The following is a 72,089-nucleotide window of genomic DNA, read 5'->3' on the forward strand; positions in this document are numbered from 1 at the left end:
ATGAAAACAATCAGTTGGAACCAAAGAGAAAAATGATAAATGAAAACAGACTAAGGGAACTCAGAGAAACCCTCAAGCATAAAAACATTCTCATTATAGGAATCCTAGTAGGAAAGCAGAGAGAAAAGGGGACAGAAAATTTATTTTAAGAAATAATAGCTGAAAACTTCCAAAATCCAGGGAAGGAAATAGACATCCAGATCCAGAAGGCACAGAGAGCCCCCAGCAAAATCAACCAAAGGAAGTCCACATGAAGACACATAGTAATTAAAATGGCAAAAAAATAGTGATAGAGAAGTTTAAAAGCAGCAAGAGAAAGGAAAACAGTTACATATAAGGGAAACCCCATAAGGCTACCAGCCAATTTTTGTCCATTAATTTTGTCAATTAATCTTTGACAAAGGAGGCAAGAGTATGCAATGGGGGAAAGACAGTCTCTTCAACAAATGGGTGTTGGGAAAACTAGACAGCTACATGCAAAAGAATGAAACTGGACCACTTACCTACACAATGGATTAAGGACCTAAATGTGAGACCTGAAACCCTAAATATCCTAGAAGATAGCACTGGCAATGCTTTCTCTGATATCAGCCGTGGCAACATTTTTCTAGCTATATCTCCTAAAGCAAGGGAAACAAAAGCAAAAATAAACTATTGAGACTACATCAAAATTAAAAGTTTCTGCACAACAAAGGAAACAAAACAAAAAGATGACCTACTGAAAGGAAGAAGATATTTGCAAATGATATATCTGATAAAGGATTAGTATCCAAAATATATGAAGAACACATACAACTCAACACCAAAAAACAAACAAACCAATTAAAAATAGGCAGAAGTCAGAAGACAACATACAGATGGCCAACAGACACATGAAAAGATACTCAACATCATTCATCATCAGAGAAATACAAACCAAAACTACAATGATATCCCCTCACACCTTTCAGAATGGCTAAAATCAAAAACACAAGATACGAGCATTGGCAAGGATGTGGAGAAAAAGGGTTCCCCCTGCACTGTTTGTGGGAATGCAAACTGATAGAGCCACTGTGGAAAAGAGTATGGAGATTCCTCAAATAAATTAAAAATAGAATTACCATATGATCTAGTCTTTCCACTACTAGGTACTTACCCAAAGAATACGAAAACACTAACTTGAAAAGATATGTGCCCCCAATGTTTACTGCAGCATTATTTACAATAGCCAAATTATGAAAGCAACTCAAGTGTCTATTAAGAGATGAATAAAGATGTGGTCCACACACATACACACACACACACACACAATGGAGTATCAGTCATAAAAAAAAAAAAAAAAAGGAAATCTTGCCATTTGCAATAACATGCATGGATATAGAGAGTATAATGGCTCAGTGAAATAAATCAGAGAAAGACAAATACCATATGATCTTACTCATGTGGAATTGAAGAATCAAATGAACAAAGAAAAAAGGAGATAAACCAAAAACCAGATACCCAACTCTAGAGAACAAACTAATGGTTATCAGGAGGAAGATGGCTGTGGAGATGGAGGGAGGGGACAATGAGCGAAATTGATAAATGGGATTGAAGAGCACACTTATCATGATGAGCAGAGTAATGTACAGAATTGTTGAATCCCTATCTTGTACACCTGAAAAAATATAACACTGTACATAAACTACACTGGAATTAAAATTAGGGAAAACTATTTGCTGAAATACAGCAACAATATCTCTTTTGTTCGCTCACCTACCACACTTCTTGGAAAATTCAATTTTATACAATAAAATGTCATCCACAGAGTGAGAGCTGATGATTTACCTGGAAAAATCACTCCTGTGAAGTAACCTCTAGGAGACATTCTTTCAAGCTCATAGAATGCATGAATTATAAAATTCACTGCCTTTATGTTTTGGATCCCAAGAAGTCAAGAACCATCCTAAGCCATAAATCAAGTAAGGGTTAAGGAGCGACATGTTAACCCTCTCTTCAAAAATGTTTGTAGTGTTTTCAGAGGAACGCTGTCTACTTCCTCTCTCATTTTCCCCATCTTACCCTTTTTTCTTTTACATCTGCCCATCATTTGTTTCAGGACCAGACATCAGCAGTCAGCTTGTATTTTCTGTTGCTAGTATTCTTTATAACACTAGATGGTTGTTGAGTTCACTGAACTGCAAATATCAGGGGTGCTTCTTTCATATGGCTCATCAGATGAAGACATCAGGCATTCAGGTGGAACCTCTTCAAAGCCCTTCCTGAGGATAACTCTGTCCCCCATATCCCTAATCAATGTCACCAATGATGGCATTTTGATCAGATTAGAGAGATCTTGGAGTAAGCATCCTATGTTTATTTTTCTGGCATCCAGTCTGTAAGTGGCTGCTTGCCTACCTAGGAGTAACTGAGGAGAATATCATTTGCCTGTCTTACTCCCCAAGTAATCTCTCAAAGCCCAAAGGCTTATTCCCTGGTACTCACAGCTTCCATGTGACAGTCAAATAATGATGCGAGACTTTGTTTCAGAGGAATCAAGGATTACTATCCCTGCCCTTCCCATCAGGGATGGGGCTGTCTGAGGGAGAAATGGATAAGGTAGTAGTATTTTACAAATACTTTCCTTGAGCTCTATCTGCCTGGGGACTCCTCCTTCTGTACATTCTTTTTTTATTCCCCATTTGGCAAAGCCTACTTAACAATCTGGGCTTCACTGAAACCAGTTGCCTATTGCAATCTCTCCAGAAAATACTAGATGGCAAAATATCAGAAGGCTAAAACATAACAAAATAACATTAAACGTTGAACATTTTTTTTTAAGTTTTATTTTCCTTAAAAATCGTCTCTTTGTGAAACAAGCAGGAAATGCTCTGTTCTGTGAAGGTGAACTGAAGGGACTAATATCAGTATGTCTTTTCTTTGAGATCTGCCCCTGGTGGAGATAAGCCCTAGGAGACACTGAAAGAATTGGTCTTTCCGGACAGTACCAACCATGGTACCTGGGCGAGTACCTCCCTAACTGCCACAGAACCACAATCTTCAGAAATGGCCTCAGATCACAACAACCTCATCTACAGTATATGTTTCTGTCTTCTATTAAGAAGCAAATCGCTTTTCACCTATAAAGATGTCATCACAGAGAGGCAGGCAAAATGCCATCCTGGGGACATAGAGAAGCTGCCAACATAGGAGACTATTTTTGCCATAAAAGTGAGAAAGAAGAATTTCTGAAACATAACTATAGTGATGACAATACGAAGATGAAGTTAGAATTACAAGAGAGTATTAAAAGGGCTTAGTGACCAATTCTGGTTGCAGGTTGAGAGGTAGTTATTAAAAATGATTCTGAGATTCTGTATTTGTTAATGTGTGGATATTAGAGACACAGACCAAGAAGAAAGCAGGAGGTGCAAGCCTGAGAGAGAGGGAAATGTTGAGTCTGTTTGTGGATATGCGGAGTGTGAAGACCCTGAAAGACATAAAAGAGGATGCATGTTGGGCAGTTTTAAATATGGTTCTGAAGTTCCTGATATGTAAACACAGAGCTCACAATGCACAGTAACCAGCTAGAACTGTCACTGTGAACAACATGCCCAAATGAAAAAGCACAGCATGGGAAGAGCTGTCCATAGGAAAACCAACATTTCAGGAAAGAGGAGAGAGGAAATATTAAATTGGTTTTGCTTAATATGAATCAATAATTAATATTTCCCATAAATATTTAATAGATTTCTAACCATATTGGCTGAATTATTTTAAAAAAAGAAGTAAAATAAATGTGAGAAGTTACACTCTTCAAAAATGGCAAAATAAGGCAGTAAAATGCCAGGCTACAATATGATGAAACAGATTGCAATCATTAAGTATACAGAGAAAGAAAAAATAAAAAGAATGAGGCCTAATCATTAATGGCTAACTTGCAAAAATAAGGCTGCATATCACCCCCACATAGAATTTATGAATAATATGCAAATTAAAGAAGAAGCCAATGAGAATGAGTGTTATGATATTTCTAGGACAATTCAGAGAAATGTTTCAAATTATTTTGTTAGTTGCTGTCTCACTGGTTTTTAATGCACACCATAAAGAAAAGAGTGGCAAGATTATATCCAGCATCTTTATGTCTCTTGATGATACTGGTAGAGAATCTTTGATTAAAAACAGCAATCAAGGCACCACTAATAGCAGATGTTGTAGATCACTGTGGGCTTAACTAACTAGTACCACATTTTTTTTTTACCAGTAAAGTTGTACATATGAACTTTCAAAGATGAATACAGAAATAATACATCTGGCATATTAACCTAACATGAAGAATCAAATAGTTAAATATTAACTATACTTACTTAAAACCAGAAACATGCATTTTAGAAAAAAATGTTTTATTTTTACCCATTATAATCTCAGAGTATGTGAGTCTCTTTAGAATGCAATAGCACGTCAGGAAATAGGTTTATATAGTTAAAGATCTCAACTTCTTTTTATTAAGCTTTTTATGTTAATTCCAATATAGTTAACATACAGTATTATATTAGTTTCAGGTGTACAATACAGTGGATTCGACAATTCTATTCATTACTCAGTTCTCATCGTAAAGTGTATTCTTAATCCCCTTCACTTATTTCACCCATTTCACCACCCCCCCAACCACCCCCCCTTAGCTTCCTCAAGTTCCCATTTCCTTCCATGCTGAGGAAAGAACTAAATTAGTAGCAATACATCTAGTGCCTGATAATTTGCTTCAAACACATTTTATGAACTATTATCATGTAACACCAGCCCAGAAGCATTTAAGTTTCCAGGCCTGGGGAAGCTTTGCATTATTTTAGTTTACTTACTTTCAACTGCTTTCTATCAGGAACTTGGAAAAGGTTAAATCAAATGTCATTACCCTTTTACTGCCAAAACCATGAATTCTTCATGATGCACTTAATTTTTTTTTTTTTAGAAAGTTGATACTCTAAGAACTTCCCTTAAAAATAATAAATAACATGATTTTAGAACCTGATGCTTTTACAAAAGACAAAATGTTTTTATGTTCCTAAATTCAAGACACACTGGAAAATGTCACTTATTGTTGTGCCAAAAAGAAAGTCTGTGTATAACTAGATATCACCATTTTTACATGTTCCAAATTCTCTCTATAAAGGAGACCCTATGAAAGGACTAAGGAAAAAAAACAGACTTTATCCCCATTAATGATATTGATGTTTCTTGAAGAAACAAGGGTGAACACAGTAAATTTGTGTTTATTAATTATTTTAGACCTGAAACCACAGAAGAAGAATGTGCATTCCATATTCCTCTCATGTGGAAGAAACACTTCTGGCTTCTGCCTCCTTCCTTCAGAGGATATAAGACATGCCCTTTTTGGTTAATGAGTTTGATGAGTTCAAGTAACAATGTGCTTACTTCAGTCCTTGTTGCTTTTTTTTTTTTTTTCTCTTTTTGAGGAGCTGGGCTGCCCATTTGATGCTCTTACCCCATTCACAGGGATAAGATATGTGGTGTTTAGCAATGTCAGTAAATGTGTGGCTACATTTGCTATTGCACATCAAAAACAAGTTCTCCAAAAATTTGATCAATAAAGAAGTTGACATTTTGACAACTGAGCATGTGAATATTTATGAACAAAACAGTTCATCATATATTCAATAAATATTTTTATCTAACTCTCATAGGTGCTTTTAGAATGCTCACGTTAATGACAAACTTTTTCACTGTACTACATAAAAGCAAACTATTAAAAATAATTATTATTAACGTGGCCATTTCCCCCCTAATGTCTAGGAAAACCTTGACTATATTACTTGTAGAGAAGCATGGATTAATGTAATTAAACTAATAATTAAAATGTGGTCTTACTTCAAAACAATATAAGCATACTAAAACAAAATTAAATAATAGATTTTTTTATTTTCTTTCTCTATTTGGAGTTTAGAAATGGAGCATGCATCTTTAGAATCTTTTTTTTTTTGAATAGCAAGCTATCAGGCAAATTCTAAAGATTAACACCAGTTAAATGATTATCATTTTAAATGAAAAACTAGCAATAAGAACATTCTGCATTTTATAAATTACCTTTTCCATCTTTGTTTTAAACTGATATCAAAAGTAGATATTACAAGATGAGAATTAAAATGAATATTTTATAAGCTAGTAAGTATGAGTAATAGGTTAATTAGATTTTTAAGTATATTACCTGAAGGTGGCAAAAGTCTAAATTTGAGCCACTCACTATACCTAGATAGCTAGATTTCGATACAGCATAATTTTTAAATACTATACACAGCCAGTATTTATTACTATATTCATGCATTTCAGATAAAAGAATAGAAAGCACTTTACACAAAGAGAATTAATGATCAGCACAGAGGTATGTTGGCTATTTCACAGCAAATTAGGGCATATAAATGAGAGAATGGTTTGGCTTATTTGCATTTCCATAAGAAATTTCTAAAAAAAAATCAATTGATCTGTCCAGCTTTAATGATGAATTCTACTATGCGACAAGTTTGCCTTGTAAATGCAGCAGTTAGAGCTACAGAATTGTTTGGCACAATTAACAAGAATGAATTAAGCATTACCATGTGTCATCAATCGCACTACGCTCTACACTTTGAAAGTTTCACCACCTTCACAGGTGGAAGCAACTCAGCATCCTGTTCCTACACCTCTTTTCTAAATCTCTTCCAGCATCACTGCATTTTAATTCATCTGAGCTGGACTAAATGCAGAAGATTGGGCAAATTCCTTTATGAAGCGGTCACCTGGGCCAGGGAACATTCTCTTCTGTCCAGGATACAGGACTGTGCTAGCAGGGCATGCGTAGCAATCCTACCATATTTTGACCATGTTTAATCTACTACCTGAACAGTTCTACTCAGCAGTCATTCCTTATGCTATGGACCCTTTCTTTTTTGAAGGACTCAGAGATTTTGCTCATCACTAAAGTTTATATATGGCAGCTGTAAAAGTAGGTTGCGGTTTACTCTATGGCTTTCTGTCCTCCAAACATTTAGATAGCTAAATGAAGTATCCTAGCTTGAGGACTCCTTGTATTAAGACATGTACATGTTTGGAATCAGAGGCTTATCATTTGGAATAGCTCATTTATGTTCATCATGCAGCCTATCTAAGCTTCATTTTCGTGTGACTGTTCTACTCTCCGAAGGTGAGAGTCACACAAGAGCCATTCTCTGTGTATCCACACTCCACTCACTGCCCCCTCACACCTTCATCCATTCTAAAGGGGCACAGATGAAAACCACAACCACCTGAGGATTAACAGGTACACCCCTTCCCAACAGTCCTTCCATTCACCTGTGGCTACCATGCTTGCTCATTCAACAGAAGACTGAAAGAGCAGTCAATATGGACAGTTTCTGACATGTTATCCACAAAATGCCACATAATTTTATATTCCCCACGTTCCATAGTCACTTGGCTGCTGCTTCTAGTTGATTCCTTTATGGCAGCATCACAAGCAAGCCCTAGGCTTTTTTGAAAGTTGTACAACTTACTTATATTTGTGAAAGACAACCACTAACAGCAATAGGTTATTGTTTGATTGAATCTTTCTCTTCTCAACTAGAAAATAATTAATTTTCAATAGTCTACCTTACATCCATAACTTGAACATAGCACGGCTGGACTTCTCAATGATCTTTCAACATAATTCTTATAGAAACACACTGGCTAAGGTATAGGGGATAGGAACTTTCTCTAATATCACTAGGCAAAATTATTAGTGGTTATATTTTTATAACTTTTCACTTTCACAAAAAGTTACTTGAAGTTCTCCAGGTTGGAAACATTTTTTTAAATTTCCTAAGTACAAATTATTTTAATATACTACTTCAAAATTTCCCTCAAAAATGGATGAGATGGATAAATTATATTTACACAAATATCTTCTAAAATAATAAATCGCATTTAAGACTTTTCTAATTTTCCATAAAAAAAAATCTTTCTTCCTCAAATACCTTCATAAACCTATTTTTTCTGATGATTGAGAGCAAATGAAATATATGATGGCAGTGTAATAAAGCTGAATTATAACTTTAGACAATAACATTGCTAGCATGCAATACAGGTTTAGCGGCTTAGTAGGACTGAAATGTTTCTACATTAAAAAAAAAAAAAACCTATATTTTTTTTAGTTGTACTAAAAATGAGAAAATAGTTCCAAGTTAGAAAGCCATTGGATTTTATGTTCTTTACACAAAGTAACAATTTAATGTGTCAAAACTTAGAATTTTACAGTTTTGTCATATTCTAAAATCAAGAAAACACTACAACATAATTGAGAGCATACCAAAATAATTCAAAGCAAATATCAGTAGTATGTTGAAATCTTAAAATGCTTTGTTATTCATTATGTCATTAAGATGAACAAAGGGACTGATAAGGGCAAACCAGTGATCAAGGATTTAAAAAAAAAATCAAGGGACAGTTTTAGTTTTAACACTGAGGTAGAACTAAGGAGGGGGTAAAAAGACAGCATCTAGGATCAGATACAGTTTCACGGCTTTGAACTCTTTCCCTCCCTACAATATAAAGGAAGTTTTTGTTTTTATCCGAGGCGCGATTATTGCTAATTGAAACAAAGGGTAAATACAGACTGGTGTTCTAGACTCTGAGCAAATGAGATTATCAATTCAGTCCCTAATGACATTTAGACCACAGGGACATAGTGCAGGAGCAGTAAGAGATAAGTGGCTTCATAATTCTATAGGGAAGGGCGCCTGGGTGGCTCAGTTGGTTAAGCGACTGCCTTCAGCTCAGGTCATGATCCCAGAGTCCTGGGATCGAGCCCCGCATTGGGCTCCCGGCTCAGCGGGGAGCCTGCTTCTCCCTCTCCCACTCCCCCTGCTTGTGTTCCCTCTCTCGCTGTGTCTCTCTCTGTCAAATAAATAAATAAAATCTTTAAAAAAAAAAAAGAATTCTATAGGGAAATTACCTTGTTTTTCAGATTTAAATCAGTAGTCTAACAATGGAATATATATATATTAAAAAATAAGGGAAGGAAAGGGGTGAAAAAAAAGAAAAAAGAATGTACTTTATAGAGCAAATTTATTTATGAGGCAAGTAATGTGCTGGATGCCTTTTGCAAACCACATTAAAAGAAACTTCAATGCCTCTTGGAAGGCTATTCACTACTCCCAAACTAGACTCATTACTTCAGCATCCTCTTGGCACTTTACTTATCCTTGAAGACAAACCCTTTCTATTGCTTATTCCTTAGTACTGTTAAGCACTCATTGTTATGGGATGAAATGTGTCCCCCAAGAAAACATATGTTGGTGTCCCATAGTACCTCAGAATGTATCCTTATTTGGAAATCAAGTCTTTACAGAGGTAAGAAAGTTAAAATGAGGTTGTTATGATGAACCCTAACCCAAAATGACTGGTGTCCTTATAAATGGGAAAAATTTAGACACAGAACACATGCAGAGAAGAAACATCATGTGAACATGAGGGCAGAGATTGAGGTGATACTTCTATAAGCCAATAAATGCCAAAAATCACCAGCAAACCACAAGCCAGTAGAAAGGTATGGAAGGAATGCTCCCTCACAGTTCCTGGAAGGAACCAACCCTGCCTCTGTGAAACTAAAAATTTCTGTTGTTTAAGCCACTTAATTTGTGGAACCTTGTTACAACAGCCCTAGGAAATTAATACACTCCCTGAATATTTATAAAATTTGAGAAAAATTGGTCTTCACAATTCCATTGGATTTACATCATTGCCCCCATTCTAGAAAGAATAAAGCTGATCTTCAGTGATTTTAAAAAATATAGTCATGGTCAAATAATTCATAAGTCTTAAAGCAGGGGTGTCAATTAAGAAGATCTCTAAATGCAGGAGATCATGTCTTTACTAACACAGCTCTTCTTCAAATACCAGTATCAAACCATCAGGATAAAATGGTAATGGAAATGAGGACTTGCCTAAGAAAAATACACGGGAAAAGATGGGGTTTGGGGCCCGTGATGCAACACGGAAAGAGACTTGCAGGACTGTTTCCTAAAAATAACTCCATTGGATTACACACAGAGGAGAGAACAAAGATTACAGGAGATGGTGTGGCAAGGAATAGGAATGAATATGAATTCGTATCTTTGTGGGGTATACTATAATTCTCATTAAAAAAATGCTCCATTTAGGGGCGCCTGGGTGGCTCAGTTGGTTAAGCGACTGCCTTCGGCTCAGGTCCTGATCCTGGAGTCCCTGGATCGAGTCCCGCATCGGGCTCCCTGCTCGGCAGGGAGTCTGCTTCTCCCTCTGACCCTATCCCCTCTCATGTGTTCTCTCTCTCTCATTCTCTCCTCTCAAATAAATAAATAAAAATCTTTAAAAAAAAAAATGCTCCATTTAGAAAATGTATTCTGAAAGCCAATTGAGAAAGAGCTAAAATTATTTAAATATATAAGTTGCAATTAGAATATCAAAATTTTAATTAGCTTACAAAAATTCAGTACTGACTTAGATGTAAGACCCTGGACATTTGAGGGAAAAGAGTAAGCCAACAAATATGTAAGTGTATTAGAATATTTATGCCAATGCCTTTGCCTTAATATACTAGATTAAACAAGTGACCATTTGTCTACAAAGTTAAAACACTTTATATTATCCTGATCTGATGTGAAAATATATAGGGTTTTGAATCTTATTTGTCAACAGAGACAGCTCTGACTTCTGAAATACTCGAAATGAAAATGCTTTTTAAACTACCCAGTCCTTTGCAGATATTGTGCATTATTTGTTTCTCTAGAATCTACCTCTTGCTCTCCTCCCCTAATACTGCTCATTCTCCTAATAATGCATGCACAAAATCCAGAATGGGTTTTGTTGCCTCCAAACATTCAGTTACTTAGCAATGTCCACTTACTCTTCATCATCTTCCTATATTATATACCCCAACCTCTTTTTTTTACCCCTAAAAAAGGAACTTTGCCTTTTATGAGACTTTTAAATTATTTTTTAAATGTATTACTGCTCCCAGCTTCCTTATCACACTCACCATTCTCATTACTGCTTGACTAAACTTCCTAAAATAAAGCCTTGCCTACCTTCTCCTACTGAATTTTCAGCGATTCCCATTATCTTTCAGGATAAAACTAAAAATCCCATCTTTACATTTAAGATTCCTCACATGAGCAATTTCAAACAATTCATCTACTCAGTGTTCCAAAAATAAATGGTATATTTCTAAACTCTGTGATTTTGTGCCCATCATCACCTAGAACACACATGGAAATTTCTATCAATTCATTTCCTATAATGAAAAGTATGGGAGAATACTTAACAACAACAACAACAACAAAATTAGAATGTAAACCTACCAAAGGACTCAGCTCAGAGTTGTAGCTTTGTAAATATTTGTTTAAATAAAAATATTGTTATTTGACTCTGAAAATCACATTATGATAGAATTAATGTATTGGTAAACACTTGTAATAATGGCATCCTATTATAGAATTAACAGAAATTATATATTATGTAGTTTTATTTTGAAGCTATACTAAAAATAAAATTTATTGGGGTGCCTCAATGGCTAAGGCAGTTAAGAATCTGACTTTTGGTTTCAGCTCAGGTCATGATCTCATGGGTCGTGAGACTGAGCCCTGCTTTGGGGTCCCCACTCTGCAAGGACTCTTCTTGAAGATTCTCTCCCCCTGTCCCTCACCCTACTCGTGTTCTCTCTCGAACAAATCTTTTAAAAAAATAAAATTTATTAAATTATTAGAAGTCATTTTGCCTAAAAGATAAAAAAATACAGGTAATGTTCTTTAAATTATTTGTAATAAAATCAACTATTGTCATAATCTAGGGAAAAACATTATTTTAAAAAGTCTTTTTTTAAAGCTAGCAGAATTCTATTCTATGCACTAATCTTCTAAATACTCCGTCCAGAAATCACCACTCTTTCTCCATATTCTTTTTACTAAAGGGTAGTTATGAAGACATTTAGATCAATTATTTCAAATACAATAACACATCTAAAAAAAAGCATTTTTAGAATGTAATCTATTGTAAAGAATGGCAAATACTTTTTTAATTCCCTATCAAACATAATTCTGTGTTTTTCCTTTATTCTTAATATTTGTTGATGTTAACAATTAGAGTTTATTTTAGGTTTCACTTTAAAATCTGCTTCAAATGTTTAAATAAAATAATGTATTAGATCTAAATGAAACAATTTTAGCACAGGCCTTAGTATTAAAAACAATATTAATTGCTTTCAAATGTAAATATTGATGTAATGCAGTGTATTGTATTTTTGAGAAGACTGGATTCCCCAGGTTGTTCTAGGATTCTATTAGAAAACATCCTGTGGTAAAATAAAATACATGCATCTGAACTTTCTATCATCTTCTTTAATTTTTAATTCAGAATTCCCTAAACTTCTTGGACAAGAGAATCTCTTTTTGTGAGTAGCACCTATTATTACCCTATAAAACAGGTGTTCTAACATAGTTCCAAATTAAAAAACTTTGATGAATCTATATTTTATCTAAACTAAAAGGAAATAATGAAATAATATGACTGCAGACATCAAAAACTGAAATAATCTTGTACACTGATATGCATATTGTCAATTTAATATCAAAATATTTAAATAGACTAAAATCTGTATGAAAGTATGCTGTGTACTATGCATGTAGAGAATATATTTTTTCCCTTAAAAATACTGTTCTCCAAAGTTGCAAAATGTTGGAAAAAAACCATGTTTATCAACATTGATTGGAATTTAACTTGGAAATATTGTCTTCATCTATTGAAAAAGAAAAAAACACTCAAAGATTGAAAGTGGGAATTCCCATATACATGTGACTCAAATTATACCTAAACCTTAAATACTGGTACTACTTCATCATTGATATGATCAGAATTCCCAATTATACTCATTATTTGCTTTCAATTATTGGAAGAAGTAATAAATCTGGGCTTTTGAGCTCTTCAGATAATTGTGGTGTTGAAATTAAGTTATAAGTAAATATACAAATTATTTATAACTTTATTACTCAGCAATAATTACGGAAGCATGGGGTTGATTTAAAATCTTAACATTTAATAGTAGTAATTTACTCTGTTTTGTGCCTTTAACTTAAAATTCAGTTTCCATGCTCTGCCATATTTAAAAAAGGAAAAAACGTAAACATGAGGGTTTTCTTTGGATTATCAGAAGAGAACAATTTGTGGAACATCTTAAAAAAAATAGAAAGTTCTGAAAATTGGCTCCATTCTTGATTAGCATTTTGACAATCATTTCAATATTCATAGTATTAGAACGTGACACTATTATATATTATTTTGACTTGTTCAGTTCTGAAAAATGTCATTTATGGCAAATTATACTCTAGAATATGACAGTCTATAGAATTGACACAAACACAAAACTAGTAATTCAAGTTGCTGAATTTCCAGAAGTGTGGTGGTTTTAAAAAGGAAATACATATATAAAATGTATATAAATATTATATACACATACTATCAAAGATATAGGATTGCGCTTGGAGCAATGGTTCATAAGAAAGTAAGTTCTCAGTAATTTTCTGGAGGAATAATAAAGGACCAAAGCAAATTTCTTCAGCTCTTAAATAATAGCACATACAATAAACCCAGCACAAGAAATGAAGTATGTCTTGTATTTTAACAAGAGAGACTTACGGACAGTATATACAGAAGGAATATGGCAATAAAAGGCAGTTTTCATTTAAAATTCAAATAGAAAGGATAATGAAGTTGAATTCACAAGTTAAAAAGATATAAGGCAATATAGAAATATGTGAAACAAAGTATAAATAAATCTATAATTATTAGATAATAGGGCCTCTCAGGGATTCTATTACTGAGAAGTAATAATACTAGATATCTTGCCCACCGTGTCCAGCCCATCTTCTGATACTAACATTTGTCTCTGAGCAATAGGCATAGGGCTCTGTGCTTCAACCTAAATGCTCATCCTTGCTCCCCACCCCTCTCAGAGTCACAGGAAAGACTTGGCTAAGGTACTTAGGCAACACTGAACTGCTTTCTGCACCTTGGCTTAATTGCGGTGGATTATGCTTTTTTTTTTTTTTTTTAAGATTTTATTCATTTATTTGAGAGAGAGAGAATGAGAGACAGAGAGCATGAGAGGGAGGAGGGTCAGAGGGAGAAGCAGACTCCCTGCCGAGCAGGGAGCCCGATGCGGGACTCGATCCCGGGACTCCAGGATCATGACCTGAGCCGAAGACAGTCGCTTAACCAACTGAGCCACCCAGGCACCCTCGGTGGATAATGCTTTAAAGTGGATCATTATCATAGCAGGTAGGAAACACAGAATAGAAGACGTTAGGTTTGGGAGGAAGCTGAAGCTGCACACTCTGGCCACCTTGGGATTCTTCTCCACTGACATTATTTCATCTTCTGTTCTGTACTTCCTGTTATTTGCTAAATTCAGCTTCAGAGTGGGACAGCAAATTTGGCTCTTATGATTGACAAGATGCAATAATCTGAATCTCATTGCTCATGGATTGCTGGTATAGGGAGATTTATCCTCTCTTAAGAAAATTGTATACTAATACTTGGTTCTCTAGAAAAGTCAAGCTTAAACTGAAGTTTTGCTTCTTTGCATAGCGTAAGGAATGACTCAAGCTTTAGTTAACACTCTACAATATTATGCTATTTTTCTTTTTCTGCTCCTAAAATCTCCTGCCTCTGGTCCACTAACCATCTGAGTTCCAAAACACAGCAAGGGATGGCTTAATTAGCTGTTTTACTGCCCATAACAAGGATTGACAGAATCCTTGCTGAGAATGAAGGAGCTTTACATTACACCTCAGGGAAGTCAAGATTTTGTTGCCAATCTCTAGCAATGTACTATAAACTATACCACTTTCTATTTCAATACTTCAAGTAATAGATATCCAGTTTAAATAAACATAAGCAAAATGTCTAAATTTACAGGCATACATGTTTGGGGAGTCTGGGGTACTTATGTCGTCAGAGATCATTCAATCATGTAATCAGAACTTTCATAGTCTGCACATCTCTCTGTGGTGTGGACCAAGAATGACCACATCCAGCCTGACATTTCCATAGTGAATAATTAAGCTCGGCTCTTCCTCTCACTGCCCAAATAGTACTCCCAGTGAAGAGTCTGATTGACACTATTTGAGTAACATGACTATTACTTGAGCCATTCATTTAGCCAAAGGAATGCAATACTGTGTTCAAATTGGACCAGATCACATGTCCACCCTTAAGAAAGAGTGGGGACCTGTGGGTGATGGGCATTATGATGGTTTATTTTATATCTCAACCTGACTAGGCCACAGTATGCAGGTATTTGGTCAAAGGTGTCTCAGTAGACTGTGGATAAAGCATATTACCCTCCATCATGTGGGTGAGCCTCCTCCAATCAGTTGAAGACCTTGAGAGAAAAAAGACTGAGGTTTGTTGGGGGAGAAGGGAATTCAGCCAGCAGATGGCCTTCAGACTAAAGCTGCAACATCAATTCCTCCCTAGACCTCCAGTCTGCCCACCCTGCAGATTTAGGACTTCCTGGTCTCCACAATCAGGTGAGCCAATTTCTTAAAATCTTCTTCTTTTTCTCTGTCAATCTCTCTAGATAGATAGATCTATACATATTGCAGAATTCTATCACATTATTATTATTATTGGTTCTGATTCTCTGGAGAACCCCAATACAAGCATTATGATTGGTAGGCCCCCAGAGATGTGTATTTACTGGGCATGAGAAATAGCTTATATTTGAAGGGATAGTGAGTAGAATAGAATAGATATCATTTGCAATATCCTAAGTACTGTCCTAAACATATTAGGTAAGAAAAAAGGGGAAAAAAACATGTGCCTTCAAAAACTTTACAATGATTAGATAGTATAAGTATGAAAGTATTAAACACAAATGAAATTAAACCTCAAATCGCACTTTCAGTCAAATGGCATATAAAGTAGTTTTAATAAAGTGGTAAAATAAACCACATGAGAAATACGACGAAAGCTGCAAAAGATGGAGAAGTAACAAATACTGTCATGCATGCACTGACAGTTCAGTTAAATCTTGAAGAATAGAAAGAGTTTCAATATGCAGATGTGAGAAACAATATCTATTTCAGGGACAAGTCATAATACAAGGAAAGGAATAGGATAAACATTGCATGAAATATTCAGGAAAATGTTTAATGAAAACAGGGTTTGGGATGCCTGGGTGGCTCATTTGGTTGAGCATCCAACTCGGTTTTGGCTCAGGTCATGATCTCAGGGTCATGGGATCAAGCCCCATGAGGGGCTCTCCCTCCCCCCCTCCCCCTGCTCACATACTCTTTCTCTCTCTAAAATAAATAAATCTTTAAAAAATTTTTAATTTATTAGAAAAAAGTTTGGGGCACCTGGGTGGCTCAGTCGTTAAGCATCTGCCTTCGGCTCAGGTCATGATCCCAAGGTCCTGGGATCAAGCCCTGCGTCAGGCTCCCTGTTCCACAGGAAGCCTGCTTCTCCCTCTACCACTCCCCCTGCTTGTGTTCCCTCTCTCGCTGTCTCTGTCAAATAAATAAAATCTTTAAAAAAAATAAGAAAAAAGTTTGTGTTGAATCTGAGCTTTAAATATACATAATATTTGTAAGGATATATACACACACACACCCCAAAAATTAATGAACTCCTGTTTTCTAAATCTATATAGATATATATATAGATAGATAGATGCAGAACTACAGTTCTGTATATTAATGAGTTAATATAGGTACTAGCTCTGGCTGCAGAGAGGGCCAGAAGCAATAATAACTTAGTAACAAAGTATACCTACCACTCAGATGTTGGTCTCTGAACACTGTTCCCATTAAAAGGAACGAGAGTTCTTTGGAGAAGTGATTGATTCCAGCACTGTAAGATGAGCCTTTTGTGATCACCATTTTGTGATGCCAGAAAATAAGAAAACACTTTTTTAAAAAAGTGTGGAGGAGGCTTGTTTAAAGAATGTAAGAGCCAACCTGAAGGAGTTCCTAAGGGCCAGACTTGAATTTGAGAAACAAAATAACTAAATACCCATGAGTCCCTACTGATAGAAACAAATCTTAGAGAAGATGACTCTTCCTCACAGAAATCCAATGAATAGAAAGTAGAAAACAGAATAACCAACAAGTAAAAAACACCACAGAAATGCAAGTTCCACATAATGCACATCGATGGATGCTAAAATTAATGGGCAAGTTTATAGAGAAATAGGATTTTCATAGTCTCAAGGAGTCTCCTCCAAGATACTTAATTATGAAGAGAAATATAGTAACTGTAGGGTGGAAAAACTCAGTAAATGCCCACTTAACTAAATCACTAGTAATAAGATATATGAACATCCTTAAGCCTTGATATGATAGACTGGAACACAACATAATTTCTATGGTATTCTTGCAAAAAGTGCATAAACCTACTCTGATCCTGTGAAGACAGCAGACAAACCCAAATTAAGAAACAGTCTACAAAATGATCTTTGAGTGTCAAGGGCATGGAGGACAAGGGAAGACTGAGGTCATAGACTGGAGAAGACTAGGGGAAAATAATTACATGCAATAGGGCATCTTCAGTGGAATCCTTGGACATAAAGAACATAATTGGAAAACACTGGTGAAATTAGAATGAGTTCCATACTCTAGTTAATAAAAATATATCAATGTTGGGGCACCTGGGTGGCTCAGTCAGTTAAAGATCTGACACTTGATCTCGGTTCAGGTCATGATCTCAGGGTTGTGAGACTGAGCCCCACATTGGGCCCCGTGCTGGGGGTGGAGCCTGCTGAAGATTCTCTCTCTCCCTCTCCCTCTCCCCCTCCAACCCATCCCACCAACTCTTGCACACTCTTCCTCTCTGTCTCAAAAAAATGTAAAATAAAATAAAAATATGCCAATGTTAAGGTCATTTTCTTGACAATTGTACTCTATGTAAAATAATGTCATTAGGGGAGAAGGATGAGGGATATAAGACAACTTCACATATTATTTCTGCAACTTTTCTATAAGTCTGACATTAATTTGAAATTAAAAGGTTTTAAAATTATATGTGTAGGGGCACCTGGGTGGCTCAGCCAGTTAAGCATCCGACTCTTGATTTTGGCTCAGGTCATGATCTTGGAGTTCTGGGATTGAGCCCTGCATCAGGCTGTGTGCTGAGCATGGAGCCTGCTTGAGACTCTCTCTCTCTCCCTTTGCCCCTCCCCCCCCCACTCACACTCCCTCTCAATAAATAAAATCTTTAAAAAAAATAAAATTATATGTATATGTAAACATGTGCATTCATGTCAATCATTTGTTATTTGCTGTCCTATAGCCTCTGTACATTCCCAGTTTAAAAGTTCCTACAGAAGGAAAGTCCTGACCTCTATCTCCTGAATTATAACTATCACCAACGACAACCTCATATTCTAGCCTAACCACCTAAAACTGCAGCATCATTTCAGCAGCTGAATAATTAAAAATATATATCACATAGTAGAGTGGGATGAAGATTTTACTGCCATAAATAGTGAAATAGGGCGCCTGGGTGGCTCAGTTGGTTAAGCGACTGCCTTCGGCTCAGGTCATGATCCTGGAGTCCTGGGATCGAGTCCCGCATCGGGCTTCCTGCTCAGCAGGGAGTCTGCTTCTCCCTCTGATCCTCCCCCATCTCATGCTCTCTCTCTCTGTCTCATTCTCTCTCTCAAATAAATAAATAAAATCTTAAAAAAAAAATAGTGAAATAGCGTTTCCATTTTATTCATAAGCATAATCAGTAGCAAAGTCATTGCTAAAGAAAGCTTCCTCTCACACATGTGTTTGTCATTGTCACTGACACATTTCTGAACAATTCAACATGTCTAATGCATGGAATTTTTATCTAGAAAAGCTTACCAGAATGGATGCCTGTTAGCTACAAATAACATGGTATTTTAAAAATAATTTATGTTGTGTTTTGTTTCCCAAAACATGCTGATACGAGCATTCTCAAGTAGACAAGGGTAAGAGGCTAAGTAGCAGCAAAAGGCACTGTGAGCAAAGGAGAACTTTTTTAAAATATCATTTGATGAAAACTTTGGATACTCTGCCCAGAAAGTTGCCCCTACCCACTCATACATAATATTTGGGGGTTTAGTGTTGAAAACAGCAGAGCTCTACACAGAACAATGAGACAATACCAAATTTCTATCAGTTAAATTATAGGATCTTTTTATGTGACCATTTTTATTAAACTATAAATCAATCACAGTAAATGAAATCTGGAGTCAAACTCCATATTTAATTAAACTAACCAATTTTTTGTATTAAAAGCTTGATCAAATCAAATGAATTATGCACCAATACACTTACCCAAAAATACATTTTAGTGTTTCTTTTTAGGTATGATATAAATAAACTTTCCCAAAACTGCATTCATAGTCTCGCAAACTCAGTTCCCGGAAGTGTCACTGGGGATGTCCTAGTGATTTCCATCATTAAAGCCACAATTTAATATAAAGGACAAAATGATACTCTCTATGTGATTTTCTTTAAACACTGAAGAGAACCATGGGGAGGAACAGATGTTGATCCATGCTGACTCTCCAGTGAGGGGAAGGCTAGGAAATCTTTCCACTCTCCTCTTCCCCTGCCCGCCCCCCCCTTCCCGGTGTTGTCTACAATAGCACTACCTAACACCTTTAGCTTCACTGGACATGGATTATTTGCCATGCTTCTTTGTAGATTCTGGTCCATTAGGAAATTTTTTGTAATCCCACAGAATTCAATTCACTCTAACCTGTTCTTCCCTGACTGGCTATTTTTAGACCTTTAGACTCAACTCAGATACCGCCTCCTGTGTGTCTCCAGAGCAAACCCCTCCCACAAGATTTACATATTGTTTGCCAATTATCTGTCAGAATGTTCCTTGCATAAGAACAGGGGCAGTGTTAATCTGTGTTAGCACCCCCTATGACCCATCAAATCTCAATGGCGTTTGTTCTCATGAGGCTCATCTGCAATTAGACAGCTCATCTCTCTTTCAGGCTGTGAATGAGCAAAAGGCTAGAGCAGCTCTGTTCCATCTATCTCGATCTGAGGGACGATGCCTACTTGGATTGAACACTCTTCATGGCGGAGGTCAGAAACTTACAAAGGCCTCAGTGAAAATGCAGGTGGCTGTTTAGTCCTGAAAATGGCACGATCTCATTTTTGCTGACTTTTCATTGTATGGTGGCAGGCACATGGCCAAGCTAAGGATCCATAGAGAGAGACGTATCCCTTCAGTGGAGGCAAGGGATGGGGAGGGGAGTAACTATAGGGTTGCAACTTAGCTATCACAAGCAATGTCTGGGATAGTCTCTGGTACAAAGTAGGTGCTTAATACATTTTAGGGTGCTTAATTGTTCTCACAAAAGATTTCAACTGTTCACCATTTTGAAAATCCTGAAAAGCAAAACAGATTAAAAGCAGAGTCAAATACAGCTCAGTCATTAATTCAGAGTTTTATCACATTCCCTGTGAGTTCTTTGCTTATTTGTCTCCTTCACTCCACCATGATCTCCATGATGTCTTGCCTCATTAGTATCCTCACCCTTCAGTGCTGGGCTTGACATCTGGGAAGTGAACATAAAGTGCTCACTGAATAAAGGAACATAAGTTAGGAAAAAAAGACAGAACGAGATCAAAGCAAAGCTAAGACAAAGCCGAGCAAGCTGCTTATGTGCCAAGAGCATCTCTTCCCTCACGGAGCTCATAATTGGTGCTTCAGCATTTACTAGAATATCTGTTCCTTCCTTTGAAGTGATAGTCAAAAACTTGTAATTTAACCAGTTGTTATTATAAGTATAATTTATCATAAGGTAAGCCTCTAAATTTTCTTTGGCTTGCTAACTTATAAGTCATATGGGATATAAGATGAAAATGCAACAGCAAGATGAATGTAGGTCTGAAGTCACTAGAACCACAAAATATATAATCATAAAATACTTATAGCTTAGTGAACTCAAGACTTAATTTAATCATGCTCACTGAATTAGGAAAAGCTAACTGAAAATAATATCAGTGATTGAGGCTCAAGAATATAATTGTCCATGATCATGTACCAATGAAGGTGCGAAATTCAGAAAGGGAACTTACACCTCCTGTCTTGGCTTCGGTGTGCTTGGCATTTCCCTCTGCCTCCCTGATATTTGCAAATCATCTTACTACAAAAATATTATCAATATTATCATATAAAATTAAAAGATTAATCTCTTTTATATACATTTCACAATTGGGATTTTATATTTGTGAAGAGATTTGGGCAACATCATTGATAGACCTCGCGAACTTAGCACTGAGCAAAAGAAAAAACTAAAAGGAAAACAGTGCACGATTGCATTCTATATAAAGTTAAGAAACAGACAAAACTAAGGATGGGGTTCGAGTATACCCGTGGTTACCCTGGCTGAAGGGGAAGTGAGTGGCAAGACAAAGTAGTGTGGGACTTGGGGGCAGCCTTGGGAGATGCTGTTCATTTACTCTCTCTCCCTCTAGGTGGTTTTCACATGGGCCTCTCCTCAGTGTAGACTTTGTGCTTTACATCCTTGCCTTTACTCTCCCTCACCGAACGTGCCCACGGGCATTCTCAGGTATTAGGATGCTGGGCTCTGAATATTTTGGCATTGCCCTTAAGTTGTTCTCCCTGAAAGTCCTAGCTCCCTGATTCATTGTGCAGGCCTGTCCCGGGGTATTTCCTCCTGATACCAGTGCCTCTGCTGCAGATGGCTTGGGAGTTATCCCTACTGCCCTCCTTTGAACAGATGACAGTTCCCCGGGGAGACGTGCTCCCACCTCTCCTGTCCTCACAGCACTCTTCCTCGATAATCCCACAAGGCACAGTGATTGAGTAACAAATGTTTTTCTTTTATAAAGTAGGACAAATCGGGTTGATTGGAAAAAGATGAAAGGGAAAATTCAAAGTTCTCAAGCACATTCTTGGCAGATTTTAGGGAACTTGAAAGTTGAAGATCTGGAAATTAATACTCCTAAATACTTCCTGTATTGTCAGTTTGAAGACTGTTGCTCTAAGAGATTCTGTGGTCCCTCTAAACCCTTCGGTCTCAGATTAAAAATAAAAAGAAAGAAAGAAATGACAAACTTAGATTTACTGTCAGTTTTCCTTAATGATGTATTGCTTTATTCACCTCTGAGTGGTAGAGAGAGAGAGAGAGGTAGGACAAGGAGCAGCAGTAATAGGGAATTTACCTCTATAAGAAAATCTGTGGGTAGCAGCCAAATGTTAGGTAGGCAATGTTTCCCTCTTCCTTGGAATTGGCAGTCCCCACAGCAATTACTAACATTTACATGGTACTTACTCTGTGCTGTGAACAATTCTAAGTAGTTTCCATATAATAATTCATCTGACCTCCCCACCACAACAACTGGAAATGAAACTATTATCATTCCCATCCTAAAGAGGAAAAGTACAGAGCCACAAAGTTAACAGTCTCATCCTAAGCTAACCATTCTGTATTTGAACCTGGAACATCTGGTCACAGGGCCCAAGATAAGGTTTTAAAACATTTTATCTCATTCCAGATGCAGCCACTGGGGTGGCCCAGTCCTCCATCTGATTTATTACACTGTGTATTGAAGAAATTAATACTTTCTGAGTTTGTACTGCATGAAACGTGTGGTGTTGACTTCTAGGAATTCAAAAATGCATAAGGCACCTTTAACATTTTATTTCCATTCGTCATTTCTAATAAAAAGTAATGTTGAAGTTGGCATACAACTTTTAGGAATTAAATACTAAACTATTATCTGAAACTCTAAGAACACTGAAAGTACATAATCCCATGTGTACTTTACAATGCTATACTTCTTAACTTATTTACCACATATTTATTGAGAATATAGGTGTCAAAAACTGCTAGACGCTGAGGTGATATTAAAAGGTATTTAAGACCTTCTCCACCAAATCAGAGGCCCTCTAGGATGCTTAAAGGCATTGTCTCTTGGCCATCTATGTAAGAGGCAAAAATAGAGAAGAGATAATCTCAAAGAGGTTTTTGGGTATAGTTTATGCCTAACAGAGTAAAATGCTGTGTTCTTGAGAAAATAATTTTGGCAAAGGCACTGCCATTTTAGACTGAAAAGGACAGAGGGAGTATAAGCAAAGACTAAGGGGTCCCCAGAAAAAGAAAGACAAGGTACTACTTCAGTGAGATTAGGCATTTAGGTCCCAGCTATCCACCAGCCCTCCCAACAAGATCTCTGCCCAACCTGCCCAGCATACTTCCTCGGAGGTGTCTGAATTACAAAGAAATGCAAAAACCTCAGTAGTTAAGGAGACAAAGAGGATGCAAAAACTAAGAGTCTCTACCAGGCCGGAAATAGCTATCCAAGACAATAAATCAGTGGTAAAATTCCCAGTGCTGTTCCCGAAATGAGCAAGGCCATATATTCATTATCCAAGATAATGAGCCCAAGACTCCGATCAGTATACACCAGCTCTCAGAGCAAGCCCTAGCCCCTTCCCAGACAGTTAACCTCTGCTTTGTCATAATGTTAAAGTCTCTGCCCTGGGAGCACAAGCTTCATTAACATAACATAGGACAAACAGATACAGGTACACACTGTGACCTCAGACCCAACTTTACAAAGATGGTTAAACTCCGCCTTCTGAAATCTCGTCCTAACCCTAAACAGAAGAAACCCATTCACCTCTGCTCAGGAGTCACAGCTTTGAAAATTATTCCCCATTATCTCCTTAGTTGCTGCAAATAAGGTTTCTTTCCTGTGACAATTCCACCTGGTGTCTGTAATTCACCAAGGAGTGACCTCACTTTAGTTCCCTTACAGGAGCCCAAAATAAAAGGCTATTGGAATCATGAAATTCTACTGTCAGGAAGCAGGCTGATGAAACTGCTCAGGTGCAAATATAGTTTACCTCCCATGAAAAGAAAAAGGTGACTCAGAGAGCAAAACCAGGAGACCAGAGGATGGCCTCACTGTTCTCTAAAATATGAGGCTTGTTTTCTTGTGGGTGGAGAGCAAGGTGAAACAGGGTTAAGGACTCCAGTCATAAAGGCTTGCAATCCAGTCTTGGGGTAAGTGGGACGGAAGGGTGACCACAGACATGGGCACGTAAAGTACAATGAGGCAGCATCATCTAAGTTGATGGTCCTGCCATGCTGCTCCCTTGAGTCCCACTCAGCATTGCTGATTTCCACTCATGTCTGATGTGACGCTGTGGGACCCGATGGACCTGCTGTTCATGGTTCCTCCAAAAAAGCAGCAGTTTCCAGACCCCTGAACTCAGCGCTGCTTGGCAGTATGTGAGGGAGTAGGGGAAACAGTTCCCCCTTTCCTAAAGTTTTCAACTCTGTGTTTCCATCTGTCATATTACAGTTGTGATTTTTGATACCAGCAATTTTCCAGCTTCCCAGGTCCCTTTTTTTTTTAAATCGTGGACTCCTCTTTAGACTTTCTTCAAAGAATTTGCATCTCGATCCCCCCTCCCCCACTGCCCCATTACAGTGTTACCTAGGCACAACTTTACGTTGCCATCCTCTACCTGAAATACTGAGTCCAATTTCATACACCAATCTTCCTTTCGGTTTCCACAGCACAAATGAAACTACCCCAGCATTTTCAACAGGTCTGGGATTTATAAGAAAATTGGAGACTGAAAATCATGCTTCACTGTTTGTCCGGGAGTATTCACAGGGACGCCAGTACTAGGCTTCCCTCCCTTGGCATATGGTACTGCTGGGTTCTTGGGACTCGATTCTCTGGACAGGAGTGCAGCCTAGATATTACACAGGGTGTAAGAGATTAGCACCCGGCAGGAAAGCATAAAACACTTTTGAAACATCCTCATAAGAGTCTCAGAAGTACTAACAGCACATATAGTAGGAGATAGGAAGACTGAATTTACTTTGTAATTAATCAGATAGGGCCAGAACAGGAATGGATCAGTCAACTATTTTCGGGAAACTACTTTGTAACAAAATCCCACAATACTAAGGGACATAGAGCCAAGTAACTCTATCCTAGGCTCATACCTCTGTGGGTGGGCTGGGCAACTCTGCTTGAAGGTGAATGGCTAGCTAGACCTGGTCCCTTGCCGCAAGGCACACTCAGTTCTCCTCCTACGGGTTTACTCTAGAGTCCAGGGTAGTTCACAGAAGCTCTTTTCATTGCATAGCAGAACCACAAAACGGCCAATCCCCACCATGCAAGTACATTTCAAAACTCAGCTTGTATTCTATTACTAACGTCCTATTGGCCAAAGCAAGTCTCATGGCCAAATCCAACATCAATGGAGCAGGATATGATAACTCTCCCATGTAGATCAGGCAAGGGTGAAAAAGGGCTAAATATATTTTAATCTGCCGAACAGGGTAATTTGACTTAGCATATCCACAGTTATCTTTATGGACTAGAATTTTCACACATGCTTAGCAAGGTGTGTGCCTGGGGGGGAGTGGGGAGGTGGGAAGGTGCCAGTGAATCTAATTTAGAGAGATATTTACAAAACATGAAGGTCACTTAATTATGAAGGATAGCTTAAAGGTGTATCTATTAAAAATTAAGGCATAAAATGTAGGGCACTACATTTTAAGAGAACACATAGGCAGTATGTATAAATGATATGCAAGTATAAATTGATATCTGTAATTATCTAATAAGTATAAATATATATGTACATAAATAGTTACTTTGAAAGTAGATTAAGGAAGTTGCTATGATAAGTGAATTTCTCAGATATGTAGGTTACTGGAGTATGTGTAAAGGGAGATAATAGGAAATGGAGACTAGGTAGTTTAGACAAAATATTCTTAACAGTTTAATTGACAGTTATGTTTTAAAAATGATGTTAGAATTTGGATACTTTCAATTAAAAAAAACTTTTCAAAAGGGTATTTTCATTACAAAGTAGCTTTTATTTGTTAAAAAAACTGTCATATTTGTATTGTTTTCTACAATTCTAATGAAAACATTACAAATGTTGTCTAACTACTTACATTTTCCAGTATATAACATGTTTTACATCCAGAGAATGTTTAATTAATTTACTGATTAATTTTCTAATGCTATTGCTATTTGGCAGCTGTTTTGACAAAACTGACTTCCTCATTACAGAAATCCTACTTGCAAAAAGAAGTCAACCATAGCAAATGGACTTATTGAATTATCCAGCTCACCAATTATATAGTATGAAATTATTCATCCTCATATAATTTGATCAGGAAAGATCATTTATCTTTAGCAACTGTGTAAAATTACATATTATGCTGCAGGATAGGTGCAATCTTAAAAGTGTCTGTAGTTAGAAAACTTTTAAAATGTATTTGAACACTGAATTATTGCCTATTTTCCCATACTACTTTGTATAAAAAAAGGTTAGTATCTAAGTAATTGCTCCACTGAGCCCACTTCTCACCATTTAAAAAGTATCATTTACTTGTTTAAATGCAAAATGTCTATCAGTTATTATTCCTGGCTGCAATTTAGTGGAAACCTCATTCTTACTACATTTCAATGTTTATAAATTAATGAATGCAGAATCAATCCATTTCCTAATAAAACTAACATAATTTAATTGGAAACTCCTCTGTATTATCATTATTATAGGTATATATTAGAAGCCCTGTAGCAAAGCATTTGTAAAGGTTGAGCTGACACTTCACATTTCTTATTCATAGTGCTATGCTCAGCATTAATAGTACTTTCCAATCTATTTATAGGTCTTTGTATCTTATCTTATTTAAAGACCATGCTTAATGTATTTGAAGATTACTTTTCTGTTATAGTTAACCAAGTGGATCTAAATAGGCTTATCAACTAAAATGAATACTCCAATGAACCAAAAGGGAGCATTTCAGCTATCATTTGAGCCTATACATATTAATTTTTCGTGTTTGGTCAGTCTTTCTAAGTAATGTCCAAGTAAAATATTATCAGGTAAAAGTCAAGAAGAGTATGTAGCTTTGTCTAAAATTTATCTATATTTTTCTATAAATCAATATATTTATATATGTCCAATATATATTACTTATATTAACTATACATAATTTACAGGTATATATATCCAAACACTACCTAAAATTTGGGGGGAAATATGAAAAATAACAAAATATCAAAAAAAAAAGTTACTACAATAATAGCCCATTGACTCTGGCATCATAAAGGTAATACACATTTTAGCATGATATATTTAAATTTTAATTGTTTTCTGTTAAGTTGGAAGTCCTACAAATGGAACCATTTTTTTCCTATTGTTTTTGCTAACAATGGAGAGATCTGGACAGATTGCTAATATTGGAGAAAAGTCATCTAATATAAAATAAGTGATTATCTTAAAATAAGATTTATAAGAAAAACTCAATAAATGTTTTGCTATTTAGCAAGCCCCTTATTCCAAAAATTCTCTAAAAATCTTTGTTAAAAAAAAACTACGCATATTCAATCAACCGGAGATTCCAATATTGTCTTAGCACTCCCATGAATACTGGGTTTCATAGAAAAAGCTTTATTCCTTAAAAAGACTTTGCATTTTGGCTATAAATTATTTTGTTAAATCATTACAGGTCTGAAAGAATGAGTAATTTTCATAATATTATTATTAACAATTCTTATTCTCTTTATAAATCCACATTTTAAAAAACCTTGAATTTTTAAAAACATTATATACAATTATGTTACAGCTTTTATAAAAATAAATTTGTGTTTTTATATTCTAACATATCATGTAAATAAGAATGGCATGAAAAATATATTTTAAAAATTTAGGTATTTTAAATTCACTACGTTAAAAATTGTTTTTTTAAAACATGATCTATTAATTCACTATTGAAATATTTCTCTCCTAGAAACATATTTTACAAAATAAAGTCTACATTATTTCTGCCTCAAGATAGCATAAAAGCAGCAAAATTATGTTATTTCCATAGCTGCAGTAAAAAACAGCTTATGATATCTTCTAAAATTGTTACTGCAATGTGATAACTGATGTAGCTTTCCTTTAAAAATAGAGGACTTTCATTTCTAGTAATAACCACTTAAAAAATCCTTCTACAACTAAAATAGCTTGACCAAATGTAATAAACTAAACTCAAATGAAAATCAGAAAATATAAAGGAACAGGAACAATGATGAAAGTGGAAGTAACAGTAGTGAGTGTGAGCTGAGGCTGAAGCTCCCTGTGTAGATGAACAAGGGGTGGAGACAGGACAGGAACTAGATTAAGTCATCATAGACCTTGGATTGTAAAGGCATATGAATGGGAAAAAGTACCTGGAGTTACCATCGAGCAAGATGTTAGAACTGAAATTCATACACAAACGTACAGTTTTAAAACTAGCCTTTAGTTATAATGAAACCTGCTAATCCCTTTTATGAAGTATAACACTGACACAAACAATACAAAATAATGATCATACAAAGGAAATTACAGACCAATGTAATTCTGAATATGGATGCAAAACTTCTAAACAAAATATTAGCAAGGGAATCTACCACCACATTAGTAAAATAATAGGCCATGACCAAGCGGGATCTATTCTCAGACCTCGAGGTTGGTTCAATGTTTGGGTATCAATCTACAGTACCACACACTACGATACTACCACCATAGTCCAAGAAAAGAGGTCATTTGATTATCAAGGATCTTCCTAAGACGGGCAAAGACTTATTGGAATGCAAGTTATTCATTTAAGAAAAATTTAATAAATAAATAAACCTTAGGAAATTAGAAACTGAGAGTACTGTTTTTTGGGGTTTTGTTGAGCATGAAGCCTGCTGTGGGTTGGCTCAAGTCACATTCTCTGGATCATAAGATAGAGACCCACAGCAGGCTTCACGCTCAACACAGAGTCCTCTTCGGATTCTCCCTCTCTCTCTCCATCTCCCCGCACTCATGCATGCTCTCTAAATAAATAAATAAAATCTTTAAAAACTAAATAAATAAAAAATAAAATGAGAGGAACAATGGCCATTGTTTTTAAAGAGTCACAAACATACTACCGAAGGTCCTGGTCACCCTCCCCTTCCTCTGATGCATTCGCATTTGGACAGATTTGCTATATTTTTAACTTCTTGATCGTGAACTATTTTTTGGTTTACATAAAAGTTGTAAAAATAGTGCAAAGAGTACTCCTATACTCCTTATGCAGAGTCCCCCAATGTTAACACATTACATAACATTATTATAATTATCATCTGACAATTAACATTAATTTTATTAACTGGAAAAAAAATTTTATTAACTGGACACCATATTAGATCTTTATCAGTTTTCCATTAACGTGAGTGGACACTGTTGCTCCCATTTTACAGAGAAGAAACTGAAGCCCAGAGTGAAAAAGACTTAGTAAAAGGGCACTGAGCTAAGATACAGCAAGGGTCAGAGCTGAGCTTTGCTCAGTTTCTAAAAACCACCAATGTTTTCCTCCCTGATCCCTTGTGCCAGCTCTTCACTCTGCCCCCTTCCATTCTTAGATCCAAATCCTGCTCCCATAGAGAAGCCTATCCTGAGCATGCTACGGGATGTCCCTTTACTATCTCTTAGCTTTCCTTGACTTGTAAAGAAAAACAGTAAAAACACAATCCTTCACATTCTGTTAATAAAAGATATGCATAAATCATAAGGTATCAAAAATTATGACAGTGAAGGTAATGGGGGGGGGAGCTATTCCAAAAAGTAGTTGGTTTACTTTACCAAAATCAGAGTAGGCATGAAGGAAAAAAATCATTTATTGGGAGACAAGATTACCCTCCAATAAAACATTTCATCTCACAAGGAAGAGAGAACAGCTATAAACCAACACGGCATAGTCTGGGGGAGGGGGGAACTACAGTGATAAAATGCTGCAATCACACAGGACAAAAAATTTCACTTTTCTGAGAATACATTAAAAATAGAAAAGAGTCTTATACTTACAGAGCCCTGTATACACTCATTTTAAACAAAGAGAAAAAAGCAAAGAAAAAATCATCTAACTATATGGAAATTTTCATAAAAACAAACAATTCAGGACAATATGGAACACATTTTCTGATCAGTTTTCAACTGTCAGAAAACTTTTGATTTGGAGAAGGATGGAGTAGCTTATGTCTGACTCATTTCTTCACCAAGAGCAACTGGAAAACACAGGGGAAATCTGTAGATATCAGCGAGTGGATGAATAGTCGCAAGATCCAATACTCTAGGGGACAGAGAGCCATAGAGAGGTGAGCTGATGCTCTGTACTCACTTTTTCCCTAGGATATATCTGTTATATATGGCAAAGGACAAGACTGCAAAAATCCCAACTTGGGGAAGAGCCAAGACCCAGGGATGAGCCACCAGCAGTCCTTTTGGCTGTTTTGGGGGAAGAAGAGAGGAGACTGGACGCATGAGCAGATAAATTCTCTGACTTTGGTGTGCTAGAGAATTTGTTCTGAAATATAACAAGTTCCCTGAAGAAGTCTGTCCAAGTCTGAAGCAACAGAGCAAGGTGATAAAGTGCCAAGCAGAAATTCTCAGTAAAGAAGAGCAATGCTTATTAAAGTCAAGAAATGATCAAAAAAAGGAAAGCCCCCCAGTAACTCAGTTTAAAGCCCAAAATATAGGTGTATTTATACCAGAGGTGTCAAAACTAAGACAGTGAAGACAAACAAAAACCACTTAACTTCAAATTTGTTTAGTCCCTTTAGGTAATTTAGGTAATCAGCCCCATATTACCAGCGAGCCGAGAAAAGGTGATTATCTCTGGTCAAATAAAGTATCATCAGGTTTTCTACAGTTATTTTGTTTGCCCTGTTTTCATTCAAGCTGACCTCCATTTAATCAAAAATTATTAGGCACGATTAGAGACAAGATCACATAATCAAAATCAAAAGAAAAAATATATTAAGAACACACAAATAATTCATGCAGATATCAGACATAGACTTTAACAGTGATTTACATGTTGAAGAGATTAAGAGATAGAAACACATGATAAAATGAATATTATATTACTCTTTCTATATCAAAATGAGAAGTAGGCAGAAGTCAGAGTAGCGACTTCTTACCTGACAGGAGAATGCCTTTGTGAAAATAAGAGGATGTTTTCTGAGACCACAGTCTTACCATGTTTTCTTTCTTGATCTGAGTGCTAAGTTGTGTAGTAGGTTGTTCACTCTAAGAAAATTCATCAGCCATACCTTTATGACTTGGGCAATTTTTCAATTGATACTTCAATAAAATGTTTACTTAAATAGAATTAACTAATCAATAAGATCAACAAAAATGTAAAGAAATGCCTGGAAATTAAGACACACATAATAAGCACATGGACACACAAACGCCTGTTTCTAAATACCTATTAATTCTTCTATGAAAGAAGAAATCTTAATGGGAGTATAAAACACTTAGAAGTGAAAAATAATAAAATACTAATGAAAATTTAGATATAGTTAATTAAATTGGTATTTTTAGGGATTTTTTGAGACTTATTTATAGAATGAATTATTAGGAAAAAAAAGTGTTGAAAATAATACCTAAATATTTAACATAAAAAATTTGATCAAATTAAAAGGAAATGAGAGGAAAATTTGGTAAAGATGAACTTGAGAAGAAATTACATAAGAAAATAGAGTATTTAAAAATGTTATTTCTTGGGACGCCTGGGAGGCTCAATCAGTTAAGCATCTGCCTTCAGCTCAGGTCATGATCCCACAGTCCTGGGATGGAGTCCTGCATCAGGCCCCTTGCTCAGCAGGGAGTCAGCTTCTCCCTCTGCCTGCCACTCCCCCTGCTTATGCTTCCTCTCTCTCTCTCTGACAAATAAATAAATAAAATCTTAAAAAGAAATGCTATTTCTTTGGTTATTTGGGGAAAAATAATAAAGTAGGAAATCTCAGACAAGACTTCTAAAGGAGTTAATAAGCAGCAAAGAGATGTGAAGTATAAATATAGTTACATCAGATATTAGAAAAATGTTAGGGTATATTATAAATGTCACTGGCAAATGCACTTGAAGTTAGGTGGAGGGGGGATTTCCTAGAAAAATATGCCAAAATCTATCAAATACAAGCTAACACTCAATCAAGATTAAATAACATAAATATTTCTATAACAACAATTTAATTAATGATGAAAATACAGCCTTCTTAAAAGAGAAAAAAGGGGGCGCCTGGGTGGCTCAGTCGGTTGAGCGATTGCCTTCGGCTCAGGTCATGATCCCAGGGTCCTGGGATCGAGTCCCGCATCGGGCTCCCTGCTCTGCGGGGAGCCTGCTTCTCCCTCTCCCACTCCCCCTGCTTGTGTTCCCTTTCTCACTGTGTCTCTCTCTGTCAAATAAATAAATAAAATCTTAAAAAAAAAGAGAAAAAAAATATAAAGGGGGGAGGGGGACCTAGATGGCTTTGCAAAAATAAGTCACAAAAGGCTTTCAAAAATGGCACCAAGGAATAGAAAAATGGAACTCTACTTTTGTATGAGGCAAATGCAACCCCAATGTCAAAATAAGAAAAATAAGAAAAAAATAAATTAAAAATCAATTTTATTTAACTTAGAAACAAAATATCTAAAGAAATAATTAGCAACCTGATCCAACAATTTATAAAAATGTTATTGTCATGGTTCATGCTAAGTACATAATATTTTTAATACCTAAAATCTATAAGATATACCAGTGGATCTGTAGCATGTATTGAATAAAATATAATACTCAGTTATGATAAAAATAAAATCTCTTAGAAAAGCAAGAATTTAAAATAATCACATTATCTTTAATGTGATCAAAATCATAAAAATGAATTTAACAAAGCACTCATAAAATCTATTTGGAAGAAAGTCTAAGATATTTTTGAAAAAAATTAACAGAGACCTAAAAAAATTGATAGTTTCATCAATTTGGGATGTGAAGACTCAATATCAAATAGAAGTTCATTTTTCCTTCTTTAGTCTTTAGTTCAATGAAAATCCAGTAAATATTCCAGTAGACTTTTTATAGTAACTTGGCAAGCAGATTCTAAAATGTCTATGAGGGAGAAAGGGTCAGGAATAGTTAAGACTATTCCAAAGAACAAGGTCTATAGCATTCCCTCAAACAGACACAGAATCTTATTAGCAAGCTACTTATTGATTAGTGTTCTTAGTTACACAAAACATAATTTACATTAGTTTAAGGAAGAAGAAATTTATTTGTAGATACCGAAAACCTCCCAGAATCACTGATATCTTGAGGGAAGGAGGCTCAGGGCTAAGTGTCCAAGAACCATCTCCTAACTACAAAGTCAGTCCTAAATACAAAAAGTCACTGCTGCCATTGCCTGTGAGGGCAAGGGGGTTGCCACCTCTGATCACAGGAGCAGGTCACAAAGCTGTCCCAACGTACAGTGTCACTGACATAGACACAGGTTGACTCAGCCTCCTTCATCACTCCCACTAGCTAAGCACAAACTGAATTCAGGCTGAATCCATTTCCATACAGGCTTTGGGTCTGAACCAAAGTCTCCCACAAGTATATGTGATTGGAGTGACCTAGAAAATACATCTACACTGTAGCTACAAGGGAGACAAGGAAATGAAGGGCTTTATTTGTATTATAATTTGGGAAGATGGAGGTCAGAATATGAGGAACTTAATGACCTGGACACCCAGGAAACTAAGATGGCATCTACTGCTCTGTAATGAAAAAGGTGTAGGAGAAGAAAAAGACAACAATGGAAGAGAAGAGTCAGTTACAGCTCATAATGGGAAAAGCAAAATGCTTGCTCTTTTAGAGAAATATCAGTGTAAAGAAGCAAAATACACACACACACACACACACAGTATACAATCCTATCTTCCATTCAGCAAAAAAAGGGACTATAAACAGAAAAAAAATGTCAGATTTCAAGACACATATAGCATGTTTGACTGATGAAGAGCTCATGGTAGGAACACTTTTTTTTTTTTAAGGTTTATTTATTCATTTCAGAGGAAGGGAGCAAGAGAATGGGGGGGTAGGGACAGAGAGAGAGAAAGAGAGAGAACCTCAAGTAGACTCCCCACTGAGTGTGGAACCCGACTCAGTGCTCCATCCCATGACCCCAGGATCATGACCTGAGCCAAAACCGAGAGTCAGATGCGCAACCAACTGAGCCACCCAGGTGCCCCAGGAACACTTTTTTTTTTTTTTTAAATAATGTCCACAGATCTATACAAGATCTCTTCCCAAAAAAATTTAAAAATAAAAATAAAAAACTAATATGCAAGCCCAGAAGAGGAAACCTTAATGCCCAATAGCAATATGGATATGTGTTCCAACTCACTAGTAATCAGGGAAAACAAATTAAAACAAGATTACATTTTCCACCCACTTGATCAGCAAATATTTAAAGACCTGACTATAACTAGTACTGACAAGATGTAAGGAAATGGGGACATTCAAATACTATTGATGGAAGAAGTGATTGCTATAATCACTATAAAGTGTCATTTGGCTGTAACTAATAAATCTGGAGGTGAATATGTCCTAAGATCCAATTTTCCATAGATATATGAAGATTTGTGCTTCTCAGAAAGTAAAATATAAATTAAGAAAAATGCCTGGGAGGGACTGGGACCACACTCTCCTCCTACCTTGCTACGACCACATGCTTTGCCTCTGCATTCTCCTGCAGAATGCCCCATCCAACCCTCCCAACAAGGCAGGAGTCTCTCCTAAGCAGCTCCTGGACTCATCTCCCTCTGCAAGTAGTCAAAACAGCAACTAGTGTCATTCCAAAGTGACTACTTTGGAAGTCACTATCACCTTAGGGAGAAAGGAAGATAATCGCACATACCAGATCCACTGCAGCCCCAGCAGTGGGTAGGGGGTAGACATCTGGTCTGACTGCAGACCCCAACCACCAGCGAAAGCCTTTCAAGGGACAATGCAAGGACACTGCCCTGTAGTTAGGTGTGACTGCACCAGCAAATGGGCTGAGGGCAGGTACATGGCCTGACCCAATTAGAAGCCCAAGGCAGTCTGAGACTGGCCCCCTGACAGCACAGGGACCAATCCCTGCTCACAATGGGCAACGTGGGCCACTGTGGCCAACTTGACTGACAGAAAACAGCACAGACACAACAGTATTGCACACACAACCCATATAAGAGATACTCCTGAAGCACATCGTTCTAGTGCACAGGAGACATGGCACCACAGGACATGTGCTTCATAAGGCCACTATTTTCAAGAACAGGAAACACAGCTAACTTTTTTAATACACAAAAACAGAGAGTTAGACAAAATAAGGAGACAAGGAGTATGTTCTAAATGAAACAATAGGACAAAATCACAGCAAAGGAATGGATACAGAGATAATATGTCTCATAAAGAATTCAAAGTAATTATCATAAAGATACTTACTGAACTTGGGGAAAAAAAAAGTAGAGTATTTCAGTGAGACCCTTAACAAAGAGATAGAAAATATAAAAAAGAACCAATCAGAGATGAAGAACTCAACAGGTGAAATTAAAATACACTGGAGGAATCAATAGATTAGAAGAAGCAAAAGAACAGATCAGTGACCTGAAAAACAAAGTTATACAAAGCAACGATGCTAAACAGGAAAAAGAAAAAAAAAAAAAAAAAAAAAAAAAAACAATAAGAACAGATTAAGGGAACTCAGTGTTATCATCAAGTGCAATAACATTTCCATTATAGGGATCCCAGAAGAAGAAAACAAAGAAAAGGGGGCAGAAAATTTACTTAAAGAAATAACAGCTGAAAACTTCCCTAATCTGGGGAAGGAATCACATCCAAATCCAGGAGGTACAGAGAGCTCCCAACAAAATCAACCCAAGAAAGTCCACACCAAGATATATAATAACTAAAATGGATACAAGTAGTGAAGTATTGAAATCTTGCTACTTGTAACAATGTGGATGGAGCTAGAGAGTATAATGCTAGAGTGAAATGTTAGTAGGAGAAAGAAGAATACAATATGATTTCACTCATATGTAGAATTTAAGAAACAAAACAAAACAAAAAAAGAGACAAAATGAGTCTTTAAATATAGAGAAGAAGCTGGTGATTGTCCTAGGAGAGGGTGATGGGGGGATGATGAAATAGGGGTAGGTGATTAAGAGTACACCTACATAATGAGCACTGAGTAATGTACAGAATTGTTGAATGACAACATTGTACACCTGAAACTAATACAATTACACTGTATGTTAGTTATACTGGAATTTAAAAATAAATAAAATTTTAAAAAGAGAGAATATATACCACTGGAGGACATAGAAGAGGCAGTTCACCATCCAAAGGTCAGGCTGCCCCAGTTGCTTCTCTGTGCTGAGGTATCAAGAGCTCAGAACAAATTGCAACCCACCCACCCCCACCCACTTGAAAGCTTTGATCTAGGAAACTGGACACCCTAGAAATTCCTGGATTCCAGTAGCTTGATTACCACATGCACAGACTGGATGCTTGCTTTGTAACCCATCCAAGGTTAAGGTCCCTCTTGCAGACACAGATGCAGGGACCAAACTCACTATTTGGGAAAAAAAGAAAAAAAAAATCAGCATACCAATCAGTTTATTAAGTTCTAGAAATAGAACTATTAAACAGATTATGCAAGCATGCCTCTGCTGGGTGTAGCCTCTGTCCTGAGAGAATTTAGAATGGAAACAAATTATAATCAATCCATAGCACAAAATCAGGGCATGCGGAATTATCTGAAAAATGCAATGGTTAAAAACATTTACTTTGATAGCATGACAGAACAGTTAGTTTGTGTCTGTTAGGAACCGTGTTCTTTGCTGGCAGTGCTAAGAAGATTCTTTCAGATTGAATTAACCTACCCAAGAGTGAGAACCTGTATTTTGACAATTCTTATACCTCCAAATAGTTGAGGGCATATTATTATGCTTTTAAATAAGGAAGACACTTCAGGAACTCCAAAGCTACCATTTCCCCCTCACAAAACGTGACAACAAGATTTACTTCAATTTTAACCTAAAAAGGCAGTTATTTTGTTGATCACTTCAGGATATCAACTCCTCTACTCTATGTCCTTAAAAATACCAGGTTTAACGTAACATTAATTGGATTGAGATTAAAAAAAAAAATAGGTAACAATGACTTGCGTTTCCTTAATCTATGGTAACAATTGCAGATTTTACTACACTTACACAGCAAGAGTTTTCTTTATTCAACATTCCTACATATGAATTGTACACCAAATATTGTAATTAAATTATCTGTTATACATTCATATTCTGAAGATCTATTTCTCAAGAATTACATTCAATTTTATTTCTTGAATCATTAAGAAATTTAAATGAGACATATACCCTCATCAAATGACATACTTACACACTCACAATTATGTTTCATACAATATTCAGCAGTTTCTTATAAAGAGCAATTACAACAATTATTATTCAGACACTTGTTATTTCTACCTACTACTAAAAGAATTCATGCAGTATTATTATGCATTCTGTAAGCTCTATGTTAAAATAATTAACTTCTGGTAGGTGATAGTGAACTGCAAAATAAATACTTTGCAAGACTCAGGTATCATAACAATGTGTGTCACTGTGTAAATGACATTTCCTTTCCAACATCATTTAGTGAATAGATGTCTAGCTACTCTGGCATTTGACCAACACTGAATATTAAGAGCTTTTTCTCAAGTGCGAGTAATTCAACATAAATTAATTATCTGGAGGACTGGGAGCACCACAGAACTCCAGCTTGGGATATTAGTTATTAGTAATGATGACCATTTTTAGTATTAACTCGTCCCTCTCTGCCACACCATCCTAGACACTCACTAGCTTCAAAAAAGAGCCTTGTGTTCGATGCCCCTTCCTCAATATTTCCATTGCTGGAACTGGAAGCAGAGTCTTAATAAAACAACCTAGGTGCAATGGTTATTAGAACTGTGATGGTCAGTATATGGCCAGTGTACCTTGAAGCTCGCACTCTGGAAGCTAAGCGTTCAACCTGACCCTTATTTTGGGGTCAAGAGAGACTGTAATGGGGATGATCTGGAGATCCCGGATGATCTGAGTTCCAACATCAAACTCAGGAGTCAGGTGTACATTTAGAGAAGACACTTTAGTCAGAATTAAGGAAGGTACTTTCACAGGGTATACCCCTCAGTGACTCACCGAAATAAAAACTGATGCCTAATCAGAGTGGCCAGATCTGATTATGAGGAAGGAAGGAAATTTAACATCTGAAAAATACCCAACAGTTTTTACTGGATAGGCATTAATATAATTTTATATACTCACTTTTTTATCACTGTATTATTTAGAATATATATTAAATTCAGACAAATTATCCTCACTTTGGAAAGCATTCTAAGGAAAGAGGATGCACTGTATCTTATGATGGTATAAAAAGCAACATATTTTAACAGATTTATCAGACCATGTAAATTCAAAGAAATCAGCATTTTACCTTTATTTGCCCTTTAATATAACTGATACTTGATCATATACTAAATAAGAAATACATATAATCATTGTAGAAATAGCTACTCTTTTGCATAAAGACTCCAAAATAAAAAATATAAGAGATTAACATATACTTATATAAAACTTTATTTTCCAGGAAACTGGATTACACTAAAAGCTTGTATGACTTTAAAAAACAATACACAAAAAATGTTAAATAATATCATGTATTTTTATATACAATTTTTTTTTCTTAGCAGTTTTCTAGTGCTCCACTATAGGACACCAATTAATTTATTCATATCAGTTGTATGTTCACATATATTCATATATTATATATGATATATTCATATATCATTAAATTTAGGCTGTTTTTCATTTACAGTTTCCTTTCCAACATCATTTAGTGAATAGATGTCTAGCTACTCTGGCATTTGACCAACACTGAATATTAAGAGCTTTTTCTCAAGTGCAAGTAATTCAACATAAATTAATTATCTGGAGGACTGGGAGCACCACAGAACTCCAGCTTGGGATATTAGTTATTAGTAATGATGACCATTTTTAGTTACTGTTTAGTTACTGTTAAATATTATTCTTGAATAAATATGGATCAAGACAATAATTACCAAAGAATGTAAAATCATTATGTGACATATGGTTGAGGAACAGATGGCTAATGCCACCTTGTAATACTAATCATTAAAAGTGATACATGCAGACATTCTGTACTTTGTGCAATAGAAAAGCAATAGAAATTTCACAGTACTGCCTACAAAGTATTCTAAAAGTTGAGGAACAGGGGCACCTGGGTGGTTCAGTTGGTTAAGCAGCTGCCTTCAGCTCAGGTCATGATCCCGGAGTCCCAGGATAGAGCCCCATATGGGGCTCCCCCACTCAGCGGGGAGTCTGCTTCTCTCTCTGCCCTTCCCTTTTCTCGAGCTCTATGTCTCTCACTCTCTCTCTCAAATAAATAAATAAAATCTTTAAAAAAAATAAAAGTTGAGCAACAAATACAATCAAGCCTCTAGATCTTTTAGAATTTATAGGAAATATCCAAGATAAAGGAATAATTTAAGTGATATCACACAGAAGCTTTTAGCCAAATTCAGGATGAGATACATTCAACAGATTAAGTAACCAGCTTTCCCCAACAAATCACTGGCATTAAAAAAAAAAAAAAAGTAATGCTGTAAGATGAGGACTTCACTTGGATTCTGATAAGAGGGAACACTTGGAAATAGGATAAATTTGAGTATAAACTGGTTATTAAAAGTCATTAAAGACATTATGAGTATAATTTTAGAATTTTGTGGTGTGATAATGACATGGTGTTTAGTTTTAAAAGACTTTACAAGTTAGAGATGCACAATGAAATGTCTATTGATTCAATGATGTGTTGTCTGGGATTTGTTTCAAAATACTACAGAGTAACAAAGATGGATACACATAGATAAAACTTAGCAAAATTGATAGTTGATGCAGTTGTGTGATGGGTACATGAGGGTTCATTATAGAATAATTTTGTGCACATTTGAAAAGTTTCATAATCAGAGGTCAAAAAATGTTATGATGGCTATTTTTGTGCTCATGGTTTTGTGCTCAAGTCCATAACATTTGTGGGTTATTTATTTTGGATAAATTCCTAGAAACTGGACTGCTGGATCCAAAGGAAAGTACTTCTTAAGGTTATTACACTTTATATCACAATCAATTACATGTAGAAATATCTATAACCCTTGTTAAAGGGCTACAATGACTGACTCAGTCATTGGGCGTCTGCCTTCGGCTCAGGTCATGCTCCCAGGGTCCTGGGATCGAGCCCCGCATTGGGCTCCTTGCTCAGCCAGGAGCCTGTTTCTCCCTCTCCCACCCCCCCTGCTTGTGTTCCCTCTCTCGCTGTCTCTCTGTGTCAAATAAATAAATAAATAAATCTAAAAAAAAGGGGGGGGTTATTATCAGTCTTCACTGTACTTACAGACAAAATGCAGTATACCACTACTATGTTAACTTAAATCTCTTTACTTACTAGTAGGATTTACTTTTCCAGAATACAGGCTTATTAGCTTTTTGAATCTCAATCAATGACCTATTAAATTCCTATCTCTTTTTTCTTTGATTGCTCAAGAATTTATCTACCACCTTGATTTATAAAAGTACTTTATTACAAATATTAACCTGCCTACCTTATATATTATAAAAATTATCTTTAACATGAGCATTTAACTTTTGTCTATACATTCTTCCATACAGAGATTAGAAATGTTTATTAGTAGTATTTATCCATCTTCTCCATTTTAGTACCTACCATTAGAATTACCAGTTATAAATGAGAAAGAATAAAGCTTCCCCTGATATCTAGGATCCAGTCCAGTACTGTCAACTGGGCCTTAGCATTCTGTGTTGAAAATAGTAATTTCATAGAACTTCAATATCAGAACACTGTTCAGTGACCAAGGTGGATCCAAATAAATACAAGACCACTCCACAACAACATTTGAACACAGAATAAACTTTATCCAAGTTGCAAAAATGATCAAATGTCTCCTAATCTGCTTAATATACATAATCACTGTTACTTTGACAATTACAGCTTTGGTCATGCTTCAGTTTTCCCTCCTTGCAGATAAAGTTTAAAAAGATACATAATCATACCTTGCTTCCTGACAGCATCCAATCTAGAGCAAAGCCCCACTTCCTTAACTCTCCCTGTAAATCAGCTAATAAGCCTGGATCTTCTAAGTTCTTTCCAACATTCTCCTAAGATCCCATGGACTCCCAAGATAGGTGTTCTCCCATGTTGCAAAACATGATAAACCAAAATTGTTCAACTACAGATGTGTTCCTGGTGGCCTATAGTTATAGGAAATTAACAAAAGTCTTAACCTGCTCTAATGTTACACAGTTTCATCATATTTTCTCTTAATATGTACTTTCCTCATTTGATTTTTAAAATATTAATACATATAAAATTAATTTTATTTTGAATTTTGTTAAACAATGATTTTTCCAAAATGATTAACCTATTTTAATGTATTAATCATATATTCATTTTTTTCATTTTTATATAAAACACCATAATTTAAGTGTATTCCTCCCACTAAAGCATCAGAATAACAATATAAACATACTTTCATGTGTAAAACTAAAATTTTTAGATTTAGCTTAATTTAATATTAAGCAATTAAGTATACATGAAGAAAGATGATATTCTGAAGCATTTTTTAATTCAAGAACGTGTCCTCTTATATACTGAGATTCACTGCTTAAAATTTTTACAAAGTCAAATTTTTGTTTGCTTTCTCTTATCAGTTTCATGTTCTCTCATACCTCAATGTCTTTCCCTACTTTTCCATCCTTTTCCCAAGAATGTGCGTCCTCCTGTTCATCAAGTCAATTTTCATCATCATTCCACCCTCAACTTGGGCAACACCATTAACTGAACGCTGGTGTGGCCATTCTTTTTCCATACTCAGCATCAATCACACCATAAAGGACCTGATGCATTGGTCTCCTACTTCCTTTTCTTTCTTAACCATCTGTGTCCAACTAATCAGTAAGCCAATGTCTCTCTCATTTTGGTTCACCCAATGCCAGCCAAACACAAGGGATGCAGTGAATGGTTACTGAAACAATGAATACGTTTGCTGTAACTATAATGACTCTATTTCAGAGCTTCCAGAAATGATTCAAGAAAGATGCTATTCCTCCCTAGCCTCCCTTCATTGCTGTTACTTTGTCAGCTTATTACTTTTACTGTAGGAGAAAGATCCACTCCCATTTGAAGGTTTAATAAGATGTTAGAGAACTTAGAACAAAAGCATTTCATAATTGATGATATAAAGGTAAGGCTTCATCGTTATCAAATCACAAGTAAAGGAGTAATGATTTAGGATTCTGTACCAGCCCATCAGAGATGCCTTTCTCAACGAGAGCATCAGGCCTTTTTATATGGTATATAACAACAAGCTTCTGGCTGCAGGCTTTTTCTAGAAATGGGAAGAGAGCTCAACAGCTAAGGAGATGTGCAGGGGGCTGGCAGGTGAACTCTGAAGGTGCAGGGCTTGTCCTTCTCCTCTCAGGTGTGAAATGAGCAAGTCTTTGCCCTGGGGGCTGGTGCCTAAGGGATCCCTCCTTGTGTCTCACTGACCTCCATAACCATTTGCTGAATTTGTCAAGTAAATGACCTTTAAGCTCTGACCAGGGTGTCTGGCCTATAACCCTCCACTTAGGAAGATTTTTTCTCAGTGAAGAATTTTTGTTTCATCTCCTGAATTGCCTTAGGGCACCTGCTGGCAGCTTTTAGTCTGCTAGTTTAGCCAAAAACTCTTACTGGGCCTTCAGTGAGATAGTTTATTTTTTCACTGGTGTTACTATTTTATAGGTTCATTCTACTACATTCATATTGTTTCTTTTTAGTTTTAATATACACAAAGAAGTATTTCACTAGTGGTCCAAAATATAAACAGACATCAATAATTTTGTTCTGATGTGGTATGCTCTGAAAATACGAATCTATCTTTTCCAGCTTGATCTCATACTTTATCTCAGAGGCTTTTCTTGGCATAAATATCTGTAAGGAAGGTACATAAACACATACCTTGTTATTATTTTTTTAAAGATTTGAGAGAGAGAGAGAGAATGTGTGTGTGTGTGCGCACGCGTGCACACAAGTAAGGGAAGGGGCAGAGGGAGAGAATCTCAAGCAGACTCCCAGCTGAGCGTGGAGCACCACTTGGGGATAGATCTCATGACTCTGAGATCATGACCTGAGCCTAAACAAAGAGTTGGATGCTTAACTGACTGAGCCACCCAGGTGCCCCAAACACACATCTTTTAAAGCTGCAGTTTCTAAAATCACTACTACATACTGGTAAAAAGACAACCTGTTGCTTAAACTAAAAAATATCTGGAGCCTTTCTCAGCTGTTAGTTCCTACAAGCATCCATCCCAACCCAATTCCACTAACAAAACCTAAAGTCACAACCTCCAAAATCAAACAAACAAAAAAACCCCAGAAATCTTCTAATCTTTGCATCCAGAAGGACCATCTTATTCCAAACTATGTGGACAACAGATAACCTAATTCAAATCCTGGTTGCTACTCACACATATATAGAATGCACTTTCCAAACAACGTCCAAAATAATCTTTCAAAAATGTGAGTCAGGTTAAGCCCCACATTCTCCCTTAAAACCTTTCAGTGCCATGAAATTTTAATAAAATCTAACGTGTCACACGAGCTATATAATGCCTTCCATGATTTGTCGCAACTCCATCTCTCCCACTTCATTACTAGCTTTCTTCTCACAATACATACCACAGTCAAGACGTATTGGCTTTCTTTTCCTTATTATATTAACTTGTAAAGTGGGCCCTGTCTTAGAATTTTAGGATTCATCCTTTCTTCAGTGCTCTTGAGGCACTCTTGCTTTGTTAAGCTCACAAGGACTTCCCTGAAAACCCAACTTTTCCTCCCTTTCCAGTGAGTCTTTTCATCTTTTACATACATCCCATTATTTCTTTCCATCTCCCTATTTGCACTTGCTGTCACCTGCATTTTTTTTTCCTTGTCTACTACCCATTTCCCCCTCTTCAAGTGAAAGCTTATCTGACTTCAGGCCTTATGTGTTTTGATTCCCCACCTCTTCCAAACATCTAGGAAAAAACAAAACAAACAACAAAAAAAAACTTGTTATTAAATGTTGTACTCGGATACAAATAAGCCAATGTTCACAAAAAAGAATTTCCAGACAGATGCAGTTATGACATTTCCTCCTTAAAATTTCTTACACAAGCCTATGATTAGAATGAATGGACTCACTGTTACAACAGAACACACCAAACTACACTGGCATTCAGTTTTTGCCAAGAAAGCCAAGGGGAAGTGCATTAGTTTCCTAGGGTTGCTGGAACAAATTACCACAAGCTGGGTGGTTGAACACAACAGAGACTGGCTCTGTCGCAGTTCTGGGACCAGAAGTCTAAAGCTAAGGTGCTGGAAGGGCCACCGCCCTCCGAAGACTCTCAGGAGCCTCTTCTAGCTGCCGGTGGCTGCCGACATCATTCCTGTCTCGGTTTCCACTGTCACAGGCCTCCTTCCTACTGGTAGCTCTTCTCTGGGTCTTCACCAGCTCTTATAATGACACCAGTCATTGGGTTAAAACACATTCTAATGCAGAAAGATCTCATTTTCACTTAATTACATCTCCAAAAGCTCTGTTTCCAAATAAGGTCACGTTCATAGATAACAGGGCTAGGACTCGATCTTTCTGAGGGGACAATATCACAGCAGCTGTTCATGGCAACAATACATTTCTAACACAAAACCAGTTCTTGTCAGAAAGAAAAGTTCACCTCCAATTATCCCTAAGATCACTAAGGGTATTAGAAAATCTAGTAGAGTCCGAATTTCAAAGATTCTCCCCTGTTGCTATTGAAAGCACATTTGCACTCATCAGAAAATAAGCTCTGATATTTAGTTCAGAATGTCACTTCAAAATTTTTCTCTAGCATTGGTTTTTACAATAATGAAGTAAATATCCACCTCCTCAATTCCTCACTTGGGAATCTATTCATTATGAAGCAGACTCAGCTGGTGAGCATTCAAGGCCATGCTAAGGTTCCCTCTTATGATGAAGATTCACACCGGGCTAGATCATACTTCAATATCCATTCAGGCCAAAAATAATATTGTCCATGTTATTTGTTGCAGCATTTTGATTTTTTACATAAGTGTTCCCTTAAGAGCTGAGATTCAAAGCTCATTTTTACTTTGCCCATCAAAGAGACTATAGGTCTTTCCTCTGCCTTAGTGAGATGCCCCACAATCTCAATAAGAATACATTTTAGGCTTCCAAAAATTTATGGTAGACTTTGGTAATGGATTCTAAATAGGTGTATATGACCTCAAATTCACATTTTTATATTGTTCCCTTTATGAAATTGCTTAAAACATATACTAGCACTACTTAGGAAACTTAAATGGAAAATGAATATCACATTCCATCAGAATTTTGATTTCTTAAAATTATCTACATAAGCAGAGTAAATTATGCCACTAATAATTACTAGTAGGGCAATCAAGAGTTTCAAGCACTTTAATTACATATGTTTACTGGACTCGGGAATATGTAAACCTGAGCATGTCAATAATTCCTTCCTACCAAGATGGTGCCTGCATAACTGGCCAGGAGAAGAGAGGTCCCCTGGAGCCTGAGGAGGCCTGGCATGCCCACCAAGGAATCACCGTCCAAAGTGTTCAGAAAGAAAGCAGATGTTAGGGTGAAGAGAGACTGAGATTCTGCTTGGATTTTTATTTCCCAATAAGTCATCACTATTATTTTATTGTAATCTATCATTTTACAAAGACTTTTCTCCCCACCCTGCTCCCCACCCCAACACAAAATTCAACTGCAACAATGAATCAATTCAAATGTCTGCCTACACCCTTGCAACCGGGATTCTGAATACTGCTTAAAAACAAAAATCAACAACAACAAAAAACCCTACAACTTTACTGAATAGAGACTGTAAGAAATAGAACTCCAATTTCAATTGTGCCTTCAAACACATCCCTATACTTTCTTCTCTTTTCCTTAATTAGTCATTTTTTCCATTATGGAGGCTCTCACTTTAGTGATTAAAAACATGGACTCTGGAATGTGACTACTTGTGCATAAATACTGGTGAAACTGCTTATTAGCTGTGTGACATTGGGCAAATTACTTATCCTAAATTTCATATAGAAATGGAAAAATAGTATCTTTCATCAGGTTGTGATAGAAGCTATTTGCATTACGTACATTGTTAGTTCAAAGTCGGCGCAATACACTGCAACTATATTTTTCTCTCATTGTCTATTTTTTTAAAGATTTTAATTATTTATTTGAGAGAGAGAGTGAGAGAGAGCATGGAGAAGAGGGGCAGAGGGAGAAGGAGAAGCAGACTCCCTGCTGAGCAGGGAGCCTGATGTGGGACTCGATCTCAGGACCCTGGGATCATGACCTGAGCCGAAAGCAGATGCTTAACCGACTGAGCCACCCAGGTGCCTCTCTCATGGTCTATTTAAATTCTTCCTGTTCTAAAGCATCTAATCCCATTAACTCACCTCTAATATTAAAAATATTATCCTTCTTTATACTATATAGGAAAAAATCCAGAAATAATCTCTCAAATTTCCTCATAGCTTTCTAGCATTTGCATCTACATATTCCTTCCTCCTCCTTGCTACAATGAAAGAGGTGTTCATCAATTTATCTTCCACACATGCTCCTGATCTCACCTACCAGGATCTCAGATACCTCATCTTTCTTTCATTCTTACCAAATAGCTCTTTCTTGTATTTTAGATTTTTATTCTCTCTCACTTGCTCTCCCCCACAACTTCCCTCAGTACTCTTTCCATCAACATTTAAAGATGTTTGAGCCTCCCTTAAATTAAAATTTAAGAACAACCTACCAATACATTTCCATTTAATTTTAATCCCTTAATCTCCACTAACATAGTTCTCATTAATATTTCCCAAAATCAGGGGCACCTGTGTGGCTCAGTCATTAAGCGTCTGCCTTTGGCTCAGGTCATGGTCCCAGGGTCCTGGGATCGAGCCCCGCATCAGACTCCCTGCTCCGCGGGAAGCCTGTTTCTCCCTCTTCTACTCCCTTGCTTGTGTTCCCTCTCTTGCTGTGTCTCTGTCAAATAAATAAATAAAATCTTTAAAAAAATATTTCCCAAAATCAAAACTTACTACAGAAAACAGATAATTTTTTAAATATAAAAAGGCAGAAAATCATTAAATATTTTGGCATATTTTCTATCAGTTTTTTCTATGCTACATGTAGATTTGCACCTGTAAATATAAATATATAGAGGTATGCATATATAAAACAAACATATACATGCATATATGCTATATACATTAGACAAACTACACTGTGTGTGAAATACATGTACAGAGACTGTGTAATCTGCATTTTTGTTTTCCATATTAGCTCCACCATTTATCAGCTTACCATCAGACAAGTAACTAAATATCTTCATGCCTTGGTTTCAACTATAATATAGGAATAATGAGTCTATCTCACAGTTTTGGCAAGATCAATTGAGTTCATATATAAAGTGCTTAGAGAAAAACCTGGTATGTGGTTTAATGTTATATAAGTATTTGCTATGATTACACTAATGATTACTTTTCAGCAGTAAAAGATCCTCATTCATTAAAACATATATATTCCCCAAACCTCCTTGTTGATAAATCCATAAACATTTCTCAGGCTTTAATGAACTGACCTGCAGCTCCATCTTTGTATTCTTAATATTTTCAGGTCACTCACCTTACTGTCCTCTGCAGCCACCATTTGCTCTGTCAATTACCTAAGCATCAGTGTCATTTGAATCCCTCTCTGACCATTACAAGAATGGGAACATATTCGTAAACAAAACAGAAATCCCCTTCTTTCATGGAACTTACACCTTAGTGATGTAGTTAAGAACAACAAACAATGAGTATATTAAGAACATTACATCACATGTTAAACTGATATAAAAATAGAGCAGAATAAGGAGTATCGATAATGTTAAGCAAAGAGACGTAATGAACAGGGTTACGTTTCCCACAGCTTGAAGGAGGAGAGGGAGTGAACCATATGTCAACTTGGGGAAAAGCATTCTAGGAAAAGAAAAAATGATGCAGCACCCTGAGGAGTATACCTAGGAAAGACATGTTGGTGAGGAAATTAAGAAAAATTAGTAGGACTAATAAAGCCAGTGAGACCGGAATAGAAGTTGAATGGGAAGATATAACAATTACAAAAGTGAGAGTTGACATTAAGCCAGATTATGTAGGGTCATTAGATCAATTACAAATGCCATCTGAGAGAATGAAAATCCACTACATGGTTTCAGGAAGGGAAGAGGTATGACTGACTCACTTTTTAAAGGATCACTCTGACTATTCTGTAGAAACAACTTGGAATTGAGGCTGGGTGGTGAGACTGAGAGCAGGGATAAGAGTGAAGAGGATAATACTGGCTATCAGACCAGAGAAATATCACAGGATGCTGATCAGAAGTGCTGAGGTCTTGACAGTTTGAATGCAGATCCAAAAGGAAGCCTGGTCAGATGGGAAAATATGTCATGTGGAAGAGAGAGAGAGAAGTCAGCAGTGACTCCTGTTAGGGCTCTCTTTCTCCCTGGAACTGCTCGTCCCTTGGAGTGTTGCTACCTTACTAGCCCTACAAAGAATTCATGGATTTTTTTTTAGTTGTTGGGGGGGGGGGGGCGGGGTAGTCTGGAAAAAAAAATGCCCTACCACATGGAAACACACTAGGGCATCCCTCTGCAAGTCCTCCTTTGATGGTCTGACATCTCAATTTAGGTTTGTGAGTACTTGAAATCCAGGTCTCAGCTAAATATGAAAGAGTCAAAAATACAAATTTAGTATTACTTATTTGCTTAGTCCTGGGTGTCTTTATTTCATATACATAGTATATGCATACACTTGTGCATACATATGCAAACATACACATGTATGTATATATACACTTTTTAAATAGCTACAAAATGCAAAAGTCTTAGAAAATCTCATTGTTTTTGTTTAAAACAAATTCTGTAACATGTACCTACTCTCTTTCTGAAAACACTGTAAACAGTGAAGATTTGCATGAATAGATCAATTCTTCCATATGAATTCAGAGAATTTTAAATACTCTTGCAACTGGAACAAGAATAAATAATTTTAGCTCTGAAATTTACAATAAAGACCATATGTTTTGTGAAAACAAGAATATTTTTAGGAGAATACAGTTTAATTTTTACATTTTGAAGTTTTAACATAAAGAAATAAGAACCATTTAAACCGGACCATTCAGTTCCTTAGATGGAAGACTCATTGATCTATTTTGGCAATGAGACATAATGAGGCAGGGAAAGACTCACAAAACTCAGAGCTTTGAAGCATATGCAGCTGCTTATTAATGACTGCATCTGTTACGTTCTGCCTAGAGTTTCCTATCTGTAGAAAGTTGCATAACCACTGTCAAGAGATTTAAAAGGCTTCCATTAATTTGCAATGGCAGCAATTAGCAGAGATAATGCTATGCTTTAGTAGATTTCAAGCTGTCAGTGTCTGGTCATTTATATGTGGAGTTTTTGTAAACTTGCACCTATCATTTGGTTAAATGTGTTAATATATATAAATGCTTTATTGGGTAAAATTATTCTAAATACCTAAGAATACTTATAAATGACATTTGAAGTCCCAGAATTAAACTGATGTGGTATATAATTACCTTCTAAAGACAGGAAGGGAATATCAAATCACACATTAAAAATAGTTAAGAGAAAATAAATTAGAGATCGAATTCACTGAAGTCACAGAAATAGTAAGCCACAGTTAGAAAAATCTTACAGTGAACTTATGGTGTGAAGGAAAAGCATAGGATCACTTGTCAAGAGATCAGAGTTAGAAGCCCTGCCCTATTAGAAAATGTATCACAATAAGCAAATCGCATTTCCTAAGGTCATCAAATTTTCACTGGATGGATTTTAAAGTTGAATTAGAAAGTACTTTCACATAAGAGTGACATTAGAAAGATGGCGGAGTAGGAAAGCCTGGACCATCCTTATCCCCCAAAACACACTAATGCAGCAAAAATTCACAAATTGTCTTTGTCAGAAATCCAGTAACTACACAAAAAGCTTCTGCATCCCAGAACATGAATCCAGATTCATTAAGGTTGGTAGGGAGATTTGTGATGCCAGCTCACTAAAGCCCTTGTCCCGTGACACAGTGCCATAGGGCCAGAAAAAAATTCTGTAGCTCTCAGCTTCACCGAGGAGAGGGAAGAGGGCTTAATCTGTGCATCCAGTGTTCCAACTTCTACCAAAGAATGAGTATGTGGCTCCTGGAGATCTGACAGGTCTGGCACAGGCTAGCCCCCTGGGGGAGAACAGAGATAATATCTGAAACTGGTAAAAGTCAGAGATCCTCTCTCATGCACAGCACAGGGAAGGTAGATGAAAAATATCAGTCTTAGCTGCCCTCTGGGAAGGTAGAGTTGATCCACACATCCAAAGCCACAAATACTTCACGGCTATGCAAAGAATCAGTATTTGACTTGTCTTGGAGCTCTGATGGGTCTAACACAATCTAACCACCTCGGGGAGAACACAGAATAGCAATTTGGACTAATACACAACACAGCTCCCCACTCCCCAGCTCAGCACAGAGCACATGGCCAAACACCCTAGTTTCTTGCTTCTCCCTGTTGAGGGTAAGAGCTTGTAAAGGCCCCCAGAGTCTCTGGCCAGACTGACTGAAAAACTCTTCTGTACAAGGCCAGTTTGTGAGGAAAGAGAAATACCTGCTTTCTCTAATGTGCAGACACCAAAAGAGTGAATCAATGAAAATGAGGAATCAGGTAAAAATGTTCCAAACAAGGAAACAAGATCAATCTCCAGAAACTGACCTTCATGGAGCTACTTGATTTACCTGACAGGGAATTCAAAGTAACTGTCATAAAGATGTTCACTGAGGTTAAGAGAACAATGTAGGAACAAATGCAGAAATTGCAATAAAGAGACAGGAAATATAAAGCAAATAATAAACAGACATCACAGACCTAAAATACATAATAACTGAACTGATATATTCATGATAGGGGCTCAACTTTCAGATTAGATCAAGCAGAAGAAAGGATTAATGAACTCAAAGACAGATTATTAGAATTCAGTCAGAAAAACAAAAAGAAAAAAAAAATGAAAAAGCTTAAGGGACTATGGGATACCATCAAAAGAACTTATATATACATATAGGAGTCCCAAAAGGGAAGAGAGAGAGCATCAGAAATCTTACACAAAGAAATAATGGCAAATGACTTCCCAAATCTGGGGAAGGAAATACACATCCAGATCCATGAAGCCCAAAGGACGCTAAAAAAGAGAAATCTAAAGAAATCCACTCTTTGATATATTGTAAACAACCTGTCAAAAGTCTACTGCGAAGAGAAAATTTTGAAAGCACCAACAGCAAAGCGATTTGTCACTTACAAGGAAGCCCCATAAGGCTGTGAGTGGATTTCTCAGCAGAAACAGTACTGTCCAGAAGGGAGTGAGATAATGTTTTCAAAGTGCTGCAGGTGGGGGGAACTTGCCAACTAAGAACATTATACTTGTCAAAGGTGTTCTTCAAGAATAAAGAGGACAAAGATTTTTGCAGAAAAAAGCTGAGTGAGTTTGTCACCACTAAGACTGCCCTACAAGAATTACTAATGGGAGTTCTTCAAGTTGAAAAGAGAAGTTGATAAACAGCAACCTAGTAGCATAAGAAAGAAAGTTGTTGGTAAAGGTAAATATATAAATACAGAATACTACATTCATGTAATGGGGGTAGGTAAATCATTTATAATTCCAGTATGAAACTTAAAAGACAAAAGTATTCAAAATAACTAAAACATGTTCAAAGATAAATAATATGAATAGATGTAAATTGGGACAATAACATCAAGAAGAAGAAGTTAAAGTATACAGATTTAGTATGCAACTCAACTACATTATTACCAGCTTAGACTATACAAAAACTATCCAGCAATCCCACTTGTCTAAAAGAACTGAAATCAGAATCTCAAATATTAGCATGCCTATGATCACTGCAGCACTATTCACAATACTCAAGATGTGGAAACAACATAAATGTCCTTCAACAAATGAACGGGTAAAGACAGTGTGCTAATACATACAACGGACTACTTTGCGGCATTAAATAAGAAAATTCTGCAATAAGCAACAGTAGAATGAACCTTGAGGATATTACACTAACTCAAATAAGCCAAGGTCAGAAAGACAAATATTGCAGTGATTCTACTTATATGAGGAAACTAAAATAGACAATTCAAAGAATCAAACAGTGGAATAGAGGTTGCCAGGGACTGAGGGGAAAAAGGGCTATTAATCAATGGGCATAAATAACTGTTCAGAAGAATAAGCTCCAGAGATTTCATGTACAACTTTGGACCTGAAGTCAAAAATAATGTAAACTTAAATATTTTAAGAGGGTAAAACTCATATTAAGTGTTCTTATGACAATATTCAAAAAGAAAATACTTTTATTTATGTCATCTTTCTTTTCTCAATGAAACAGTTACCCCAATGAAAACAACAACAACAACAACAACAACATTTAGTAACTCCTAGCTTCCTATAGGCCATAATGATCTCTAAGGACCCTTACCCAGTATTCTAAAATTGACAACAGTGTCCAGATATTATACAAAAATATCCCCAAAACCTTAACATGTTTGTTCTCTACCTGCCACTCTTGAAGATTGAGAAAGGCATTATTACAATGAAGATATTGCTTTTTAATTTTTCAATGTTCTTGACAGAATCTGGCAAATGAAGAGTTAAAAACTGGTTAAATTAGCTGTTTCTGACACAATGGAGGATTATATATGGCTGACAGGCGAAAATTAATTTATTTGATGTATTGTGATCTGTTCCAGTTCCGAAAGTACTGTGTAGTCTGCCTGAGGTCTACCAACTGTCTTGTATTTCTGTCTCCCGTATTTCAATCTGTACCTTTATTATAAATGTTCATTATTTGAGATATCTCAAATGACATTATTGGAGACAAGTCAATAAAACTCTCACTAGAGACCATAAAATCTTGCCAATGAAGAGATGGAGCTCCAAGCTTAACTACTTTGTTGAAGATGAAAACACAGATGGAATCAAACTTTAAACTGAGATTTCACAGACTCCAGTTAAGTTTGTTTCTCCACCCAAGTCCCCACGTTGCGGTTCACTGTCTGTCCACCTCGCAAGAGAATGTAAACTCCATGACAGAGATTTCACCTATCTTGGTCACCCTTGAATTTACACTGCCTGGACAGTGTGTGGCAAGTGTTTGGTGCTCATAAATAATTGCTGAATTAATGAAGAGTTAGCCTCAATAATGTTCGTTTACATTATCACCATCACCTTCTCGGAGTAATTAAGAAACGAGCTGTGGCTCTGCAGACCCCTCTTCTTCTATCTGGAGATATTTCTTGTGATCTCAGATTTATAGGTGTTGCCCTGTCTCCTGCAACTCTGGAGTGGGTACCTCTTGGCAGTGAAATCCCTTCATAAATGATGTGAATTTTTCTCCACAGGGGGACAAGTTGCCCTCAAGTTTTCTCTTAGACAATCGTGTCTGAATCAAGTTTGCACATCGGAAGCATTCACATCTGCAGGGGAAAAAAAAGTGACAAACCCAAGCAGAGGGACAAGACTAAAACACCCAGTTACAGAAGCACAATATTCTGGAAGGACAACCAACCTCCTCAGCTCCATAACCCCAATTCCTTCTCTGCTGCACAAAGATTAATGCATGTAATGATATGTCAGAGTCAAGACTAATTTTAAAATTCTGCACAGTAAGTCTCTTTGAAAGACTTTGGGAAGCTGTTATTCAATAAAATTTATATCAAGTACAATTGGATTAAAATACCTCTTGAAATAACAGTTGAGGTTTGGGGAGCATCCACTTGTATATATCAAATTACTGCTATTTCACATTGCTGATCAATTCATGGCATACATACAAAGGTTCAGTTTCATATGTTGCACTACACAACGCTCGAGCTTGCCTGTACTATTACTGGATATTAAGCTAATTGCTACAATATAAATTCTGTTCACACCTTAACAGAAAATTGATTATGGCATAAAAGTATTTGTTCAGTTGGTCTCACATATGGAAAATCTTAATTGCAGAGCTTTTGGACATAGAAATATGTCTTCAGAGCAATAGTAATAAAGAGTTGATTTTATCTACTAAGCTTGCAAATGGCATCTGTTATTCAGTATTCAAAGGAGTGCTTCCAGCATGCACAGATGGAAAAACAAAGCCCCTTTAAAAGTTGCCTCATTGTAATGAAGTGCATTTAATATAGTATGGTACATTTCAAAAATTATGAGAAGATTCATACTAGAAGAGCATTTGGTCAGTTTTTATAAATGCTCTATTTAGTTACTGTGTTTTTAAAAGAATATGACAGTTACTAACTTCAGTAAATTATAGTTTACTCCTAAAATTAGCAGAGAAGCTGTCCCTATTTCCATAGTCCCATATTCCCCTAACTATCCCCATCGCCTCCTCTTTTTTAGAAGGAGACACTTACCTACCAGATTTGAGTTTTACATAAAGAACTGTCTAAATACAATGGATTCTTGCTGGTTATTCATGGGATGCCACATAGACAGGAAATTGCTATTCGGAATATCATTATTCTTCACAAACAATCATTCCTCTTTTCATCTGTTCTGCCTATTAATGTATTTTTAAATGGGTATTAACCAGACAGAAAGGCTACTGATGCCTGTTATTTTTATTGCCCTCATTTTGGGGGGGGGGGGTTCCACAGGTTATGTCTCTTATTTTCCATTAAATTGCTATTATGCCACCTTGATGAAAGCTGCTTCATGGCAGACAGTTCTCCATACAATTTTCCCTTGGTTATAAAGATAGATATGTTTGGGATGCTAGCCCTTTATTAGGTAGGTCATTTGCAAATATCTTCTCCCATTCTGTAGGTTGCCTTTTAGTTTTGTTGATTGTTTCCTTTGCTTTACTCTGATAAAGAGTTAGTATCCAAAATACATAAAGAACTTTTAAAACTCAACACCCAATAAATAAATAATCCAAATAAAAAATGGACAGACATCATGAATAGATATTTTTCCAAAGAAGACATCCAGATGGCTAAAAGACCCATGAAAAGATGCTCAACATCACTCATCACCAGGGAAATGCACATCAGAACTACGAGATATCACTTCACACCTGGCAGAATGGCCAAAATCAGCAACATCAGAAACAACAGGTGTTGGTGAGGATGTGGAGAAAAGGAAAGCCTGATGCAATGTTGGTGGGAATGCAAACTGGTGCAGCCACTGTGAAAAACGGTATGGAGGTTCCTCAAAAAGTTAAAAATAGAACTACCCCATGATCTAGCAATTGCCCTACTGGGTATTTACCCAAAGAATAGAAAAATACTAATTCGAATGGATACAAGCACCTGGATGTTTATAGCAGCATTATCTATAATAGCGAAATTATGGAAGGAGCCCAAGTGTCCACTGACTGATGAATGGATAAAGAAGATGTGGCATATACATATACAATAGAACATTACTCAGCCATAAAAAGAATGAAATCTTGCCATTTACAAATACATGGATGTAGCTAGCGTATCTTCTGCTATGCCAAATAAGTCAGTCAGAGAAAGACACCATATGATTTAAAACTCACTCATGAGTAATTTAACAAACAAATGAGCAAAGAAAGAAAGAAAGAGACAAACCAAGAAACAGACTTTCAAATACAGAGGACAAACTGATGGTTATAAGAAGGGAGGTCAGTGGGGGGATGGGTTAAATAGGTGATGGGGATTAAGGAGTGCATTTGTTGTGATGAGCACTGGGTGATGTATATAAGTGTTGAATCACTAAATTGTACACCTGAAACTAATATTACACTCTAGGTTAATTAGAATTTAAATTAAAATTTAAGTGTATACACATACACACACACACACAAAGAAAGAAAATTAAATCTATGTTATTCATGGGAATTAGTTTCAGTATTGTAATATCACCAACATATAGGAACATTTTATTAACTTCCTACTTATTTGCTCATTGCTAATATCTGGTATTCATTACTAGTCACTATAATCTCAAAGACAGATGGACATTAACAATTTCACAAAATTATATATTAAGTCAAAATTAAGACAGTAACTAAAAACCATTATACAAGGGTTTCAACTATATGGGAAGGTAAAAAATACACATTTTTTCCTAAGCTCCATTTATTATAGTTTGGTAAATATTAAATTGCACGTTCTGTCATGAGCTAAGTTATTATCAGGAATATCTGTGCTCTATACATGCATAGATACAGATGATAGACTATAGATTAAAGAAGAATTCACAATAAGTAATTTAAAACAAGTTCTATTCAGCTGAGAACTGATCATACATTTGTTAGATTTCTTATGTCTTTGTGTTTCTTTTCTATTTCTTTTGAATGAAGTACTATATATTTGACATGTTTTCTTTAAAGGTTGATAAGGAACTCTTCAATAAGTATTAACCGGTATATTTTCCAACTTAACTAGTCAATCTTTGATTCATATTTGTTATGTTTTGTCTGCCACTCTATAAAATACTTGATGGGTAAACTTAATAGGAAACTGATAGGAGATAAATAACTTCTCATACTTAAAATATTTCCTTTTCAAACCATACAAAACAGAAACAAATGACTTATTTATCAATCAATATGACAAATACTTAGAATCTTCCTGTGACAAGCCATTTGCCTGCCTTTGAAGATACAACGAAGAATAAACACTACCTCTTCCCTAAAGGAGCTTGCAACACTGGGTGAGAAGCCCAAGAAGAACTCATATGTGATATGGTACGTGCCAGCATGCACTAGTACTATGGTTATGTTCATTTTCTTTTGCTACTACAATATATCTTATTATCTACAAAAAGAGCAAAGACAGGGTGCCTGGGTGGCTCAGTTAGTTAAGCATCCAACTCTTGGTTTCAGTTCAGGTCATGATCTCAGGGTCGTGAGATCAAGCCCAGCATCGGCTCCATGCTAGGTGTGGAGCCTGCTTAAGATTCTCTCTCTTCCTTCCCTCCTCCCCCTAAAATAAACAAAACCTTCAAAAAGACCAAAGAAACTTGGCAATTTGTGCAATTTACGAGGTTATTGAACCTCTTATGTGCCAAGCACACATACAACTATCAAAGTGGATACTGACTTAATGACCTTGTGAAACTTACACTCTTGCATGAAAATAACTTGATCTCCATTGCAAAGATACTGTTTAATAATGCACTGACTTGGGTTAATATCATAGTAATTCCTATGTTGAGGAAATATATATACATTGCTTAAGTCATACCTTTCAAAATTATCTATGACACTATGTAATCAGTTGTGCTTATTCTTGATAAATTATTAACAGGCCAAATTGCTTTAAAAATAATGCCCCCTCCATGACAGAACTCCTTTCCCCTCATCCCCTTTGTCCCTGTATAAAGCCTGCTTTTCAAGACCCCAGTTAGTTCTGATGACTGGTGACCAGTACTAACCCCCATTTGAGCACTCCAGAGAAGAGCACCTAGAATTGTCCTCATTTTCTTTAACCTTTCCCTGTTTCTTTCTCTAATCTGTAAAATATAACTTCCTGGGGTTCCATTCTCATAAAATCGCATGAGATGCCAACATAATTACTTAGAGTAAATAAGGGCATACAGGAGCTACCTATCAGCATGTCAGCATAGTAAGAATACAAACACTTGAATTATAAGGAACTATGTTAAAACTCTAGCTCCGCCATTTGTTTGACTGGAAATTTATGTAATTTACTGAGTCTAAATATACAATTTATACAACAGATATGCCAATACCAACATCATAGTTTTGTGGATGATATTCATATTACATAAAAAGTATCTAGGACAATGCCTTTCCCATGATGGATTAGTGAGTTAATTTCTTTAGATATCACATTCCATTTTTACCAACGACCTCACTTCTTGAAGCTTAAGAAAATGATGGATATACTTGGTGCCTTGGTAACTGGAAGATAATTTCCAAGTGCACATAACAGGGTATCATTAAGACAATTCCTTATATAATATTTATCCCGATCTTTATCTAAACCTTTAAGATAAAAAGTAGATTATGAGAGGATGCCATGTGGGTAAAATTCCACAACTGACTCTCATCACATAGTAAAGGGCCAGTACTATGATTTGTCATCATATATAAGATGAAGTTTTAAATGGGTTTATGGTTTTTACTGTGTTACAGACTTTACTGTGTTTAGGTTTAACTGAAAAGGAGGCAGCTAATCATATATCATTTTTCCACAAAGCCTGCAAGATTAAAAAAAATGATGCATCACTATGATTTATGCCCAACAGACTACTTTTCCTAAAAATCTCAATTAAGCTTCCTCTAGGGCTAGCAGTTTTAAAGAAAAATATTGTAGTCTTCCCTTGCTGCCTCTACTAGAAATAGTTCTAAAGTTAAATAACACCTTTTCTTTGTTGCACCATATAGGAATACAGAAGGGCCAAAATCTTGAGATGTGTCAAATTACTTTTGGAAATAATGACTTGTTGCTATGGTAACCTAGAACCTAGCGAATCTATCACAAGTTCTCTGTCCAGGTATGAAATGAACTGCACCAGAGATTTTAAAATAGTGACTCAGTTGCCTGAATCAGAAATGAGTTTCATATTCCCTTTTTCTTCAAGTATTAATCTGAATATCATCTAGCAAATGAACTCATAAGTCAGGTATGATTATTATTTCTATCCAAAACCATGGAGAACTACTATATATACACCTGATGTTAAAATAGCATGTCAGATCTTCTAGGTAATCTTTAAGGACATGTCCTTCTTGATTGTAGTCTTCCTATCACCTGCCAGACATCAGTTTTCTGCTTATATACAGGTGAAGTGCCGCCACTTTAGAGTGATGGTGCCATTTAAGATGTTTCTTAGATCGAGTTATGAACACTAACTGAGAAAACAACAGATGCGTGAGGAGGCAGAAGAGTACATTCTTGCATTTAGACATTGGCACGGAGGTCTATCCTACTAACTTTCACTAACTGTGAAAAAGGATTGACTACATTTGTGCCTGTTTGTGTGATACGAGAGTCTCCAGACAAATCCTGGTACTGGCAGTTTATGCTCAGGAAAGCTGCACGGAACGGAAAAATGATATGTCACACGTGAAGCACACTAACAAGTGTCACTGCTGCCTACCCAGAACCTGACACCAGCGTGAGATTTCTTTCATTTCTTGAATTGACTCTTATTTACATAATTTGAAGAGCATCATGCCATGTCAGGAAATTATTTAACCATCCAAAGTCATTTCTGATACTGAAGTCTACATAGGTTGTTCAAGTTTAATGGCAATGTGTGAAGCTGAGAGGAAAATTAAATAAATGTGAAATCTTTGAAGAATAAATAATGTAAGAACCGCTCTGCTCCTGGAAAGCCTACTAAATGTCCGTGTTATAGAACTGCCAGGGGAAAAGCTCTGACCCCACAACTCCCAGGAGACAGTTGTCAGGAGACATCAGCCACCACCCAGTTCAGCATAATTAGTGTGGAGAACTGAAGCAGAGCTGCACAGATCAGAATGGAGCCCTGGCGTGAAGTCTGCCCAGCCACTGACTTGCACTTGTCTTGGGTAGTTACAGCTGCAGCATCCCATGGTGTTATAGAAATGTGGAAGTGAGAAAAAATTAACTTCCTTTGCCCAGATATACCATTCTATGTTAGAAAATATAAGCATTAAAAACACTCCAATTAAAAAAGCCCCAGGCTTAAACCACCAAATCCAGTGACCACGTTTACGTGAACTCTGGTGAGAAATCCTATTGTATTCTCTGGAACAGTGATGTCCAACTGTCTCTCTGTTCACTTCAACTTCATGTTAAATTAAAAAAGAAAAAAAATCAACTCAAATCCTGGAGCTATAAAGACTACTTGACCTGACGGAACTTGTCATCAGGAAAAGGACCTAAATACAGATTTCTGAAGCAGCTAGCATTGTTTTGAGAGAGAGGCACAGATCTGGTGTTCTGATAACTCCAGAGCAGCACATGCTTTAGCCAAGGGGCTTTGCCAAGTGTTCCCAGAGCAAAATGAATCAGAAGAAAGTTGTAGACTCATTTGGAGCAACTGAGGGGCTTACCAGAAAGTAAATTTCTACTTTCAAAATTGTTAGGGTATTTTAGGCAATGAAAGTAGCATTGGCAAAAGCTCAGTGGTGTTAGGCAAGTGGCACAAACAGATTTGTGTTTCAGAAGAAAAAATATATATATTATTTTAAGACTAGAGGAAGAGTTAAAATACACCCAAGGGAGAAAGAGAAAAAAAAATGTCCTGAATTATAGCAGTAATGATACAGGTTTGGGATCAAAAGTAAGTATTTAGAGGTACTTGATGAATGATTACATGCAGAGTAGCAGATATACCAAAGAGTCTAGGAATATTTCAAGTCAGGTATCTAGAAAGACCTTTAACTGAGAGATGGAAGTTTTTAAAGAGGAAAGATGGAGGACACAATGAGTTCCATTTTAAAGCATAGTGGATCTGTGGCGTCTTTCCTTGGGATATCCAAAAGGAGATGAAGAATAACCAGTTTGAATTTCAAAGAAGACCAAAAAAAAAAAAAAAAAAGATTTGAGAGACACAATAATCTCTGGTAATAAAGCTAACGTGCGGAATGACATGATATGTTAGATTTGATATATATAAAATAAAATCAATGTTCCAGCTTCAGTTTAAAGATATAGAGCACTGCAAATGTTCCTTCCATCCCTATAACAAGGAAAAACAAAATCAACCAATGTTCTGGGTCATGATAGAACTGAGGATGTAGAGAAGTGGTTATCCCATAAGAAAGTGACAAGCACCCACAGTATCACCACCAGCTGAGTATATCTGAACTGAAATACAGGATCACCACAGGAGAAGAGTTAGAAGGGAAGGATGAGAATACACCTTTAAAAAGTTATTTCACTACATGGGAAGTGCTATATGATTGTAGGAAGGGCTTCTATGGTTAATTAAAAATATATATTGCAAATAACAATCATTTTAAAGATTTTGAATGGAGATATAGATAATAAATCAATATAAATGTAATAAAAAAACTAACGTAAGAGGACAAGAGGAAAAAATGATGCAATGAATAGAAAACAGCTAGCTTAGGTGGTAGATTTTTAAACCAATTTTATCAATAATCATTTTAGACATAAAGATTCTAAACCAGTTAAAAATAGTCCAATTGAAACAAAAGCAAGACCATCTATATTCTGTGTACAAGAAACCCACATTAAATATATAAGGACTTAGATGGTTAGAAGTAAATGGATTGTGAAAACCATCACAGCTAACCGAAAGAAAACTGGAAGAGACATTTCAGAAAAGGTAGATTTTAGAACAAGGGAAATTATCAGGAATAAAAGACAATACATAATAGAAATGAGTCGATTCTTCCAGAAATGTACAATTTTACACACACATGTACTTTGAAACAGGGCTTCACAATACACAAGAATTTATGGGTTGAAGTGGAGAAGTAGACACCTGCATGACTTTATTTGTAGAGTTCGACACCCCTCTTGCCATAACTGGTCCAACAAGTAGGGAGAAAATTAGCAAAGGTAATAAATGACCTGAACAGCACTATCAAACACCTTGACCTAAATGACCCTAATAAATGCACTCCATTCAGCAAAACAGAATAAGCATTCTCAAGTTCACATGGACCATTAACCAAATAGACCATTTTCTGTTCCATGAAATGAATCTTATTTTTAAATTGAAATCAGGCAATATACACTTTTATACTATATATGAATTAAGCTAGAAAGCAGTAACAGACATATATGATTATCTCTCAATAGTCAGAAAGTACAGCACTTCTAAATGCATGGGTCAAAGAAAGTCTTAAGAAATTACAAAAATGTTTTAAATGAAAATAAATATATGACATATCAAAATCTGTGGGACACAGATAAGTTGGTGTTTACAGGGAAATGTATAGCACCAAGTAAATAAATGAGGAGAAAATAAAGATCTAAATTAATGATCTAAGTTTTTCCCTTAGGAAATTAAAAAATAACAAGAACTTCAACCTAAAACAAGCAAAGTGAAATAAATAAAAATTAAAGCAGAAGTCAACAAATTGAAACTAGATAATAGAGAAAAATCAATGAAACCAAAATCTGGTTCTTCAGATTAACAGGCAAATCTCTAGCAAGAATGACAAAGAAAAAAAGAAGATACAAATTACTAACATTAAAAGTGAAACACGGGAGGGATGGTATTACAGACTCTCCAGACAGGAAGGGGACACCACAAACATTACACTTGTAAATGTGACAACTTGGATGGAAAGGACCAATTCCTCAAGAAACACAAAGTACCACATCTCGCCCAACATGAAACATAATTTGAATAGCTTTATATTTATTAGGAACATTATTAATTTAATAATTCAAGTGAATCCAGGGAGATTCAGGAACAGACATTAGCTTAGTTGAAGCAGAAGCTACCAGGTGCCATAAGCCAGTAGGAATATATAAATAGGAATTCTGATGAATTGTTGGAGGCCCAGCGTGGGTGGGGTGAGCATGACCAGCTCATGGGGAGGAGAGTTATATAGATGGACTCATATTTTTTTTTTTAAGATTTTATTTATTTATTTGAGAGAGAGAATGAGATAGAGAGAGCATGAGAGGGGGGAGGGTCAGAGGGAGAAGCAGGCTCCTCGCTGAGCAGGGAGCCCGACGTGGGACTCGATCCCGGGACTCCAGGATCATGACCTGAGCCGAAGGCAGTCGCTCAACCGACTGAGCCACCCAGACGCCCGATGGACTCATATTTTAACAGGTTTCTCTTCTAGGACCCCTCCACGCTTCTACAGGAAGAACTGGAGAAAGTTCTCCTGCGGCTCTGGCATAGAAACAGGAAGAAAAGTCAATATTAAACCCTCTTAGGCTCTTCTCCCTTATCAAAGGCTTTATCTACAGGAACAAAGTAATGCTTCAAAAATGAAGGAGAACTAAAGACTTTCTCAAATATATAATAAATAATGAATAAGTCCATCAGTAAATAAAACGTATAATTTGCAGTTACAAACCTCCAATAAAGCAATTTTCAGACCCATATGATTTCCCTGGTGATTCCTACCAACTATTTAAAGAAGTAATACCAATTGTGCCCTATTTCTTCTAAAATACACAAGAAGGAGGGGTGCCTGGGTGGCTCAGTCAGTTAAGCATCTAACTTCCGCTCAGGTCCTGATCCCAGGGTCCCACTCGTGTTCTGTCTCTCAAATAAAATAAAATACACAAGGAGGAATACTTTTAAACTCATTTTATGATACCAGTATTATCCTAACAACAAGATTCAAAAACTTTAAAACAGAACTCCTAATCAATCCGTCATAAACATGGGCAAAATACTACGCAATACAATTCAGCAATATAGAAAAAAAATATATGACCAAGATAAGGTTCATCCTATGAATGTGTTTCAACATTCAAAAACGACTCAATGTAATTTAACATACAAATATACTATACAAGTAAAAACTTCTGATTGTACCAGTATATGCAGGAAATACATTGACAAAATTCCATATCCATGCTTTACAAAACTAACTAGGAGCCAACTGGGAACTGAGGGGTAATTTCTTAATGAGAACCTATTAAACACTTACAAATACATAATCAACAGTGAAAGACTAATGCTTCCCTCTTAAGATCTGAGACAAGGCAAAGACTCTCACCATTCCCACTGAATATCTCCTAACTAATGCAATAAAGCAGGAAAATGAAGAGAAAAAAAATAAAGTTTTTATTTGTGATGTCATGATGGTCTATGTAGAAAATCCCAAAGAATCTACCAAAAAAAAAAAAAAAAAAGTTTCTCACAGTGGGAGAGAGAAGTTGTAATAGGTAAGGAAAAAAAAAAAAAAATCCAGAATGAGCCCTGTGGAACAGCCTCAGAGTCACGGTATTAGTATAAATTGAAGTTTTACTTACTATAAATCCAGGTGGAAAACAGGGAAACAATTAGAGATATCTGGGTCTATATGAGTTGATAGACATACACATGTTACCTCTTAAGAGACCGGAGAGGAAGTGGTATCTCAAGCAAATCCAGTACCCACATCGTGGTTGCTAATACTGTTCTCCAATAAAAGGATTCAGGGTTCCTTGAAGAAATAGCTAATTCTAGGACCGTGATAGGGAAAGTATAAAATGTGCCTGAGGTATCTTGTAGCATCAGAAAGTAATGAAGTATTCAAATAATAAAAAGATAGAGATATTGGAAAGGACACAAGAACCAAAATAAAGGAAGTTCTGATACAGATCTCCTGTCTTATTATATATTTCAATAAAATGTTTTATAAAAAAAATAGCTGAGCTCCATTAATGTTTGAAACTTACACAATGGCTTTAATTTGGACATGGCGGTAATGTGCACCTGTTAATATGTTTGGGAGTAATGGGAGGGGGAGGAGAAGTGGTGAGGGATTCAACCTATACATTTTTAAGTGATAGGATGAGTGTTTAAAGTCTTTTCAAGGAAACCTATTGAAAAAAAATTAGGTTACTGAAGCAATTGCAATATGAAACTAAGGCCTTCCTATTCTAGAACATGCCTTTTGATATTTTATCATCAAACAAAATTCAGCCTAAGCCAAGAATTTCTATAGATTCTCATTTTGGCAGTAAACATTGTTGAAAGGATGGTTGGCTCATATATGTAGAAAGCATCACCGCCGAATTTAAAGGACTTAGCTATTTAGGAAATAAGGAAAAAAGGATATTTTGTTTTTCATGTGCACACAGACACCTGGAGGACAGCACATTGTATTTTTCTCTCTTCACTAGCAGCATTGAGCCTGGAAACTATTTGGTAGGCAGTAAATACTAGGGAATAAATATGTCAATGTCAAATTTAGACCGTTAAAAGCAGGCCTAGGACACTAGTGACATTTTGGAAAACTCTCCCCCTAGGGTAGTAGACCGGTCTTATCAGAAGTGCAAGAAGGTGCTTAACTTTATGGAAAATCATCGCGAATACAAAATATATGTGAGTTAGATCAAAGGTGCTTTCCTGAGCATTAGTCTCAACACCTGTGTTACATCCTTTGCACCCTTGAATGATTCTCTAGCGCTTCCTTCATCACATTCAAACAAAGCAGGTATTAGTTACCATTCATCAATAAAACTCCTATTTGACAAGTATTGTATCATTTTATGTTAACTGTTTCACCAAACAACCCAATACGATATCATCCCCATTAGCGGCCAATGAGCTTGAAATAAAGAAAAATATATTTTGGAGACTCAAGCTAAGTAAGTTTTAAGAATAAAACTTAATTTGGACCGCTTGACTCTTTTTCTGATCTGCAGTACATGGCATCTGGTTGTGGGGTGGGAATAAAGTCTTTGTAAATGGGGCGCCTGGGGGGCTCAGTCACTTAAGCGTCTGCCTTCGGCTCAGGTCGTGATCCCAGCGTCCTGGGATCGGGCCCCGCGTCGGGCTCCCAGCTCAGCAGGGAGTCTGCTTCTCCCTCTGCCCCTCACCCTGCTCTCGTGCTCTCTCTCTCAAATCAATAAATAAAATCTTTAAAAAAAAAAAAGTCTTTGTAAATGGGGATGTCTTATCTTAAACTACATTAAACACATTAGAAAGGAACTATAAATATACAAATATACATTGTATTTATTAATGCGGTGAATGTAACATTTACCCTTCCCATACATAAACTCCCTAAAGCCCTCCATGTACACAGTCACATTTGAGGGAATTGGTTGAAATGGTGACTTTCAGAATCAGCATAGATCGTTTTAATATTTTTATTAACACTAGTTCATCTGGCACAGTTCAATTTCCCTGAAAAGGCTCTTGCCTACTGATTTGTTTTAGTTAGAACACATTTCTTTTGTTTTGATAGTGGAAGTTAGACTTAAAAATAAAACACCGAACAGGTTTTAAAAAAAAGATTTTTATGAAAAGATAAACAATGCTTCAGTTTAAAAAAATACTTTTAATGTTTCCTCTGAAAACAGAAGGCCTCAAATTTTATATTTTTTGTTTATAATTCCCACCTTTAAAATTTTATTTGACTAAACTATTGGCCACAGCCTCATTTTTAAAACATTCATATTTTGCTATTTACTCTCCCTATTCTTGTTTTTGTCTCTGCTTATTGAATATACACTCCTCACCCACATCTTCTATGTTTCTAATTGTAGCTTTCCTAGTAGATCTTCATATTGAGTTCTAAGATTTGGGATCATTTAAGAAGAAACCCTAGACATATTTTTAATTAGGTAAGTCTCTTCTTTACCTAGGAGTACACAAGCAGTGCTAATGGGTTTATTAACTAACTGGTTTCACAGTCCCTAAGCAGGGCATTTCCACCCTACTTTCATGCAAACATTAAAATGGCACTCATTTCTCAAGACACTTTTTTCTTTCATGAAACTTTCACAATATGGAGGCTTTGTTGTTAAGATATTTTGTCATTTGCCAGAATTAACGATAAACATATAAATTAATGATAAACATACAAATCTTCCCTAGGTTGTGCATTTTAGCTGTGTTCTTCAATTTGATCTTCTAATTTGCTACTTCGAAATTCCATTCCTAAACTATTTTTTTATTTTTTAAAAGATTTTATTTATTTATTTGACAGAGAGAGACACAGCGAGAGAGAGAGCACAAGCAGGGGGAGTGGGAGAGGGAGAAGCAGGCTTCCCGCGGAGCAGGGAGCCCAATGTGGGGCTCATCCCAGGACCCAAAGATCATGACCTGAGCCAAAGGCAGACGCTTAAGGACTGAGCCACCCAGGCGCCCCCATTCCTAAACTACTTTAATTGTTGGCTTCTAACAGTCTAAGACCTGAACTACTGTAATTCATATAGGACTGTGCCAATTTTAAATATCAAATTTCAAAGATTTTATTTATTTGACAGAGTGCGTACGCACCGGGTCTGGGGGTAGGGGGGCGGTTTGAGCACAGGGAGAGGAACAAACAGACTCCATGCTGAGTCTGAGCCGGACACCTGGATGGATCTCATGACCCTGAAATCATGACCTGAGCTGAAATCAAGAGTTGGATGTTCAACTGACGGAGTCTCCCAGGCGTCCCTTAAATACCTAATTTGTAGATCCAGTTTAATTCTGCATTGTTAGCAATGGAATGTTTTTAGCTGTACATTTTATAACAACTGAAAAAATAATGCATCTATTAGTTGGGGTATTTTAAAAGAATAATGTTGTTAATTTTTTCTACTTTCTATAAAACTTACTATTGAGAGGGTAACAACTCTTTATAAGCATTTTTTCACAAAATGTTTTGAATAACACCAACTGATTAATTTTTTAAATTTCTTAACATTTGATGGTCTAGGGGCACTTGGGTGGCTCAGTCGGTTAAGCGTCTGCCTTCGGCTCAGGTCATGATCCTGGTGTCCTGGGATCAAGCCCCACATAGGGCTCTCTGCTTAGCAGGGAGTCTACTTCTCCCTCTCCCTGCCCCACTGTCTACTTGTGTTCTCTCTGTCAAATAAATAAAACCTTAAAAAAAAAAAATTTGATGGTCTATTCTTGGTAAGCTTCATTTGTACTTACTCTTAAGAAAATTTATATGAGGTTGCAAGATTTTATTTCAAGGTTTCTTCTATTGCTGATAACTACTTTGAAACTATTCTCCAAACAACCTCAATATACTAAGCCCCCTCAGAAAACTGGACATTTGTACATTTCTACTCAGGCCCTCTTTCCCCAGTTTCACCACAACTACTCTGCTTCTCTTTGAACATATAAAGCTAAAAGGTTGAAAACAACTATCCAAAGCAATATAGTATGATAATCTGAGTTATACTAATTCATCTTAAAAAAAAAAATCTTTTGTGGAAGTAGTTCTAGGAGAATCACTCCTGAAACAGAAAATGTTGCATGTTGAAAACAGTTTACCAGCATCATCCTGATAGGTAATATATATTGAACACTTACTAAGTATTTAGTTCTAATCAATTTACATTTATTAACTTGTTTGATTTTCAAAACAAGGTCATTTCATGCATATTTTACAATGAGAAAGCTGAGGCAAAGGAAAATAAATTATCCAACATCACTCAGCTAACAAAAGAAGTATTTGTGGACAATTTATTTTCTGAAGGATCAATTCTAGAATAGCATTCTAAATTTTATTTTACTTTGGAGTTCTTGCTGTTTGCTGACTTTTTATTCAGACCCACCCCTTAATCTCTGACATATAATGGTATCAGTCCAAGCACATACACAGTAAGAGATGGACAATCCTGGCTGAATTCAGACTTAAGAATTCACATGTTTTAGGTTCTCAATCAAACCAAATATTTGGTTTCTAAAAATATTTAAGAATTCTAAAATTATAGGGGTGCCTGGGTGGCTCAGTCGTTAAGCACCTGCCTTCAGCTCAGGTCATGATCCCAGAGTGCTGGGATCTAGCCCCACATGGTGCTCCCTGCTCGGCGGGAAGCCTGCTTCTCCCTCTCCCACTCCCCCTGCTTATGTTCCCTCTCTCACTGTGTCTCTCTCTGTCAAATAAATAAATAAAATCTTTAAAAAAAATTCTAAAATTATAATCCTTTTATCAGCTCAGAAAGCAAGTGTCTTAAATATATAACATTAGCTTCCCATTTATTTTAGGAACTGCCAAAGACAACCCCTTAGATAAATTTCAAATTATTTTGAGTATTTTACTTTATAATTTTGTATGTTATATGTACTGAGGTACAGACTGTCAAGATGAATCAGGGTTTCAAGAAAAATAATTTTCTTCCTTTTCTGTATCAATATTTTAAGATTTTACTGGGAAGCAATTAAATATCAAGATAAACAGATTTAAGTTTCTTTTCTGGTTCTACAACGTTCTACTTCTGTAAAAATTAACCCTTATAAAATTCGTAATTGGTAGTATGGGTAGTGTAGCAATTATTTTTCATATAATGTCGTTATAAGGATTAAATGAAATAAAGCTGAAAAAGAATATAAAATAATTCAAGCAGAGAATATAGGATGTTTGGAACTTTGGCTCTTTTTCCCTCATCTCCTCTTACTCTTTTCCAGCGTGACCGCTGCCCCCACATTTACATAATACTAATGTGTACTTAGAATTAAGTCATGGCATTAGTTTCAATCTCCCCCTCTGAATAGCACAGATTCATAATTAAATCCTAATAGATCCCAGCTGAAAATTAGGTTAGTAAGTCATCAATTCCAAACTGATGTCAAGTTCAGCAAAATAATAAAAAAAGTACTGTACAGGAAAATACATTTTTAGTAAAGATAAATTAAATGCCAGTGACGAGATAAAAATTATATTGACTTTTTTCTATGGGTAAGTAAGAAATCCCAGATAGGAAGGAAAAACAAACAGAATTTTATACATACATTTTATCATATACATATAAAAATTATCTTTGTCAAAATAACAAAAACTAAGAGTTTTGTCATTTTGGCAAATACTTTAAATGTTGCGATATTACCGACATTATTTTGGGATCACAAATTATAAACCTCCACATGAAAGAACACACAGTATAATGAATTCCTTTTGGTGTTGTAACAACTAATCCACCTCTCAGATAGGATCTAGATGAGATACACTCTCAAATAATATAGGACATTTTCACATAAATATAAACCTCCTGTCAAATATTCCACAGTATACCTCAGAGATTTCAAGTGCTAACATTAAAATACGTAATATACCCTAAAAGGCCTAATCTGATACATTTGATAGAAATATTTGATTTACAAAGCAATTCAGTTATCCTTATGCTCATGTTCAAAAGTCTGTTCTAAGGAGCTTACAGTGAGAAGCTGGTAAGCTATTTAATTTTATAATTTTAGTATCTCCTTTTTTCTCATTATCTCCAGTAATGTTATTACAACTGTTCCTTAAATCACTAAAAATAAATTTTTGTTTGTTTTTAAGGGAGAGAAGCAATGACACAAAAAAGAATAAACTGAAAGTCATACATTGACTAATTTACTACCTGTTGTTGACATTCCATAGATGACCATCATGTTGAGGACTGATTTAACTGGGAAGTTTTAGAAAAAACAACACACAGCACTCTCAAGAAATTTTTTAGCAGGAAAAAATCTTTAAGGGTCAGTTGGAGTGATACTCCAAAATCCAAATAGTGCAGACTTCCATTTCCAGCTCAGACGCAGTAGCTTGGAGCTGACCAATACTCTTGCCAAACATAACAGGAAAAATACTGTAAAAACTGGATAAAGGAACCTCAAGTGGCCAGTGAACATATAAGAACGTTCTCGACCTTATTAGATATCATCAGAAGAGCTAAAATTAAAAAGAATGAAAATATCAAGTGAGGGAGAAGATGTAGAACAAATGTGGACTGTCACAAAATAACATATTTATAGGTCAAAATGGTTGAATCTCTTATTTCATATGTTTTCACCTAAACCAATACTTGTGAAAACCTATCTGGTAATGTTTAATATTTAAATGTACCAGGACTCAGCCATTGTACTATGATGTATAAACTCAACAGAAATTTGTATGTGTATATGTTATACACAGAGAAGAAGTGGGGTATTGTTATTGTCCAGAGCTGGAAACAAATATATTAGGTATTTACAACATATTCAGGCAACAAAGTATTATAAACCAGTGTAAAAAAAAAGACTGGTACACATGGTAGCATGGAGAGATCTCACAAACCTAATACTGAGGGGAAGTCAGACCCAAAAGCATACATAGTGTGTGGTTCCATTTACATAAAATTCAGAAATAGAAAAACTAATGGTGGTGGAAGTTGACATAATGATCACATAACTGGCAGTGGGCTCATAATGGTCACATGACAATCTCAGTGGTGTAGATATCATTCCTGAAACAGATGCTAGTTTCTCCTGGTGCACTTTCTGTATGTTCACTTCAATCAAAACATTTTGACCAAAAAAAATGAATTTTACACATCTAGCAGAAGTTTAGTGCTTTGACCAACTGTGTTATTGCAGTCTTTCAGGAATAACTTTTTTGTTTTTTAAAGTAAACTCTACCCCCACAGTGGGGCTCAAACTCATGAGCCCATGATCAAGAGTTGCGTGCTCTACCACCTAAGCCAGCCAGGCACCTCAGAGGAGTAACATTTTTAATACATAGTACAATTGGATGCTCCCGCAGCTGCGTGGCTACTTGCTTAGTGTGTGTCTGGTTCCCTGACTTGTAAAACAGCTTCTCTGATGTTTGGAAGAGGGAATCAAACCGCAGAGCAGTAAGAAATTGTTTTGATATTTTCTTTCCATATTTTTTTTGTCTTGTTCTCCCTTTTGTTTTATGGTTTTACTTTTGTTCTAATTTTTTCTCTGGTGATTTGAAATATATACATCCAAATCCCTGATGGCTAATAAGGCTTTAAACAGTGTATTGGAATATAAATTATCAACAGGAAGAATGAAGAATTATCTGCTACTTCCCACCCATATAGAATAACTCAATTCCATTTAATTCATCATGCCCTCATAATTCTATCTTTACAAATGGACTCTTGACAAAACTAAAATTTTTATCCATATAGCAATGATCACATCATTTAAATCTTTTGAAATTCATTTTATTTTATGGTATTCTCTTTTCCCTTATAACTTACATTTTTATTTTATGAAAATGGTATATCACTTCACAAATCTTAACCTTTTTAATAGAACCATCTCTCAATTTACTGTAATTCTTTTTTCCTGTTATGTTTAAAGGAACAGCTTTCATTAAATATCCATGGGTTGTTTACATTCTGAATCCTATAATTGAAGATTTTTTTCCTATTCTCTTACCCAGGAATTTCAACTCAGGAGTGTAGGTTGATTTACAGGTCAATGTTTCTATTCTAACCTTTCTAATAACAGTGATTCTTGCAGTGAAATCCAAGACTTGTCACATTTTTGTAGGAAATCTGATTCTTACAAAAAGTCTGAGTATGCATAAAATTTGTTTTATGTTGCTGAATTAGAAAGAATTGAATTTGAAGAAAAAATTATATGTATGTTAACTGTTTCAAGTTCAAATAAGCACAAACTGATGAGGA

This window comes from Mirounga angustirostris, unplaced genomic scaffold (genome assembly GCF_029215605.1).
Source record: "Mirounga angustirostris isolate CCGP_5_RB_7025 unplaced genomic scaffold, mMirAng1.0.hap1 SCAF_14, whole genome shotgun sequence".
NCBI classification, from domain to species: Eukaryota; Metazoa; Chordata; class Mammalia; order Carnivora; family Phocidae; genus Mirounga; species Mirounga angustirostris.